General features: G+C 38.2%; 5 protein-coding genes and 1 pseudogene across 6 annotated transcripts; 4 read left to right on the top strand and 2 right to left on the bottom strand.

The window, feature by feature from the left end:
- Window positions 1–26,209: 26,209 nt before the first annotated feature.
- Window positions 26,210–29,366, top strand: LOC121743787 (zinc finger CCCH domain-containing protein 18-like). Its single transcript, XM_042137159.1, has 4 exons — window positions 26,210–26,386; window positions 27,044–27,358; window positions 27,816–27,876; window positions 28,207–29,366. The coding sequence occupies exons 1-4, from the start codon at window positions 26,258–26,260 to the stop codon at window positions 29,193–29,195; spliced, it is 1,494 nt and encodes a 497-aa protein (XP_041993093.1). The 5' UTR covers window positions 26,210–26,257; the 3' UTR covers window positions 29,196–29,366.
- A 2,524-nt stretch (window positions 29,367–31,890) lies between these two features.
- Window positions 31,891–34,591, top strand: LOC121804009 (annotated as a pseudogene).
- A 116-nt stretch (window positions 34,592–34,707) lies between these two features.
- LOC121803460 (protein ENHANCED DISEASE RESISTANCE 2-like) lies at window positions 34,708–35,957 on the bottom strand. The gene has a single exon (XM_042203126.1). It carries the CDS (start codon window positions 35,746–35,748, stop codon window positions 34,891–34,893), a length of 858 nt encoding a protein of 285 aa, XP_042059060.1. The 5' UTR covers window positions 35,749–35,957; the 3' UTR covers window positions 34,708–34,890.
- Window positions 35,958–36,218: 261 nt separating this feature from the next.
- LOC121743778 lies at window positions 36,219–37,844 on the top strand. Its single transcript, XM_042137148.1, has 2 exons — window positions 36,219–36,298; window positions 36,660–37,844. Exon 2 carries the CDS (start codon window positions 36,681–36,683, stop codon window positions 37,842–37,844), a length of 1,164 nt encoding a protein of 387 aa, XP_041993082.1. The 5' UTR covers window positions 36,219–36,298; window positions 36,660–36,680.
- Window positions 37,845–38,487: 643 nt separating this feature from the next.
- On the bottom strand, window positions 38,488–43,990 carry LOC121743760 (pentatricopeptide repeat-containing protein At5g10690-like). 2 transcript variants are annotated; one of them, XM_042137138.1, is made up of 12 exons: window positions 43,662–43,990; window positions 43,158–43,265; window positions 42,390–42,522; window positions 42,062–42,159; window positions 41,792–41,953; window positions 41,622–41,690; window positions 41,217–41,352; window positions 40,753–40,985; window positions 40,094–40,171; window positions 39,384–39,452; window positions 39,117–39,293; window positions 38,488–38,764 (listed from the first exon to the last, which is right to left on the bottom strand). In XM_042137138.1, the coding sequence occupies exons 1-12, from the start codon at window positions 43,863–43,865 to the stop codon at window positions 38,492–38,494; spliced, it is 1,740 nt and encodes a 579-aa protein (XP_041993072.1). In that variant the 5' UTR covers window positions 43,866–43,990; the 3' UTR covers window positions 38,488–38,491. The 2 variants fall into 2 exon arrangements, with proteins under 2 accessions (XP_041993072.1, XP_041993064.1); XM_042137130.1 differs by having other exon boundaries at window positions 43,158–43,340; window positions 43,662–43,987.
- A 15,907-nt stretch (window positions 43,991–59,897) lies between these two features.
- Window positions 59,898–61,460, top strand: LOC121796532 (endochitinase EP3-like). Its single transcript, XM_042195363.1, has 2 exons — window positions 59,898–60,362; window positions 60,947–61,460. Exons 1-2 carry the CDS (start codon window positions 59,939–59,941, stop codon window positions 61,357–61,359), a joined length of 837 nt encoding a protein of 278 aa, XP_042051297.1. The 5' UTR covers window positions 59,898–59,938; the 3' UTR covers window positions 61,360–61,460.
- The last annotated feature ends 10,629 nt before the right edge of the window (window positions 61,461–72,089 follow it).

The raw sequence follows: 72,089 nt of genomic DNA, 5'->3' as shown, positions 1-72,089 counted from the left end.
GCTGTACTAGTCCCGACCTCTGATAATCGCTCCCGAAATTTCTGGGCAATTCCTACTGGCAGTATATCATTGACCGCCTCGTCAATGTCCAATCTTAGCTACTTTGATGTTGTACAACATACAAAATAATAACATACAATTAGTTACATAATGTACAGACTGAATAAAATAATGTGGACAGCTATACTGCATTCACTTATACACCCTTGTACAGAAGCATCAAAATAATACCTAAAAACTGATACATAATGCATTTTAATCAAATAATGTTCAGAATAAATCAACAAATGCACCATGAATATTGCAATCACCCATTGTCCCATGTCCAACAACAGTCATATAAAGCATAAACCATGATAAATAATGACTAAAATAACTAAATAATGTACAGATCCGGTCAAGTAATGAACATACAAATATTCCATTCATTCTTTAACACATGTACAACAACAGTCACATGATGCATAAAACATGATAAATAATGCATTCAAATAGCCAAATAATGAACAGAATCACTCAAGTAATGAACATATAAAAATATTCCATTCACTCTTAGACTCATGTACAACATCAGTCAAATGATGCATAAAACATGATAAATAATGCATAGAAATAGCTACATAATGTACAGATTCAGGCTAGTTATGAACATAAAAATATTCCATTCACTCTTTAATCCATGTACAACACCAGACACTTAATGCATGAAACAAGTATATAATGCATGGAAATAGTTAAATAATGTACAGATTCATTGAAACAATTCACATATAAGTATTGCATTCGCACTTTGAAGGCTTTACAAAAGCAGTCACATTATGTATAAAGCATGGTAAATAATGCATTCAAACAGGCAAATAATGCACTGAGTAAATCAAGTAATAAACATACAAATATTTCATTCACTCTTTGACCATATACAACAACAATCACATGATGCATGATACATGATATATAATGCATAAAAATAGTTACATAATGTACAGATCCATTCAAGTAATGACTACACAAACATTGCATTCACTCATAGACCAATGTCCAACATCAGACACATAATGGCTACATTAGGGTAATTAATGCATACAATTAGGTAAATAATGTACAGACTCATTTAAATAATGCGGGCATGAAATTTGATATAAACCCAATAAATCATCCACAGAATCAGTCCACTAGTACAGGTATTCGACATACAAATATAATAGAATGCTCACCCTCCGTTTGAGCTTGTTGTGCAGTTGAAGGACGTTCTCTTTTCGACATTTTTAATCTGGGAAACGCACCAAAAAAACATAAGCCTATAAGATTTCATCTACCAAATCGGTCACAACACCTTTGTCACCCACAAATTAATTACAACATCAATGAAAGAGCAAAGCGTAACTAAAATGAATACAAAACAATTTTTAAACATAATCTAGAAGAATACCCTTTTGAAAATATCTTCATTTATGGGCAAAAATGGGTGAATCGTCGTGTGTGTGGTGTGGTAGGGGCGAAAATCGGGGATAAACGTTTGATGAAACCCAGAAAGTAAACCCAGAAATTAATCTTCGACAAACCCTACCCCCTCATCGACCGCAGAAAATGCTTGCACAAAACGGGAAGGGTTGTTGAACAGGGAATCAGATGACGTTCGAAGGTCCGTTGAGATGGCCGGTACCTTGAATAGGCGGCTAGGGTTTTGAAATGGGATGGAAATTGGGGAGACGAAGCGGGTAGAGAGATTGAGAGTAGATACGTTTGGAGTGAGAAATGTGTAGAGTAGATGGAAGGTTGTGGGTATATCCTGCTAAAATCTCACACATGCCGTTTTCGGGAGGTTTTGATATTTACTAATTTACCCCGTTGATGCACGAAATGCACCAAATAATGCACAGGCGGGATCCTAACTATGCTTCTAATCCGGATCGTCCATTCATCTAATCTAACGCTACAAATGAAGAAGGAACTTAAATCTAAGGGGAGAAAAGGAGAATAACACTCCCCTATATATATATATGCATACGAAGAGTTGTGATCATATGATAACCCATAATTTTCGTGATAACCTAATAACCCTCATTTTATGGACGAAAAGTATCATTTTATAGAACAGGATATCATTTTATGGATTAAAAGTATCATTTTATGCATGCTGAAAAAATATCATTTTATAGTGTATAAATATCATTTGCAGTAAAAATGATATTTTGTACTAAAAATGATATTTTTACCCCATAAAATGATAGGTTATTAGGTTATCACCATAAATATGGTTATCATTCTAACGCATCATGCATACCAATAAGTATAATTCTATTAGTAATCTATCAATATCTAAAGTGAGAGTTTTTTGGGAACTTTTTTTAATGCCCATTTTGCCCTTTTTGGCGGGAATTTGGGCATTATAACTGCTGTATTTTTAAGTTTTTGTATTCAATTTTATCCTATTTAATATAGAGTGATTGTAGTATTTTGTGGAAAGTTGTGTAGAGGCAGACCTATAGTTGCCATCTTGAAGGCCTACTTTTTAGTCACTATTCTATTACATATAAATATAAAATATAACAAAATAAATCCTAATAAAGAATAAAAGGATTTAATAGAATCCCTACTAAAACTGTAAATATATCATTAGTTAAAATGTATACCTAAAAAATTATTAAATACACTCTAAAATTAATCTCACGGTTGCAATCCATACCTGAAAAATTAAATACATCATTAGTTAAAATCTAAGCAAACTTTCAGATATAGTATCAAAACAAAATGTAAATGAATTAATATAATAAAAGATGGGTAGGGGTGGATAGTTTATGAAATGCTTGCTTATGTTTAATGTGTGAAGTCATTAGATATGCATTATGATCCTAAGCAAACTTTTTGCTATCCATATCTGAAAAATTAAATACATCATTAGTTAAAATCTAAGCAAACTTTTAGGAGTTATGGAATAGTGTTGCTAATACAGCATTTAAAATAAAAATAATATTAATAATTACAGTTGAGTTTGATGGAATTCAAACTCAACTTCAAAGCATTCTATACAGCATTTTAAATGTGCATTATGCTTATTAAAATCTACAATTGAATATTACTAACCTGATTTAAAACAAGTAGAACCAAATAGAGTTGCCGAGCAAGACGAAGATCTATAGAAATTTATTTCTTACTTATTGAAATATATTCTTCTTCTTCTTCCTTCAATTATGTTGGTGTGTAGATTTGGACAGGTTCTCTTTCTTTAGCATTTACATCATCTGTATACAAATATGTAAATTTCTATTTCATTAGTATTTACATTATCTGTAATCAAGTATGTAAAATAAACTTATGTTGAAAGAATACCTTATGAATTCATAGTTAAATCCATATCAATGTATTTGTAGAGATAATAAATTCAATATATGGCATACCTTTTGTCTGGCTTTTTTCTCTTTTCTTCATATTTTGAGGTTCTGTTGTAGACTCTAATAGCTCTCATGCTTGAAGCAGTCCGCGGCAGGTGTATAAAATAATTGTGTTGTAACCTCCTTTATACAATAGTATTTCTCTCTCTCCTTTTTCTGCTATAGTAGAGGCGGCTCCTCTTTTTAGGGTTTTATATAAACCTATTGGTATTCCTGCAATAAATGCTATTGTTAAATAATGCATAATTAAAAAATAAGCTATTTAATTTGGAGCTGATTGGGCCCATGTATTGAATATTCAATTGCATTTATGTTTTAAGGTTTCCTTATTATTCAATTAATAAGGAGCCATTTTTTGGGAATTTGCAGCGTTTTCTAGGTAGTCCATGCCTTAATTTGATCTCTTTAAAATATCTCTAAATAGGTCATTTTTAAATATTTTATGAATACAATATCAAAATGGATATTTGTTATTTCTTATTTTTTCATGTGAAGGGGTTTTCTCATCATTATGTCTTTTTTGGAAGTAGGCTTCTTTTTACACGCCAGTGCTGCCTAATATATCTCTATAAATACCCATTCCTGTTGAAAACCCTTCAAGCCATTCCATTCACTTCATCAGTTCTGTTTATTCGGTTTTTAGGTAGCTCTCAAAGATTTCAAGCTGCAATTTCTCAAGTTCAGTCCATTCATAGTTTAATAGCTTACATAAACTCTTTTTATACATTTATTGTTTCTGGTTTTAAATGGAAACTGTCACTCATTTATATAATCTCTTAACTGGTACAACAGTTATTAGTATATGTTGTATTATATCTGCTGAAAGAGTTCTAACCTCTGTTTATTGCTATTTTACCCTCCTTTTTGTCACTTCAATGGACCTTCTTTCACACCTTATTAGCTGTAAAAAAAGGTGAATTTATTTTCAGACATAAAATTTTTATGGACATAAAAAGTGTGATATGTCTTCATCATTTGTTGCTATCATTTTTTGTAATTGATACTATACAATCTATTTGTATAGTAATTAGTCTTTTTGAGAGGTTCTAACTTGGCAAACATTTTGAGATCATTACTCTACATAAATGGTTTTTGGCAGGTAATATTACTAAATGGTTTATAATGAATAGATGGTCTCATTACCTTTCGTTGTATCTTTCATTTTAGGACCTCAATCCTACATTGTTGATAGATTAATAGATACATGCAGATCAGTGAGTTAGAGAGTTAAATAATAGAATTGTATGAGTTGTTTAAGTCATTATATATGTCTGTAATTGAAGCAACTTTTTGTCTTTTTACAGGAGCACTTCTGAAATAATGGCTCCATTCATTACCTGTGTTAACAATCTCAGCAAGGCAATCACCAACTCCACAATCAAAGTGAGGTGTGTTCGGGCTTATCAAGGTTTACCTGAAGATAAGAATGACAAAAGCTTAGAATGTGTGTTTCATGACTCCAAGGTAGATATGCTCTGGAGAATATGCAAGCTAACACCATCTATTATTTGAACTACAATTAAGAACCAATGTTATTCTTTATAACATATATTTTGTTATTGATTTTCAGGGTACTAGAATTCAAGTTACATTTCCAAACAGTTTAGTCCAGAACTTTGGAAATAAACTTAGGGAATGAGGGATTTTTTGTATTAAAAATTTCTTTGTCAGACCTAATACTCTCAGAAACAAAGCATCAAATCACCAGTTTAGATTGCTAATGAATGTCAAGACAGAGATGGTTGAGGTTAATGATCATAGGTTTTTGAGAGAAATATTTGACTTCAAGCCCTTTGCTGAAATATCACATTATGAAAATGTTGATGATTCATCCTTCTTTGGTATGATTTTTTTGTTGTTGACATTTACTTTAGTGTACTTCTTCAATCTACTTGCAACTAATTATTGATTTGAGTTTCAATCTACTTAGTTTTAATCAAATTGCAACTGTATATTGATCTTAGTTTCAGAAAAGGTGATACCTTATTGTTTTATGCTTTCTGAAAGTTAACACTCTTGATCCTCTATAGTGGATTGACTGTAATTCTGAAAAATTCTCTTGATCCTCTGTAGTGGATTGATCCTCAAACCTGCAAGTTACAAGAAAAGTTAATTCAGTTTACATATTTGTCATTTGTGTTTGTTTTCTCCATATTTCAGCTTAGTGACTCTTTCCTTTTTCTGTCAATCTTAATGAATTACTTTTAGATGTCATTGGTGTGATAACCGGACCTGGTAGAGTTATCTCTCAATCTAAGTATTGATTGATTGAGATTGAAATTTCTGATGAGAAGTAAGTGCATTATTATTTTGGCAATCACATTTTATACTCTACTTTTGTTAAACTAATTGTATATCTTCCTTAACAGCCATAACAAACTATTTTGTACAATATGGGAATCAAATGTTGACTTATACCTGGATCAACTGAAAAAGAGTGAAGGAACAATTCCAATTGTGATTATTCAGTTTTGCAAGCGCAATCTATTTAGAGGTTATTTATCTTTGATGTTTTCGTACTGTTTTTTATTTGTCATTATCTGTGGTAATCTTTAAGTGTTTTTGTTTTAGGTGAAATTCGCATTTCTACACATTTTCAAGCTTCTAAGGTTGTGATCAATGCTGGGGTTAAAGAAGTTAAAGATTTTAGGATGAGGTAGTCATTATTATGTACTTGATTTTCAAGTCAAATGTTTGTTATATTATTTATTACTTATTACTCATTTCTATTTACATATTACTCAATTTATCAAAATTTTATTTTATTTTATTAAGAATAAGAGATGATAGCAGTTTTGTTCAGCAAGTTTCTATCATTCAAGGAGGACAAAGGCTTGGTGGTGAATATGATGATCTACAATTGAAGTCCCTTGAGGATTTATCTTGCCTAGAGGTATTGAATAAGTTTCACATCTGTGTCTTTTAGGGTTCTTATTTTTCTTGAATTTTATGTGTAATATTTCAATAGTTTATTTCGTTTTGTGATTCACAGGAAGGTTCATGTTGGGTATTGGTAAAATTGAGTCAGTTGAGTGCCACTACGGTGAATGGTATTTTTTGGCTTGTAAGACTTGTGTTAAGAAGGTCAGAGAAGTGGATAATAAGTTTAATTGTTCTGGATGTACAAAAACTCATTCTTATGCTGTTAAAAGGTTTGATACTTTGTCTCTGATACTTTGGCTTTGAACTCTAATATAATTAAGTAATTTATATCAATAATTTTGTCGTATCCAGGTTCAAGTTTGTGGTGAATGTTGTTGATCATACTAGCAATGCATCTTTGTTATTGTGGGATTGGGAAGGCAGCCAATTGTTAGGGAGAAAAGTGACTGATTTTTTAGGAAATGGTGGTCAGGTTTGTATGTTTAAACACTGAAATTTAGTATTTTTTTTCTATCATGGAGAGTTCTAATTTCATTTATATTTCAGCAGGTTGCTCCTAAGAATTCCATTCCTGCACTTATTGAAGAGATTTTTGTGGGTCAGAATGTGCTGTTTAAACTGCAGCTGAAAAATCATATTGAGTATTACAGAAGTTACCATTTTACCGTCAACAAAGTTTGTAATCTCCCTGAAGTAGTTGACAAGTATACTCCTAAAGACTTGGGTGAACAGATCTTTAAATTTGATACGAGGTTATCTGATCTACTTTTTGGAGCTGATCTTGCTGAGGTATTTAAATTTTGTTATTATTCATTAGCTATACACTAAAGGCACGAAAAAAGTTGCTTGGATTGTTTTTCTGATTTCATTTTACTTATAGATTTCTCAGAAGTCCTATGTTACAACTGATCTATCCATTCTTGCTAATGAGAATAGCAGTGAATTGTTTGTTGAAGGATCTGAATTAAATTTTGGAGTTGAAGTTGCTGAGGTATTTCTGTATATATTATAGCTATTTGGATTATTTTGTAATTATTTATCCTGTTTTATAATTAAGTTTCCTATTAATATAGGTTCTCAGAAAATGTTTGTTACACCTGATCTGTCCACTGTTTCTAATGAGAAAAATCATGGATGGGGTGTTGAAGGCTCTGTAAAGCGATGCTTGGATTTAGAATTTGATGGATGTGATGATGTTGATGAAGTTCAGATGAAGAAGAAAGTGAAAATTGCTGGTTCTAATTAGATGGGCATGCATACTTGGTGTCTATGTTTTACTGTATTTTTTTTTTTGCATCTTAAAAGAATTCTCATCCTATGTTTTTTTGTGTTGGTTATGGATTTTGTCACTGAACTAGACAATTTTTTGATGATGTTAGGGCAGGTGCATGTTTTTCATGTATTCAAGTTATTAATATGAGATCTTCATCAAGAATTTTGAATGTTGAGCTATCCCTTCATTTTATAATCAAGCTTTTAAGTTATTGTTCTGTTTTTTCCCCTTATTATGTATTTTAATGTTTGACAATGTTTAAATTTGAAATATATCATAAAGGTCAGTAAAAGAGTATTAATATAAAGGCAATTATTCTGATTCATTAGTATCTATAAATCCTGCTGTAAGCTGATAAATTAAACATAAAGGCAATTATTCTGATTCAGTAGATAAATATTTAACCTGATTCGTTTATCTTAGAGGCAATTATTCTGATTCATTTATCTTAGAATTTTGTACAAGTTAATTTTTGATGAACAAATATTTAAACTGATGGAGTAGAATGAAATATATAACTCATTCATAATCTAACCTGTATAACACTTGGAAGTTTTGTGGGATAATCTGGAAGGTCTTCTTGGTTATTTGACACAACATAGGTAGCAAAAAGGAGATAGACTGAAAAGGACTTGCATTTGAAAACACAATAGTATGTTAGATAATATAATGTGGAGAGGCTGAAGAAAATTAATTTATGTAATACAAGGTAGGACAAACCTAGATTCTTCGCCCCCTTCAACTGACAACATATAACCAAGAAGGTCCTTAACCTTCTCATTTCATGCAGAAGGTGCTTCGGCCAGATAGCTGGAACAACATTGCAATTATACAGTGAATATAATTGTTTAACCAAAGGTGAACATAAAAATATAACAGTTTAATTAAAGTTGTCCAGAAAAATAAATAAGTGTAAGTAAAGATACCTTCCACAGCGGAAGACTATACAAAACAAATAAATCAGACGTGGGATCTATTTGACCGATTACGGGATTAATCTATTCACGTGTTAACACAAAATTGCATGCTAGAACGCAAATAATTCATACTCAGAGAATATAAATTCTAAACATGAATTCTACGGTTTAGAGTTACCGATTTCATTCTCCAAAGAATCGTCGATTGCTCACGCCTTCTCAACGATGATCTTCAATACTACACCACGGATCTTCTGACTGGTGTCGTATCTCGACATCAGGATGGGCTGATCTTATCGAAACACTAGGACTCGAATAAAAAAGACGGAACTTTCTCACAGAGGAAGAGAGAGAATTTTCGAGCTCATTCAAAATAGAGGGGGACGAAAATTTCATTGTAAAATCAATTAATTTTTTGTCTCCTTTATTCTCCTATTTATAATAGTTCATATTGGGCCCAGTTAGGGAACTATGGAAGGTTTTGGATATGGGCTCCCCCAATTAGCTTTTTACTAATTAAATTGAACCCACAATTTAATACAAGCTTATATTGGAATATTACTAGCAGCCACTACAGACGTAATATTGACCTCCCCATCCAAATCCGAAATTACAAGTAATCCGGGTTTCCATTTTTGTTTATTATTTATTTCCCGCGCTTAAGATATAAATGTCCATTAATTAATTAAAGTCTGCTATGGACTTAATTAATTAACATCTTATTAATTCCAAGAGTGGACTTAGCAAGAAACGCTTATTTATTGTTCATAGAGTAATAAAACATCCATATCGCTTAGATATTTTATATGGTTTTAGCATAATTATCACATAAGCAGATAAGACAGATGATCCACTTAAAATAGATAAACACTAAATAAACAGATAATTCCATTTAATGCATGGCATTTAAACACGCTGGATAATTAACGGAAATTATTTAAGATTTATCTTGGATAATAATCATCCAAGTTCATTTAGGATTTACCAAGATAGTGTTAACTATCTAAATCCATTTAGGATCATTCTAGATTTTATTTCGATTAAATCAAATCCTTTAGTTCAAGATAACGTTAATCTAGGATTATCATTATTTAAATCGTTCTAGGATATTACTAGACTGAAACGATTCCATCATAATCCATACGATAAATAAAATCCAATCAACCAAGATTTATACAAATCTTAATTCGATTTAGAATAGATATGTAGAATATATCAAACATTACTTGGGATTTCTTCGATAAATTAATTTATCTAAATCCAATTAAATAAGGATTTTCTTATATATTATCTTTATCCTAATCAATCTAGGATATAAATCCAAAAGATAAGGATAACTTGGATTAATGCTTATTTTAATCCATCTAAGATTTGTCTTAATAGAATTAATCTATTCAAATCTATGGGATAAAATAAATTAATATAAATATTAATCTTAATCCATCTAGGATTTATTCTTGGAGTAAATCCATATAAATCCATAGAATTAGATAATATTATATTATAATTATTCAAATCTATCTAAGATTTATCTAGGAACAAATCCATATAAATCTATAAGATAAGAATAAAATATTATATTTATCACTATCCAAATCCATCTAGAATTTATCTATGAATAAATTCATATAAATTCATAGGATAAGAATAAAATAATATTATCATTAACTAAATCCAACTAGGATGTATCTAGAAATAAATCCATATAAATCCATAGGATATAGATAAAAAATTAGATTAGTATTTTCCAAATATAACTATGATTCATCTAGGAATAAAATCCATATAAATCCATTAAATAAGGAAAGAGTCTAATTAATCCATGATTTGATACCAAATCAAATCTTATATAATATATAAAAACCTCAAGATATATTCAAAACTTATTGCCATGTTTATCTTAAATTATTTCCAAAATTGAATCCAAGGATTTGGAAACCCTAATCAAATTTGGAAAGCGAAGTCATGGGCAAGACGATGCGGCGTCAAACTCGAGTCTGGGAAGCTGCCCGCGAAGGACTTCCACTCGAATCACAGCCGCTGCTCTCCGTCGCCGTCGGGCGCTGCACTGCGGGATACCGACGCTGCTGTCTCACCGCAGTTGCTGCCTGATTACCGCTGCTGCGTCGTCGTCGCTACTGCGACGTCGTCGTCTCTGCAGCCACCGGCGCTGCTGTACTGAACAGCCATGATCTCGCCTCTGCTGCCGCGTCGTCTCCGCGGCTGCTGCTGGACGCCTCCGGCAGCCGCTGATGCAGCTTCACCTCAGCTTGCTTCCCGATGCCGCTACTGCCCTGCAGTCGCCTCACGAGTCCGGGAAGCCACCTACGACAGGCTCCCACTCTAACGGCAACCGCCGCTGCCGCTGCAGCTTCATCGTTGCTGCTGTTGCTGTGTCGCTGAGAGGCTCCCACACGCCCGCTGCAGCACCGACCATGGTTGTGCTTCCATGATCAAAAGCTGCTGCCATGATTCTCCTCGTAGCGAACGCCACACAGCAATTTACATTGGGAATATTAATCATATGAAGATCAATTATGTTCACAATTATTTTCCATTCGTGAAAACATGTTGCAAACAAACCCAGTTTGCCAATTTGCCGTTCGCGAACAATTCACCAAAACAAACAATTCAAAAACCCAATGAGGCTGGTACCATAAAACACGTGTGGCATGAAGATTCGTGACGTTAATTTGTTTTTCTTCGTGTTCTTAATTCGTGTTCAACGTCAACAAAGAAAACGATACAAATCACCCGTTCAAACAATTCACAAAACATGAAATTAATCCACATAATCAGAGCCAAAAATTGGCTCTGATACCAATTGTTGGGGTTTGAAGCCCTTGTACAGCGGAAGACTTGTACAAAACAAATAAATCAGACGTGGGATCTATTTGACCGATTACGGGATTAATCTATTCACGTGTTAACACAGAATTGCATGCTAGAATGCAAATAATTCATGCTCATGGAATATAAATCCTAAACATGAATTCTACGGTTTAGAGTTACCGATTTGATTCTCCAAAGAATCGTCGATTACTCGCGCCTTCTCCACGATGATCTTCAATACTACACCACGGATCTTCTGACTGGTGTCCCGAACTGTATCTCGACATCAGGGTGGGCTGATCTTATCGAAACACTAGGACTCGAATAAAGAAGACGGAACCTTCTCACGGAGGAAGAGAGAGAATTTTTGAGCTCCTCTCAAAATAGAGGGGGACGAAAATTTTATTGTAAAATCAATTAATTTTCTGTCTCCTTTATTCTCCTATTTATAATAGTTCATATTGGGCCCAGTCAGGGATCTTTGGAAGGTTTTGGATATGAGCTCCCCCAATTAGCTTTTTACTAATTAAATTGAACCCACAATTTAATACAAGCTTATATTGGAATATTACGAGCAGCTACTACAGACGTAATATTGACCTCCCCATCCAAATCCGAAATTACAAGTAATTCGGGTTTCCATTTTTGTTTATTATTTATTTCTCGCGCTTAAGATATAAATGTCCATTAATTAATTAAAGTCTGCTATGGACTTAATTAATTAACATCTTATTAATTCCAAGAGTGGACTTAGTAAGAAACACTTATTTATTATTGATAGAGTAATAAAACTCCAACTGGTCAGTTTCCGAAAAATAAAACCTTGTTCAAGCTCCTCTTGAGGACATTATCAAACGAGACTCACCTCGCGCACGATTCAACATAATAGCAATCCTAGCACCGCTAGATAATGATCACCACTACCCAATATACCTGGATCGTTGGGTGACGAAAAACCCGCACCTTTGGTAAGTCAAAGTAGTAGATACTTAATGTCGTATGCTCAATGCTAACGTATGTAGATTAAGAAATTAATTATCAAGACCTCGTCTTTCAGTAGATAGCATAAAGACTCGTCTTGTTGTTAGATCCATTCAGTGCTATACCACACCAACGTCTTCTTATTTCAATAAGGCTTAGAAATAATCGGACTGACATTGCAACATTTCACGATAGGTAGCCAAAGCCTATCTAGGTTGTGAAATTCTTCTTTTCTTTTGCAAAGCATTGCTTAGAACCGACTGTAGTACCTTAAAGTGAGCGCAGCCCACGACCAGTCTACTAAGCAAAAGACTTAGGCTTTGTTTACTTCTTATGCATTTAAATGTTTATAAAACATCTTATAAACGCACAAGCAAACACAATGTAATAATATATTGATTCCATTCGTGCAAATTGCTCGAATGATACTGAATCGGGTCAAAAGTGGATTGTAGAGTTTTTCCGTACACAAGCAAGATTCTAGCAGCGCGAACTCGCTCGAAGCATGCTTTTCAGTACCCTAAGCATGCTTTCTCAAAACATGCTTTCGAGTATACCCACTGCCAAAAACTCTCCCACTTATACACAAAGCAGGTCTTGGAGCTTGATATATCGAACTACCATTCATTTCACATCATGTTTGAAACATGTTGCCACAAAGGCATTTTCTGTGAAAAATCTGTTTGGTTGTTCTCTGATAATATCTTTTCCACTACTATGTCTTTGCTGCGTACTAGATCTTTAATTAATTTCATCTCTCTATGTGAATTCTTAGCTTATGATCTTGTTTGTCCCTTGAGTTAGCCTTTGCTAGGGTAAAATTACTCATAGGCATACTCAAACTTACGATCAAAGCTACTAGGAGTATACTCCTAATGTAAACACATATAATGATGATGACTTACTCGATCACTGATTAGTCATGAGACTTAGTCAGTGTAACCCCAAGGACATTACATGAATGACTGGTAAACTAGAATATAGCGATTAGTCTTTCTCAAGTACTATGGTATATCCATTACCTCAATCAAAGTCCTTTGCCATGGTTAAAATGATATATACTTGCTATGCAAAAGCACAACTAATATCAAACTTAGTACACATCATAGCATACATGAGACATCTATCTGCAGAACTAGTCTCATAATTCTTGTTCTCACTAAGTGTCAAACGACACTTGACTAGAGACAAGACAATTCCATCTTGAATGGTGACAACCTTTTCATGGAATTTCCAATGCTAAAATGTTCCAAGCAATGTATGGATATAGGATTCCTAAAAGAATCTCAACATTCTTTCTAGCTATCTTGAAACACTTAGATGCTCAGAATGTAGTTAGTTTCTCTTTAATCCTTTATCGTAAACTGGGTAGACAACCAGTTTCCTACGCCAGATCCCAATCTTAGTTGTTTGCAACTTTTGTAATTTCATCATCGTAGAGTACCAATAATACCATATTTAATGCATTTTCAACTTCCTTGTGCTTGCAAACACACTTAAAGGGCACATGTCAAATTCGAAACATTTGACAATCTCAGCAAAACACTTATCTCTGATTTAGATGCTTGCCTAAGACCACAAAGGTCTTCATAAGCTTCCAATCATGTGTTTCTTGCCCTTTATTACATACCCATTAGGATGTCTCATATAGATGATTTCCTTAAGACTTCTATTAATAGAAAGCTGTCTTGACAATCATCATACATACATTCTAATTTATGTAAGTTCCGATAGACAGTAGGATCGAACAAATCTTGGCACAAAAACAGCGAGAAGAATGTTCTCGTTGGGTAGAACCCATTGTCATTGTCTAGCCATTTGAGATCCATATTTACACTTGCAAATATACTAGCTCCCACTGACTGACACAGCCTGTAGTATTGCAAGTCTTGTAAAACATGTTGTCTATCTTAGAATGTAGTTTGGAATCTATCACCTTTCCAAGGATGAATATCCAAATGAACCAATTCTACATTGTAGTTAAAGGGATTATGTTCAAGTTAATCTAAGACCGAGTCTTGCGACACTCTTAGACCCATGAACTTGTTATGTTCCTAGGAACGCTCCCACTACGACATGGTTCATACAATCTTAGGTGTTGAAGTTGATTTTATTAGTGCAAAAGTTTCTAATGGTATGACTCTTTGGTAATGTGGAAAATTCGATATCTCTCTTTGTCCTGAGAGTTATCACGCTGTTAGGCTTTTAGTTCCTCTCTTGATCTTCAAACAAGAGTTCTATCTTTGAAGATTACAGAACTTATAATCTTACATCATTTGGGACAACCTTAAAACATGCCTGATCAGTACTCAACTCCAATTACTTGGATACCTTTCCAACATGCATTGGAACAACATTACACCTTGAGATGTGCTAGACTAGGGTCGCTCTAGTCCACAACTCCTGTTTTGTAGAAGGTACTGATGATGGTAGTTTCTAAGGTGTATCTCGTTATATCTAACGCTTATCCCATCAATGATAAGATTTTCATGAGTACAACTCATCACTTAATCAAACTTGTCTTAGAAAGACTTCGATTCCTTCTTACATAACTATCCCATTCTTCAGAAGAACGCTTGGATTCGTCAATGGAGGTTAGGCTCCCACTACTGATCATAACCCATTGCTTGTCTTCTTATGATGGTGTAAACCATTGAGACTTGCTAGTCTTTCTATGTTGCACTTCCGTAAGTGATCTGAATATAATGATTCTCACTTATAGTGCATCAAACAGACATTCTCGACTTTCAAGCTATTTAACAAACAAATCGTTAAAATCTTGATGGTCTAGATCAGTTTGAACAATAGCTAAGTATTTTCTTGGCCTTAAGACTAAGAACCATAAATACTTTATCATTCATGGTTTAAGAAGTTGATGTGTTGTTTAATACTCAATCTTGTTGCATCTATATTATTTCAATACTATGATGCCTTAAACATCAACCATAATCATGCACCACTCCAATTGTCTGATTGACCCAACCAAGCATCTTCATCAAATTGCCGTCATTAATTGTAGAAGCTGAGTTTATTTAGGTAAAAACCTTTCACTAGCAGATATATCTCAAAAGAACATGATCTTTTAACTTGGATTTTTTGTGGAATAATCATACACAATGAATACCATATATATTCCAAGCGATGCTTGGATTTTAGCTATTTTAGACATTACAGTTGATAAACTCGGATTTTAACTGTTTTATTGGACATTACACATGATCTTTTGTGTGCTTTCATTGCATTATCTTAGAGTTTATGTCCATATTTCTCTATAAATATGCTTTGATGAGTTTATCTAGTGTTTGAAGTTAAAATAGGTAAAAAAGGGTCAAAATGAGCCGAGACGAGGCTGGGGTCTGCTTCAAACATTAATCTGCCTATCAAGATGGGGTCCAAATCCTATTTTGAGACAACCATTGTCTTCATCATCGAAAGATCTTCACGTGGGTACCTCACACACCCCAATCGGAGTTCGGATGAGAGAGATATGGCCGATCTACGAAAGCCGCGCTGTCCAAAAAAATCTCACGCGGCCGGGTGAATTATTATCCTATAATTCCACCCGGTCGGGTGTCGCAAATTCGTCAGAAACTGGTCGAAAATCATCACCCGGCCGGGTGATTTTTACCCTTTATAATTCCACCCGGCCGGGTAAGTTGTTTTGGCGTATTTTTATGCCAAAAATGCGATTTTTTGAGGGGGATTAAAAGGAGAAAAAAGCCTAGGACGCGATTCATTCTACACCTGCCACCTCCAACACTCACACACACCCCGAAGAACACTTTGAGAGAGAGAATTGAAGATTGAAGACTTCCAATCGGAAGATTGAAGTTGCCATTCCGTAGATTCATTCTTACAGTAGTATCTTAATCTTTTCTTCATGTATTTCGTAGAATCTTTTGTTTCAAACATGGTTTTTATGAAGAACATGAGTAGCTAAACATCTCTTATAGAACCCTTGGTGATGATGCACTGATTTCATAGTTTTTATCCGATTGATTTTGTTCTTGCCTTGCTCTTGTAGTTATTTGATTATTCTTGGGTTTATTCCTTTCAATTGCTTGATCACCAATTGCTTGTGTAGGATTAATTAGATTAATCGGGAGATGAAATAATTAATCTGGAAATAAGAATAATGCACACCTTAATACAATAGAACTCGGGAGAGTTGAGGTATTGAGTGAGGTCATTGACCTAATCTAGCTTTTGGGAGTTAGGAGTTTAGAATTATAAGGGGACTTCGATCCTAGCCCATAATCTACAGGTTTCTCACCTCGGGAGGGGGTTTAATCTATAATTGTGGTCGGCTTAGTAACTCTAGAGACACCAAAAGGTAAGGCAAATCGATTGGATAAGAGCTTGGAATTGTGCATCGGATCCTTGAGTTCTGCAATTTTCTCTATATTATCTTTCCACATCCTTTTCACACCGTGTTTCCTTGTTCTTAATTGCTACTTGCTTACTATATGCTTTTATTAGTTGTTACAACAAACCAAATTTTTCTTGATTGTCTAGATAGTAGTTGATTTTTGTTCGTGGTAGTTAAGTTGATACAAAATTGTCTCTGTGGGATACGATACTCTTGCTTACTAATTGCTACACTAGCCTCGTACACTTGCGGGTATCACTTGTGTTAAAATAAGTTGAGTCAAGTTTTTGGCGCCGTTGCAGGGAATAATTGTGTGTCATTATAGCTTAATATCGTGATAATAATTGAGATTACTAATCTAGATTTTACTCGCTTTATTTGTACTTTTTATTTTGAGTTCTCTAATAGATGTGTTCCATTGTTCAGGTTGTATGCACACGCGTTCTAAAGGTCCACCTTTAGAGCCTATCGATCCCGAGATCGAAGCATCCAACAGAAGGAGGAACGCGCAGAGAAGGTTAAACCAAATGAATCGGGTTTCTTCACCCGCTCATAGGCGTCTACCTTCTAATATCCAGAGAACTCCATCACCCAGTCCATCCCCACTTCCGTCACCTATACAGTACGAGCCTCATTCTCCAATTCTAATGGAGAACGGAGGGTAGAACAACAATGAGAATAATCATGAGAACAACAACGAGGATCTTGTCATTCGTCAACTCCGTCTGCAGCTGGTTGCCATGCAGAGGCAATTGGATAAGCAGAACGTGAGGCCAGTGCCCGTACAAAATCAGTTTGCCTACAGACAGGTTACTAATCCACCAGTCAACAATGCGGGGATAGCGGCCAACAGCTTTGAATTGAGACCGGGGTTGATAGACAGAGCAGAAGCACACGCATTTGGTGGAACAGGCTCAGAAGATGCCAACAAGCACCTCACCAAGTTCATACAAATCAGCAACACAGTGAAGGCGAACGGGGTCACAGATGAGCAAGTCCGCCTCAGATTATTCCCATTCTCCTTGAAAGACGATGCAAGGGACTGGTATGACAGCATGGGTCCTAACTCTGTGCCCACATGGGATGCAATGGTGGAGCTGTTCTTAGAGAAATACTATCCACCTAGCGAGGCGCTCAAACGCCAAGCAGGGGTCATTCAATATAAGATGCAACCTCAAGAGAACATTCTGGAGGCCTGGAAAAGGTTCAAGCAGTTGATGAGAAGATGCCCCAACCACGGGTTAAGCCCGGGGCAACAAATCCTAACCTTCTACAGGGGAGGCACACTGGAGGCAATGCGCAAATTGAACATGAGCGCCGGAGGATCTCTCTTGAAGTTGGGAGAAGCTGAAGCACTTGAGGTGATTGAGAGAGTGGCTTCAAATGATGAGGGATGGAGAAACGATAGAAGCAAATCCTATAGGGTGGCATCCACCTCCGATTTTGATAGGATGGATACAATGTCCAAGCAGTTGGACTTCCTAACTGACATGCTTGGGTATATGGGAACAAGGCAGGTTGGGACTGAGATGCAACAAGGAGTCGAAGATGTAACCTACGTTCACCAAGGTAGCAATAACAGAAATTTCAACAATTACCACCTCATCCAAGGAGGAGGCAATTACAACCACTATTGGAACAAGGTGCATCCCAACTTGTCCCACGGGAACCCAAATAATGCCTTGCAACCACCACCCGGATTCCAGGTATCAGATGGCCAAATCATAGAACCGAAGAAGGATGAGCTGAAAGATGTGTTAATGGCTTTTATGAAACAGACATGAGAGTGCATGAAAGACTCCAACAAAAGGCTAGTGTAGGTTGAAGCTAATGTGAATGACTTGAATATTCACATGAAGAGCATCGATAACCAGATGAGCCAGATTTCACAGGTTGTGGGTATTCAGCATCAACCAGGCCAATTCCCTTCACAAACGGTTGTAAATCCTAAAGACTGTAAGGATTGCAAAGCCATCATTCTGAGAAGTGGAAAGAGCTATGAAGGCCCAACCATGCCTGCAGAGAAGGAGAAAATCTCTCAAGAGGAGATAGTTGTAGAAGGGGTGGTGGAAGAAGAAGAACCAGTAGAAGAGGTGCCGCCTCCCAAGGTAAGCACCGTGATACCTGCACCCCCTGCTGAGGTTAAGATCCCATTTCCACAGCGCGTGCAGAAGAAGAAACTAGATGATCACTTCTCTAGGTTTCTTGACATATTCAGAAAAGTGCACATTAACATCCCACTGATTGAGGCACTACAGCAGATGCCGAAGTATGGGAAGTTTCTGAAGGAGGTGATAGCCCAGAAGACCAGTTGGGGGCAGGTAGACACTATTAATCTAATTGAAAATTGCAGTGCTCTGCTGCAAAAGAAACTGCCTGCCAAGCTGAAGGATCCTGGAAGTTTCACTATCGACTGCCTCATTGGGGGCTATAAGGTGGAGAATGCTCTCTGCGATCTAGGTGCGAGTATTAATCTAATGCCACTATCAGTGTTCAAGCAACTGAACATCGGTACTTTGAAGCCCACCTCAGCCACACTACAGATGGCAGACAGATCTGTCGCGTATCCAGAGGGCATCGTGGAAGACCTACTGATTAAGGTCGGGGAATTTATTTTTCCCATCGATTTTATGGTCTTGGACATGGAAGAAGACAAGGGAGGCCCCCTACTGCTAGGACGTCCCTTCCTTGCCACTGCTGAGGTAAATATAAACGTGAAAAAGGGAGAGTTGACAATCTTCATGGGAGAAGAAAGTCAGACATTTTCCCACAAACCGAGAAGCATGGATGGAAAACTGAGGAGTGCAAAGTGGTGCGTCTGAAGCACCAAGTGATTACTGAAGAAGGAGGATCGAGTGCAGTCAGAAAAGTGAAGCAGAAGGACTTTTATGAGCTTCACATGGAGATGATGGCTTCCACTAACTCGGAGCCAATAGTATGGATCGATGCAGACCATAGTCGCCCTTCACCGGTGCACTCAGTGATCATTACTGAACCCCCTAGGATGGGGGGTAAAATACCAACTGCTGCCAAGGGAAGAAAGACAACTGCTCCAACATTGAAGGAGCCTATCCCGAGAGAGCCTGAAAAGTGGTGGCTCACCAAGACTTGGAACGATCTATTTCCTCATGGAGGAGGAGCCAAGCGATCATCTGGAGGCAACTCTGGGATGAAAGGGGATCTCGGTTGATATTTAGAGACGTCGGGCATACGACGGTAAAAAGTTGCGCTACCATGGGAGGCAACCCATGGAAGGTATCTTTTATTGTTTTATGTATTTCTTTTGGTGTGGTTGCTAAGTAAGCATCACCTCTCCACCAACATTTCAAACTTATTTCTTTTACTGTTTTTATTTTTTTTTTAGTAGATTTTTAATTTTTTTAGGATTTTTAGTTGAGGATGAATAACCTCCCTTGGATGAACTTGAATGGGGGGTGGAGAACAATAGAGTTAAATTCTGGCATATGTGTTGGATGAGTTGCTTATGATGCTTAAAATTCTTCGAAAACTTGTTGATACTTCTAAGCATGCTTGTATGTTCTATTGTGAGCTGATCAAAATGAATTGCTCGTTGCCTTGTCCATTGTCTATACCTAGTGAGATTTGAGCCTATTTTTTTAAAATGTGTGATTTATCCTCAATATGTTATATGTTTCTAGAACTTGCTCACGATCTTCCTTGAGTCTACATAGTGAATATAGAGATAGGAAGTGACGTTAGGCTATCCATTCTAGCCTATTAAGACCTTCACCCTAAAATACAAATTATATGAGAATTCCTTGCTAGCCAAGTTTGAGCCTAAAAACCTTTTTCTTTGATAGCTAATCAATGGGAGAAGAGTTGTGATTTGGTAAAAGAGTTGAGTTGAAAATCTTGGGAATATGGATGTATACCTGATTATTGAAAAAGAAGTTGTAAAAAGGAAAAAAAAAGAATAATTTGGTGGTATAAGCTAGGCAAAGCCTAGAGGAGTTATAAGCTAGACAAAGTCTAGAAGTACGGAAAAAGCCTAGTTTGGAGGAAAATTGGTATATGGGAAGAGTCTATTAGACTACTGAGGAGTTGATATGATTAAGAGTTGAAGTATTGTAGTTCTTCGGGATTATGAGTCATTTTAGCCAAATATTCCTCACCTAACCAAAAAGCCTACATTACAACCAAAATGCAAGACCTTTCAAATCCTTGAACTATAGTCACAACATAGTAGAGGAGATGTTAGATTTCGAGCAAGCTTATGGTAAACTATGCATATTTGATTGATCTGAGAGCTATTTCTTGCCTATACACTTTTGAGAGTGAGTGATTACACATACATATACATATCTTGTGAGGGGCAATTTGAGAAGGTTGCATACGTGAAAGTAACTCGAAGCAGTGATCAGTTTGATGTGCTTGTGTGTGAAGTCGTTGATACATGATACATTTTTCTATACTGAGGCAATTATGATATCCGACTTATATGCACGAGTTTATATTTAGTTGTCTTCTGTCTCTTGTTTGAGGACAAACAAGTGATTAAGTTTGGGGGAGTTGATAAACTCGGATTTTAACTGTTTTATTGGACATTAAACATGATCTTTTGTGTACTTTCATTGCATTATCTTAGAGTTTATGTCCATATTTCTCTATAAATATGCTTTGATGAGTTTATCTAGTGTTTGAAGTTAAAATAGGTAAAAAAAGGTCAAAATGAGCCAAGATGAGGCTGGGGTCTGCTTCAAACGTTAATCTGCCTAACAAGATGGGGTCCAAATCCTATTTTGAGATGACCATTGTCTTCATCATCGAAAGAGCTTCGTGTGAGTACCTCACACGCCCCAATCGGAGTTCGTATGAGAGAGATATGGCCGATCTACGAAAGCCGCGCTGTCCAAAAAATCTCACGCGGCCGGGTGAATTATTACCCTATAATTCCACCCGGCCGGGTGTCGCAAATTCGTCAGAAACTGGTCGAAAATCATCACCCGGCCGGGTACGTTGTTTTGGCGTATTTTTATGCCAAAAATGCAATTTTTTGAGGGGGATTAAAAGGAAAAAAAGCCTAGGACGCGATTCATTCTACACCTACCGCCTCCAACACTCACACACACCCCGAAGAACACTTTGAGAGAGAGAATTGAAGATTGAAGACTTCCAATCGAAAGATTGAAGTTGCCATTCCGTAGATTCATTCTTACAGGAGTATCTTAATCATTTCTTCATGTATTTCGTAGAATCTTTTGTTTCAAACATGGTTTTTATGAAGAACATGAGTAGCTAAACATCTCTTGTAGAATCCTTGGTGATGATGCACTGATTTCATAGTTTTTATCCGATTGATTTTGTTCTTGCCTTGCTCTTGTAGTTATTTGATTATTCTTGGGTTTATTCCTTTCAATTGCTTGATCACCAATTACTTGTGTAGGATTAATTAGATTAATCGGGAGATGAAATAATTAATCTGAAAATAAGAATAATGCACACCTTAATACAATAGAAATCGGGAGAGTTGAGGTATTGAGTGAGGTCATTGACCTAATCTAGCTTTTGGGAGTTAGGAGTTTAGGATTAGAAGGGGACTTCGATCCTAGCCCCTAATCTACAGGTTTCTCACCTTGGGAGGGGGTTTAATCTATAATTGTGGTCGGCTTAGTAACTCTAGAGACACCAAAAGGTAAGACAAATCGATTGGATAAGAGCTTGGAATTGTGCATCGGATCCTTGAGTTCTGCAATTTTCTCTATATTATCTTTCCACATCCTTTTCACACCGTGTTTCCTTGTTCTTAATTGCTACTTGCTTACTATATGCTTTTATTAGTTGTTAGAACAAACCAAACTTTTCTTGATTGTCTAGATAGTAGTTGATTTTTGTTCGTGGTAGTTAAGTTGATACAAAATTGTCTCTGTGGGATACGATACTCTTGCTTACTAATTGCTACACTAGCCCCGTACACTTGCGATTATCACTTGTGTTAAAATAAGTTGAGTCAACATTAATGCTATAAAACTGATAGATTAATCTTAATATATGTAAAATCAGAGTATTAATTCTAAGCAAATTCTACATTTGGAACAATTTTGTCCTAATCATTGGCACCTTATAGAGCATTTGTCATTAAAAGTTGTCTGATAAAGTGTTTAACTTGACCTAATCTTCTACTCCATATATTTTCTTAAAGTCCTAATATGTAGCAGGTTCAGGAAATTAACAAGAATATTTTTGCCATTATTCGAAGTTCAATATTAAGCTTAATTTGAGAATCATGTTAGTGAAAACTCTTCTGGGCTTCATCCTTTTAATTTCTGAAATAACAATTTAAATAATCTGTTTTGTGGGATAATCTGAAAGGTCTTCTTGGTATTTGTGAAATTTTAAAGCTTTAAACATGCAGTTCTGCAGAGATTAGTATATCCTCACTATACTCGGAATTTTTTTTCCTTTTAAGGCAAAGATAAGTTGTTATTACCTTCTTTGTCATTCAAGTTGAAATTCTTATTCAATGAAGATGTTAAAAAGATCTGCCATACTTAAGAGTTCTGCTCATCAACAGTTAACACCTCCAACATCAGGTAAACTATGTAACTTTTACTCTTCTGAAATTTTCCCTGAAGCACTATGATGTTTTTTGTTAAAAATCATTTAGTACTTGTACCTTTTGTATTACATCTAAGATTTTTCCAGCTGTATCAAAATACGGCAAGCCTTTGCTATGCAATGATCTGGGAAATATTAGGCAAAAACAGATTCTTGCCTTTTATTTTTAGGAGTTGGATCCAGTAGCCAAATCAAGCCACTGTGTTTATTTGTAATAGCTAAAAATAATATTTGAAATGTAATGGCTATGCTGATGCACCAGGTGTAATTATTACTATTTCAATGTTTAAGTATTTCTTAATATAGTTTCGATTTTATTGTGTGATTTGCCCATTGTGTCAAACGATTACAGATGTGATTTGCCAATTGTGTGAAAAGATCAGTGACAGCTTCTAAGCATGCATTTCCATTCAGATATGGGGTTGTTTGATAGCTTCTGAGCATGCATTTCCATTCAGATATAGGGTTCTTTGATAGCTTCTAAACATGCATTTCCAGTGAGCTTCTAACTTATTCAAGCAACATACATTGAATGGAAATGTATGATTACATAGGCTGTGAAATTTGTGTTACCTTTGAGAATTTGATTGCTCGGTTTTGGTGAAGAAACTGTGATTCCCTTAAAATCCATCCTTCAAATGATGCTATCTTCGATTTGGTAGACACTCTCGAACATAATTAAGTTTGGAGTTTGAGTTCGTCCATTTTTTCGCGCTCTGTGGGTTTGGGTTTTGAGGTATTTGATTCTGGACATCGATTGAGGGAGAGATGCTTAGCAAGGTGAGGCCGAGTGAGAAATAGACTAAGATTGGACGGTAAGCAGAGTATGGATCATTCGATTTAGCCGAATATGGCGTCGATTCGCCGGAGATGGAGTCGATTCTCCGTACGGAGGCAGGGATGCAGGTGGAGTAAGAGGGAGATGGATTGGTCCGTCAGTTTCATCGGGAAGTAGGGAAGCTCTTGAATCTCAAACCCTAGGATCTTAGGCATTATTATTGTGCCTCAATATGTTGGGCTAATTGATTTGGGCTTTTGTTTTTCTTGCTGTAAAATGTTTGGGCCCTCAAATTGAAAGTGGTAGTGATGGATTGGATTAAATTAACATTTGCATAGATGGATTAATATTTCATTAACATTGCTAGAAATATAGAAACTCGGGCTAAATCGAAAATAATTATGACAAATGAATGAAGTTATGTAACACTCAAATAATTATTACAAAATTTAGAAAGGATTTTATAATAATTCGCTTCGATTTTGTCAAGGAATCGAGTTCTAAAATAGAATTTGTTATTGTAATAATTATTAATCCTTGACAAAATGTTTTTAATTGGTTATTATAAAATAATTATTACAAAATCTTATACCTTATAATTAGTACAAAATGTAATAATTATTAATCCTTACAAAATCTTATACTTTATACGCAGCTACATAAGTTTTTTCTTATGTAGCTGCGTTATTATTTCATAACAGAATCGAGTTTTGAGGCAAAAAAGGTATACGATTACGTCAGATATATAACAGTTATGCAAGTATTGCGTCATTCTTTTCTATATTTTATTATATTTTGTCTTCATTATTATACTGCCTTTTGTAGACTTTTTATTTTTAATTAAAAAATATATGTATAATTATTGGAAATTGTTATATAGACAAAAATAAATCTTTAACTTGATGAATTCGATAATAAAGTTGTAGGTTTTCTATCTAAAAATAAAGTTGTAGGTTTTTTATCTAAAGAAGTCAGGGTAGTTGTAGCTTATTAGTGTAATTTTAAGTTTAGGAACTTTCATAAAAATAATCGTATACATTTTCTGAAGTGGAAGCATATTTCCAATTTATCCTTTGTCTTAGTATATTCACAACTCTTATATCATATATTTTCAGTTGTTTAGGCTCTTATTTATTTGTTGGTGCAAAGATGCTAATTTGTAATATTGTTTAAATGATGAAAGTAAACTTTTGGTAAACTTAATTTTAAAATTTTATTTGCAATCTATTGTATTTCTTTTAATTTGGAAAGTAATACTCAAATTATATATTGTGTACTAATTTTATACTAATTTTGCTTTAGATTTTGTAGCTGATGTGTGTGGATCATTTGAAAGTCCTATTGTTATAAGTGATGATGTGCTTGATGAACGCAATCAGTCTATTGTTAATGAGAGATCTTTCGATTCATCTAATTTTAATGAAGATGGAGGTATTTTTTTTTATCGTAGCTTGGTTACTTTCTTTATTTTTTAAATTCGTATTTTCTTGATTATATATTTCAAATTATATAAGTTTTTTATTTATGCTTTACTAACTTTTTTTTATAGAATTTTGGGATATTGGTGATCCTTCGTATATGTGTTCACATTGTGGGGCATTATTTTGGTATGAGGAACGTCTTGGCAAACCAAATAAGGCCACTAATCCAAGATATTCGGGTTGAAGGCAATGGTGATTCTACCGTTAACATTGTTTATAAAGAAGTTCTTCAAAACTTATGAACTATTGAATTTTTGATGTTTGCGTAAGTTCATATTTATGAATATTGCGTTTTTTTTAATGAACTTATTTTACTATTGTCTTACGTATAATGTATGTGTATAAGTATCATTATCTCATCTTTATTCTGTATTATATTTTATTTATTCCCCTCATATCTGCGTTTCAAATTCATAACAATTATTTGTTCATTATAAATAGACACTTATGTATTTGTCTTGATATTTACGATGTGTTTTTTTACAAACAACGAATTCTCTGTCTACAAGCATAATTATACAATATTTATCATCTACTTTTTTTTAAGTTCATTTATCTTAGAATTTATTATAAGTTTTATGGCCCGTGCATAGCACCGGTGGTAAACTAGTTAAGATAAATACTAGTAATTAGTATTGCCTAATCCTACTAAACCTTGTTTCAGAAAACGTTTGGTATTATAATTAAAACGTATAGGTATTAAATTAAAAGTCGCAACTACCTCAAATGCGTTGATTTCGTCACTCATTCTCTCTCTCTCTGGTTGAGCGTTCCAATGGCGGATGAAGAGGAAGCGAGGGTTGTGGAAGACCAGCTCCAATTCCAACTCAAGGAACAGAAAGACTCTCTCTCCGCCATCGCCGACGCCCTCTCCGTCGACCCCTCCAACTCAGAACTTCTTTCGGTACGCTCCTTACACTACCACACAGTTATGCGTAGACCTCCTCGTATCGTGTATATATCCTTGCATTTCGCAGGGATTTATTTTCTGGATTATATTCTTCGTTGAATTCATCTCATGATTTTCTTATCAAATGTCAATTTAGTTTTTATATTCGATTGAAACCCCAAAATATTGCTTCCCTTTTTAATGTAAAAAAAAACCTAATTAGTTTTCTTCCCTAACTTATGTAGTTGGTTTTTCATTGAGTTGGCTGTGGATTAGAGACTTTTCTTACTTCTGTTATTCACATTTCAGCACTTTAGTATGGATTTCCACTGTTGCGTATGAATTTGATACTACTGTAATACCTAAAACCAGGATGTCTTATGAGTTTTGAGCTACTGGGATGAGAATATTGTTATTTTACTAAATAGGACGAGCATGTTTCTGTATTTATTGAGGCAGCTGTAGTATAAGAAATACGAAAATCCTGTTGGATAGGGTGAAGATTCTTATCCATTATTACTCCTTCCCCTCTGTGATTATTACTACTCAAAAAGAGTACTGCTTATGTAAAGATGAACATAAGCCATATGCAGCTTTACTTGAAAATAAAAATGATTTGCATATCTTTTACTTTTGTATTCTTCAATGTCATACGTGTTTTGTATTGTGAAGATCCATGATGAGCTTGTTCGGGGCATTGAAGATGCTGAGGAGGGCCTTTTTCAGCTCAAAAGAGCGAGGTTGCTAAGAGAGGCTGATTCTGCTTTGAATGGTTTAGTAAGCGCTGACAATGTCAAAGTGGAGCATCTGGAACCAACAGATGTGGAACTGGAACCGGAACCGCTGGTGGATCAGACCTATTCTATAGGATCAAAATGTAGATTCCGTCACATTGATGGGCGATGGTACAATGGGCTTATTGTTGGCATGGAAGGTTCAGAATCTGCAAAGATATCGTTCCTGACTCCAACTACTGAAAGCATGTTGGTGAGTTGGCTACTATTTTAGTCTTAATGCACTTATTGAATATGCATTTTACATTTTTTTATGCCAGTATCTCCTTAATTATGTCAATTGTTTATCTGCTGCTTCCTTTTACTACCTCCTTCCACTTCATGCTTGGTGGCTTTAACTTTGAAGCTGCATCAGTCTCAATGAGATATTTTGTGGTCAATTTATTGGAAGAATATCCCTCCATAAATAGGTTATTTTGTGGTCCATTATAGCTGCGAGGTATTTCTGAAACAATCTACCTCCATAAATAGGTTATTTTTAGATATGCTTGTAAATTTCTATGCAGTTAAGGACCATTCTTCAGTTCTTAGTTTTTTTACTTCTAGTGGAGTTGCATTATGTTTGTAATCTTCATTCTGTCTGACATTTATGCATAAGCAAGTTGGTTTTAGACAGATTATTTCACTAATGCTAAACCACGCAAGTGCAGATGTGCAAGTTCTTTCTACAACAACGATGTCGATTTGGTAGTAATTGCCGCTTATCACATGGTATGTTTCAAGCATAACAAATTTGGACAATAGACCTGGGAGATGGTTTACAATTTATCCCTGTGCACAAATCTGTCTCTTGTATTCGTGAACCTCGTGTCCATAAAAAGTTTCTTAGAGAACACATCATATGGTTTTTTTAGTTTGGATCGAATGTTATTCTGTCATATTATTTCGCTGTTGAAGAGAGACTAAGTAGCCAGACATCTAGTTGTTCACATATATTTCATACACAAAATAAAAATGTTTTATGTTCCTCGGACATTTGCAAGGATAACTGCTAGTATATAACCAGTTAAAATCTTACTGGGGTGATCATTATATATGCAGGCATTGATGTCCCCGTATCTTCTTTGAAGAAATATATTCCTACTATTTGGGAGCAGACACTGGTGGGTTCCAGCATCTGGGCCCTTTCAGATAGCAAAGCTGGCGTTTGGAGAGAAGCTGAACTAAAGTCATGGGATGAGAATCTCAGAATGGGGGAGGTAATTTTTCGAGACGATGGAAGGTCAGAAAAGCTGGGAGCAGAAGCAATCACTTACTCTGAGTATGCACAGAGGAGTGACGAAGAAGAGTCTGATCTAAGTTCTGAGCAATCTGATTCTTGTGACAATGAAGATGACAGCCCAGAAGGGTTGGGGTTTTTGGAAAGTTCTATGTTGCAGAGGGGGGTCCAAACCGACACTGCTATTTTTGCGACGTGGGAGAATCATACACGTGGCATTGCTTCCAAGATGATGGCTAATATGGGATACCGTGAAGGAATGGGTCTGGGTGCATCCGGACAGGGCAGGCTCAATCCTATCCCTGTTAAGGTTCTTGCACCTAAGCAATCTCTTGATCACGCTGTAAAAGCTCTTGACAAAGACGAGAACAAGGAGGCAAAGAAGCGCACCAGGGGCGGTAAGAGATTGCGTGACAAGAAATTAGCCGCTGCAACCAAAGCTGCTGAAGAGGAGGAGGATTCGAAAGACGTGTTTTCTCTTATCAACACCCAGCTCGCAATGCACGGGCAGATTGTGAACGGTGGCGGCTCTGCAATGAGGCAGCAGCAGAACAAAGCAAACGGCGAGACAAGGAAAGAGGATAGGCGGGCGCTCCTTGCTTATGAGGATGAGATGCAAAGCTTGAGATCGCAAGTCGACAAGCTTGAAGAAATGGTGAAGCGGAACAAGAAGGAGAAGGCCGTCCATGATGCTGCTATGCGGAAGCTCAAAGAAACGCGGAAAGCACTAGCCGATGCAGAGGAGGCTCATGCGTCCACATCAAATGCAGTCTCTAGGAAAGAGAAGGAGAAGAAATGGCTCAAATTTTGAAAGCTAAAATGGGTTGGTGAGAAGACTACTATATATCTCTATGCTGTATAGAGTTCTTTAACTTTGTTCTTATTAGATCATCTCCTTTTGTGGTTTCTAATTATTTCCCAGAATTGTTATCAATCTTTGTATTTTCAAAATTGGGGCTTCAGTGGAGATTGTATTGTCAAATGACTACGTCCAATTTTTTTTCGAACACAACTTCTCATAAAGTTTACATTGTGTAGATTTTTCAATATCTAAATGTAATTCTGCAAAAGTAATGATTAATTTTTTCCAAGTGGAAACCCCACCAATCAACCTCTTCTTTTAGCATTTATTTTTAGGTTTGGTGAATGATGTTGGAATAATAGATACAGAATTGCTAGCATAATACAATCTCAAAAGCGCAGAACTGAAATAAAATGGAAACTTAAATTAGAAATTGTAAATAGCCGAGTAGAGGAATGTCTTTTTCCACGAGACAGAACTATTCTCCAATAGTGTTCTCAATTAAATTCAGGTGAGTCGTCACCAAAGATGAAACGACTCATTTCAAAGGTAGCATCAGTATAAACCAAACAAGCTCCGGATGAATTAGACAAGGTGAGGACAAAACTCTAGCAATGTATGAATGCCAAGTTTGTATGCTTGAAAACATTTGCTTGTTTCTGTTGGAGATAAGAAGTAAAATAGGAGATGAGAGGAAGTAAAATAGGAGATGAGATAAGTTAAGAGTGATTAGGTGTTTTGTTTTTTTAAAAAAAGAAAAGAAATATATCACTTGATTAGGATATTCGGAAAAAAATATTTTTTTAACCTTAATTGAGATGAAGTGAATACTATTTACCCTCAATAAATTTACGCAATCAATAATATAAAGTGGACAAACTCATCTTGGCATTTGAAATTAGAAATTTGTTTAAAAAGTCTTGGAAATTCAAATTCGAGAATAAAATAAAATTAATAATAATTATATAATAGTAAAGGTTTGCATAAAATATAAAAAGCATTAAAGTTAAAGTAGGTTAATAATGTAAAAGTAAATATTATTATAGTCTATCATGAATTCTCAAATCAAGTCAGACATTTTCCCTAAAACCACAAAACATGAAATTAATGTAGACGTTTCAATTATCTGGAGTTTATTAATTTCATACATTAGTTGGGAAGACATTTTATATAAGCCAAACAAGAAAAAGATACAATCATGTATACATAAAACATTAAAATATTACTTTACAGTAGTAGAACTTCTCTATACCAACATTTAAAAAAAATTAGAATCATTAAAGAAATGGGCATAGAATATATTTCCCATAGTGGGGTGACTTATACATTCTTGAAAGAGAAAAGATAAGTGACATGAATCAAATTTTACATTTTTATTCCCCTAACTTTACATGATTTATATAGTTTGATGCTTTCAAAAGTATGTTTTGTAGTGTAGGAAGAGGAATAAATGGTGAAACAAAGAATGAAGCTCGGATTGTGAAAAAGCTGTCCAGAAAGCTCTCAAAATTGGCCACCCGGCCGGGTGTATTTTATGCCTAATAATTCACCCGGCCGAGTGATTTTCGCGAGGCATGGAAAGTCCAGGAGGGGTCGATTTCAAGTCACCCGGCCGGGTGATTTTTCAGTTAAAAAATACCACCCGGCCGGGTGATTTTTCAGTTAAAAAATACCACCCGGCCGGGTGGATAAATGATACTGCAAAGGCAGTTTCTTTCGGCAGTTGCAGAGAAGAGAGAGAATGACGGGACGTTTCTGAGGTGAGGGGGCAGGAATTATTCAACAAAAACAAAAGGTGGCAGGGGGAGTTGACGTTTTTTTTGGCAGAGGAAAAAAGAGAGAAAAGGGAGAAAGAGAGGAGGAAGAAGGTCCGGCCTACTCTCCGACGATCCGACTCCAAATCCCAACTCCACTCATCAAGAGCTTGAATCCTACGGTTTTAATTGCAAATTCACCATGTGTTTAGGCTAAGCTTCCTTTATTGCTCCAAGTTGTAATCTAGGCTTGTATGGATGTTTTCACACCATTGATATCATATGTTTGTGTCCAACAATGTGCTCAATATTTATTCACTATGTTTTTGGCTAATAACGTAGTGATGTTAATTCCTCTGCTATTGTCTCTTTAACATAGTTTAGGAATGATTGATTGTTGGATTACTATCGAATTAGAATTGTTCAGAGGATAATTTGATAGTGGATTAAGTAGGTGACTATAGTAGATGATCTTTTATTTCCGCGCTTCCGCAGGAATTTAATATCATTGAAAATTAATTCATGGAACAAGTGTTCAGCTGACTGTGAATTATACGTCGCAAACATGTTCAGTTCACGCGATTAGGTTGATGTTTTAATCCCTTCGTATGTTTCATTGTTAAAGGTGTAGAATAATACAAGCCTCGTGAGCAACTTGGAGTGACATCTTTCTCCATTTTCGTACCTTAGTTTGTAAATTTAGTTTATTAATTTTGTCAATTCTTGTTAAATAACCTATGCCTCCCTGTGGTTCGACACTCGAAGTACTACAGTCGACTCTGTACTCTTGCAGATAGATTGTAATATTAGAGCTATTTTATTAAACTTGTGTGTTAATAATCCATTAATATAAAAGCTCGAAAATTACACATCAATAAGAAGAAAAACATTCTATTTATATGTGTGATGATAGGTTGCAGTAAGCCCACAAACACATCACTTATTTTTTTTCATGTAAAACAATAAAACTTTGTGAAATAGTATAGCCATAAAAAAGTTGAATCTTGAGTTATGGCCACTCTGAATGATCCCTTTTCTGTGAAGATGATAATATTTATCCATTTTTTCACAATGATTTCATGTTTTGTGGAGAGAAGCAGTGGTTTTGAAGGCAGAAATGATGAGACCCATTTTCGTAGTGTTGAAATCAGCTCTTTTCTTCCAGCAGATGTCTGCACTCACTCTACCATCAAAGGTTTGTTGTTTTTTTGCTTTTTTTTTACATTAGTAAAATATGTTTATCTCATTTTAGGAGTTAGTGTGTGGCAATTCATATCTGGTGAAAACTACACTCTTCTTTGTAGTGGATTTTCAAATGTTTATGTGTCTAGTCTGGTTGAAGGAAATTATGATAATTATATCTACTTAACTTTAAATTGGAGTAATATATCTGCTCATAGGAGTATTTTTTAGGGGCTACTATAGTTCTTGTTTATGGATAAATTTGAGTAATTTCTTCCGTCAGGTTACTTTCGGATATTATATTTTCACAGTTACCTAAGTAATCAGAAAACTAACTTTTTTATCTATAATTATTTGTGGGTTGGTTTAGTAATTAAAAAAGCAGATGATAAAATATTAATTTCAGTTCACATGGTCCGAAATTATTATTGAAATTAAGATCTAGTCTGAGATTTGTAATCTTCAACAACTAATACTTGATTAGTAAATCATTCATATTTCATCTTTTTCTCTTGTCCTCAGTCAACTACGGCATCTCATGATATGTTCGAATTAAATGAACGTCCATAAATTTACTTATATATAAAAAGTTTGTCTATAAATTTCATATATTTGTTCAAATAATTCAAGAATAAATACTACACTGTACACTCAGTGCACGTACACATACATGTCCAACATATTATATAACACAAATGTCATTTTCAAGCAAACAAACATTCTGAGGCTTATATACCTCAAAACATAAGAAATTTATTACATTTATCTCTGTAATTCTTGCTTTGTATCTGCCAATAATGTCACCTATTTCTGGATTATTGGAGTTTCATATTTTCAGTGCAGCACAGCACAGCTGTATTCATCATCACAAAAGTTATGAAATTTTCATTTCTTTCATCTCAATAAAATAATTTCATCTGGTGGCATTTTATGTGGGGTGTGTGTGTTTCTTCAGTGCCATTGTCACAAATTTTATAGAGCTCCAGAAAAAATAATTGATCATAGATATCGACTTAGTATTTTAATTTTATGTTGAACCTTTCCTACTTGTTAATTACTCATTTCATAATTAAATGTAGTATGTTAAGCAGACTTGTGCAATTTAATTACGTAAAATTTCTCTATTAGATCATAAGATTTTAGAATTGCCATTAAATTTGATGGAAATAATATTACTAAATGAAACAGGTTTTAACAAGAGAAAATCAACCATGGAAATTCTCCACAGGCATGGTCCATGCTCTCAAAATAAGGCTTCCACTGCCCCATCCCTAAGTGAGATTCTCTCGCAAGGGTCGAGTCGATTCAAGCTCGAATCGACCCTAACTCAAACACGAACAAAAACAAACTTGAGAACCTCAACTCAAAGCTAAACAATTTCGACGACAAGAAAGCCAACCTCCCGGTCCAATCCGGTCGATCCCTAGGCTCAGGGAACTACATCGTTACCGTCGGCCTAGGGACCCCCAGGAGAAGTCTCTCACTCATGTTCGACACGGGTAGCGACCTAACATGGACACAATGCCAGCCATGCGTCCGATCCTGCTACAAACAACAGGAACCGATCTTCAACCCTTTGACCTCAAGCTCATACAAGAACGTGTCATGCAACTCGGCAGAATCTCTCCTCGGCCACCGGAAACAGCCCCGGCTGCAGCACTATCCAGTACGGTGATCAGTCCTTCTCGGTAGGGTTCTTCAGCCGGGACAAGCTCACCATATCTGCGGCCGATGTTTTCCCGAGCTTTCTCTTCGGGTGCGGCCAGAACAACCAAGGCCTATTTGGCAACACAGCAGGGTTACTAGGTGTAGGCAGAAATGCTCTATCCATTGTGTCCCAAACTGCACCAAAATACGGCAAATACTTCTCCTATTGCCTTCCATCAACTTCTAGCAAAACAGGGCACTTGACTCTCGGCAAAAGCAGAGCCCTCACTCGAGTAAACTTCACACCCCTCGACCGCTCCCAAGGCACGTCGTTCTACTTCATCGACATCGTCTCCATAAGCGTGGGAGGCCGACAACTGCCAATCAGGCACTCTGTCTTCCAGACTGCCGGGGGGATTATAGACTCGGGAACCGTCATCACACGCCTCCACCCTGCAGCCTATAGCGCGATGAGCGCTGCCTTCCGGAAGCTGATGTCGAAGTACCCCATCGCTCGGGCCTACTCCATTCTCGACACGTGTTACGACTTGAGTGGGCACACGAGTGTCTCCATTCCAACCATATCTTTCACCTTTGCTGGCAATGTCAAGCTCCACCTGGACCCCACCGGGATCCTCGTGGCTGTTGCTAAATTGCGACTCTGCCTGGCGTTCGCTGGGAACAGCGACGCCAGCAGCGTCGCGATCTTCGGCAACACGCAGCAGAAGACGTTTGAGGTGGTGTACGATGTTGGTGCAGGGAAAGTTGGATTTGCAGCTGCTGGGTGTAAATAATTATGTCGAGAATTGGTGTTTTATGTAGGTGGCAATAATCAGATAGACTGAAATGGTAAAAAGCCAGAAACTTGCAAGTGTAACCTTTATTACTGAAATTTGCAAGTAACATTGTTGGTAACACAAAATCTGCTGTGTGTATCAAAACTACAATTCACATAACAAGAGTGATTTTAACGCTAACACATATTTAGTTTAGAGAAAAAAATTAATAATATTAACATTCAGCAATTGTCATTGCAGATTGGAGAAAAATTCATTAGAAGCTTAATTAGCACCTCAAGTTGAAGGAAAAATTATATAAAACCAACAAAAATTCTAATGTATCTAATGTTTATCACTATTGACGGGGAAGACCTTATTACTGATTACCGGCGACGGGGCCGCGACATCTACAAATTTCGCCGAGCTCATCTCCATCTGGCAGATCCTCACCGCGCCAAATAGCTTCTCCGGCAGTTCCTCCTCCGTCTGCCCCTCCACTAAGAACCCCAAATCCACCGTAACCGCCTTCATGCACCCTAACGCTAGCCGTAAAATCGCGGAGGCGACGGTGGAGCTGCCGATGTCGACATCGATTTCCAGATAATCCGCTCCCCGGTGGTAGCAGCAGTTCACAGCCTTGCCGAGCAGACACGCCGAGTATCTCCCCACCGCTGTCTTCAGAATCCTCGGTCCTTTCACGATTTTATTCACGATTTTGAATCGGCTGTTGCGATATTCATCCGATCCGTTGATGAAATTGTGGAGCAGAGGATTCGATCCGATCGGCTCCCCTTCCTTGCTCGAGAAGTAGAACACCACGGAGTGATGCTCGCGGCCGGGGATCTGGAGATTCACCGCGATTATGAACGTCTCCGGCGTCGATTTCTTCGATTCGCGCAGCGCGTTCATCACGCGGTTGTCGCGGCGCGCGAGGAGGTTTTCGAGCTTGCCGTTGGATCGGATCCAATCGACTCCGGCGGGATCGAGGAGCCATTCGCCGGCTGGAGTTTTGCCCTTTTGGGTAGAGTAATTAGGTCCTCGGACGGAGAAGAAATCACCGGGAGGAGCCGCCCAGCCGTTAGATCCGGTGTTGAGATCGACGTGTTTTAAGGATCCGCGGCTGATTGCGTCCTCTCTCCAATCTTCAATGGCCGTGGAAGAGCGGTGGTGGTGCATCTTCATTTGTTTCGACGAGCACATAATTAGATATTTTGTGGCGACGACGGAGTAGAAAGCTCCGCCCGCGATTAGCCGATAAAATAACGGTCGAAAAAATGAAATAGAAAGGAGAATTTGTTTTGGGCGGTTAGTTAAATAAAGAGGGAACTTAACTACCTTTCATTTCTTTATTTCTTCCAATTCTTGGGGGATGATTCTAATTCATCTCTTTCGTTTATTTTTTTTTCTCCATTTTTTTGGAAATTAAAAAATGTATACTTGATTTCAAATTTTATTGAATCCATATATTACATTTTTAATGAGTATATTGTTAATAGTTTGTTAATAATACTATTGCCACTTATATACCAACATAAAATAACAGAATTGTTAAGTGGGGGCCCTCCATGATTTAAGGTTTGATTTCAAAGTAACCAATCCTTCTCACAAATACTGCTTATCTCTCTCTTTCAAATAGTGTTAACTTTCTTTCATAACAACAAGAATTCGCTGCCATCTTATTCTTTTTCTCTTTCTTCTCAATCAATTAGTTGGGAAGAAAAAGATTTCAACAATTTTTGCATTATCTAAGGTACTATTCTACTCCAAAAATTAATAATCTTCATTTAATTTTTTGCATCTTGCACGTTGCAGATTAAAACATTTTGTTAAGGGAAAATTATGTTAATCGGTAATAAAACAAAAACAAAATGTCAGTGAAAATGGCCAAAAACAGGAAGAGAAAGCCTCTCGTTTGAAATGTTCCTTTTACCCCATCGTCGCATTATTTATATCCAATTTTTCAAACTGTATTAGTATAATAATCAATTCAATTTTCTTGGTTTTAATTTTAAAATTGATTTCCCATTGCACTTTATAGCATTTGGATAGTATGACTACACATAAAATGCACAGCCTAGTTGGATTTTTCTGCTGTATATTTGGGAATGCAGGCATAAAGGACTAATTATTGTATGGCAACAAGAAGAGATGCTTTTCCTGACAAGGAGAAGGCAACACCTTCTCCACAAACAGGAACAGCAAAGCTTAGAGGAGCTGTAAATCAAATTTCCCCCAAACCAAAAGTTTCAACTGCACCACTAAAACAGACTAGGCCAACAGCTTTGAGAACCCCGACTACCGGTGTTTCTAAGCCTCAGACGAGGAAACCAGCCTCCCCAGCCACTGCAACCAAGCCTGCACAAACCAGAACAAGACCCCTGGACAATAAGACAGCGATTCCCACACTGAAAGCGCGCGTCTCAGCTGCTGTCGCTGCTGCTACTCCTGTTACTGCTACTGGTGTTGCCCGCCGTGCCTCCAGACTCCCAGTCAAGGCTGTTACTCCCCCTAAACCGCCTCCTGCTAAGAAATGGAAACCGGTGGAGAAGGAAGAAGGAAACCGTCGCCTCTCCACCTCGTCTGTGGGCAGTGGGAGGAGGAGCAGCATCGGTTTGAGGAAGGAGAGTGTACGTAGTGCTCCAGAAAAGAAGGAACGGCAGATCACCAGCTGTAATCTTGACAAAAATGAAGATCTAAGCATATGCAACGTTCCTGAACCTGAAATGAAGCTTCAAGACATAGAATATTCTTATCTCAATGAAGTCGAGGAGAAGACGGTGCAGAGTTTGAGCAACTTTGGAAAGGGCATCGATGATATAGTACGAGGTGATCAAGAGCCGTTGAACTTTGCCAAGATTGAAAATGCTATCAATAATACAGATCCAACAGTTGTGATTGCCGGATCCTCTACAAACTCAGGACAGCACGAAACACCTGCCGATATCAAGACAAAAGAGAATGTAACAAATAGCTCTGATAAAGTTGAAAACATTGCAGAAAATTCTCATGAGGAGGTTAGAGAAAAAGAGGTCAAAGTGGTCGAAGTAGCAGCAGAGGAACAAGCAGCAATTGTAAGTAAAGTTGTCGAGTCTAAGGAAATCGAACCAGCAGCAGAAAAGAAGCAACAAAATTCAGTGCCTCAGATACAACAAGAAAAATCACATGGGAAGTATGACTCACCAGTTTCCAATGATGTAATCGAGGAGACTGCAAACAAGCTTCGCGAGATGAGGAGAAACAAAGTGAGGGCTCTTGCTGGAGCTTTTGAAACCGTCATCTCGTTGCAAGAGAAATGACAAACCACTCAAGGATAATTTAGGGGGGGGGGGGGGTGAACTGGTATATACTCATGCAAGTGGAACATAATGTGTTTTATGCTGACTTTTGCTTTTCATTTGATCTTTTAAAGTTAGTTGAATCAAACACCACTAAAACTGTACAAGGTGATCCTTCACTTGTTGCTTGATAAAATTTATCTTATAGTTCATATACATGGTAGATTAATAGTTCATCATCAAGACAATTAGCATCGGTCAATTCCTGATTATCTCATCAATGGAATGACAGTATAGCTATAAGCTACAGCTAATACGTTAGCATCTGTTTTTAATTTCACAAATAGAATAATATGATAGTTTATCCCATCAACTATTTCAGTATCAACATTAAACATGTGATCTTAACCAAATAAACTGAAGGACTCCAATAATTCATCTTCCTGAGGTTGAACGAAATTATGTAGTAAAAAAAGGAGCAAGTTAGAATCTCAGATAATATAGTAGTATAAAAAAAGGTTAGCCTTACTGGTTAATCTGCAAATCTAGCAATAGTATTTCCAGGAAAGATAGCAATAACTACCATGTAAACTATGTAAATGTATATGCTGAAGGCTTAAAGCAGAGAGTAAAAAATTGCTTTATGAAGAAAGAAAGCCAAGGATAACTCATCTCAAATATTTATTGCTATATGACAGGGAAAACTGCTCATCAGTAATCTCCAATGAGTTCTGTGTAAGCTTACATAGTTGTTCATACGTAAACACTCCTACAGCCTTGAAACTTGAGCCAGAAGATATTCTACGGGCATCACCATATTTAACAACTATTACCATTTTGTACCTCTTCTCTAACATAAGATCAATTACAGAGCCAAATGATGTTGAGTTTGTAACACAAGGTGGTGGACGTCTCATGAGCGTTGCAAGTGGAGCATCTAGCTGCAGCAAAGAAAATTGGAGAAATGATTATGATACATTATAATAGGATGAAAACTGGCAGGATGATGAAGGAGACTATCGAAAAATGATACTACAAGATTAAAAGGGTATAATCATGAAGGCATTTTGTAGCAATCTATTGTTTGGAGGATTGATTACTGAAAATCATGCACTTAACTTTTGGTTTAAGCTAACATTACGCACAATTCTGTAAAATTAACTTATACAGAAACTCAGTACAGAATTAGAAAACTTCGGTACGGAAAGCATGTAGCCTTGCCAACATAAATATGATCATTATGGTCAGGAATAGAATGTAGAATGCTAAGAAGTTGGAGTCGAAATAAATTACTGTATCACAGTCTTCACGGTGCAATATCCCCACACAGCCCCCCCAGTCATCTATGATGGGCACAGAAGAATCGTTAAAGAAACGCATAACCACTTGATCCAATTTCAAAGTAGCTCGAAGAGGTGAAGCTTCTCCAAACGGTATCATGATGCGCTCAATTGCATCTTTAGGTGATACCTAATTCAGATTTAGGTAAAATTTGAACTGAATTAGACCTAAAACTATGCAAATAACATCTTTGCATATCATACAACTTCTTTTACATACCTGGGGAAGTACACGGGGACTCAGCACAGACCTGTTTACACCCATCAGTGCCTCAATTCGTAGAGCAACCTGCAATGTAATGTGAACTATTATATGCCGGGTACCTAGACAATAATAGATAGCCTAAATATTTACATGCAAATCAATAGTTCTGCAGTATAAGATAGATTTAGAGGAGCAGAAAGCACATCAAGATGTGAAAAAATGTAGACATTGCCAAGCATTCTTTATCATTCAAGATTTCATTATTGGAGACACTTTAATAAATCAGTTCAGTATGGCTCTTGCGCTTATGTTTCTAGTTCCCTATACATTGCATTTAATATTGTTAAATCCTGACAACAAAGTTTTAATTTTATGACTTTTAGAAATTATACTTTTAATATCTTAAAGTTGAAAATATCAATCCAACAAGTCTAAAGAGATTTAGTTGGGGTTAGTTTAGGTTTTTACATATCTAGCAACCATCCTTTTGGATATGCCTTTCCCCCATTCAAACCACATATTCATTTTCAGCCACTCTGATAGCTGCTTAAGTTTTCAGGTAATAGTTTCAGTCATGGATTGTTATTAAAGAAGAAGAAGAAGAAGAAGAAGAAGAAGAAGAAGAAGAAGAAGAAGAAGAATAAACAAATTTTAAGTGCACTTGATTGAAATTTGTACTAAGCTTGTATTTTCTATATCCTAAAAATAGGACAGCCAAAATATACCATGCCACCTCGAGTACTCCAAGATATATCCCTCCATTTCCATACAACTTTCTTCAGCTTTTCTAAAGCCAGATCAACCTGCCAAAAAAATTCCATATAGTAGAAATGAGTCAATCATCTAACTGTTGAACAAAATTAAAGTAGAGGTTGATACAATATGAAGAGCTAGGCTTGTTATAAGAGGTGACATAACAAATTTTATTTGTGAGTTCAAATCTTCTATAATTAAGAGCAAGAGAGATACACCAAGAGATACAAAAATAAAAATAAAAGTATGTATTAATGCTTACAGAAGTCAAATAAAGAAACAAGCATATTAATTCATCTTCTGTGGTATCTTTAAGATTTCCAAAAATTGGAAATGAAAAATGAACAAATGAAAGATCCAATTCCCCTTCAATAAAGTAACACATAGGTGCTCCCCTGAATTCATTAAATCATTGACAATGATATCATCTCTCATAGTCTCATGGACTCGGATAACCACTTATTATAGTTCCTTCAAGAATTTCCTAAAATTTTTAAGTTGTGAATATTATAGGTGATGTCACATAATCTTGCGAAATGATTAAAAATTGAGGAAACAAAACTCAACCTAGAAAGGAAAATGCTGACGCCAACCCATCCTTTACTGACATTAACATATTAAATCAATTTACCTGGCCTTGACATAAAGCTGCCTCCATTAAAAGCTGATCTGATTCTGATTGTATTGAAAAGGAAATTGTTCCTGATGAGTCAAACCACATGCGTTCATATAGTCTCCTGACCATGCTGTAGTCTCCTCTAGCAGCAAACGCACGCATCATCGACAGAAAGAGGTGAGGCTTGGGCCTTAACAAAGGGTACCAGCCAGCTTGTTTTACAATCTCCCCAAATACACAGAGGGCACCTAGTAATTATTCCGGAGAAAACTGCATAAAATAACTACTTTGCAATGAAAAACTGGAATTCAAAGCAAAGATATTGTACAAACAAGTACCAATGCAAAGCACTATAATCCAAATAATACATATATCATAGAATACAAAAGAAAGTCAAATAATGCGAAGTGCTGGAAAAAACTAATAGACTTAGGAGAAAAGTAATACGATGTAGAAGATGCATTGTCGATATAGAACACCTCTAATTGATCCACAGTTTAGCAGTGCATCAACAGCTGTAGTATATGCAACACGGTCGATAAACATTTTGCCACGTGATTTCATTTCTGTGAAGATCTTCTCAACTGAGTTAATATCCTTGACACGACCAAAACCCTACAATTGGTGTTTCGAATAATTAATCAGACAGTGGCACATCTTCACAGTTTTTTTCAAATAATAGTATATCATTCACTTCCCAGCTTGTCCAAACAAGAAAAACATAATTAATTGCACGATCAGTAATAAACATAAAAAAACTCAGAAATGCTGTTTAGTAAGCTAAAATTTCAATCCTGTGAAGATTGCAGAATCTTGGTTCATAAACACCAAAGATGTTTGTTGCTACTCCAAGACAACCATATTGATATCGAAAAAGGACTGACTTGTAGTAATGTAGTGTAAGTAACAAGATCAGGGTAAACATCAAAGTGTTGGTGGTTCTGTGCTTTATCCTGCAACAAACAAAATAAATTCTTCAAAAACCAACTTTTTATTACACAATAGCACTCCATTCAGGAAGCTCTAAACTAGCCTTTCAAACACTGCATGCGACCTTCATTTTCTCATAAAGTAGCATTGCTCTCTCTAAGTTTTCATTCTTGATACACGCAAAAATTAAAGTATTGTAGCTCTGCCTATCAGGATTCAGTCCATGTCTCAGTATTTCATCATGTACACCTAAAGCTGCCTGGGGAGAACCAGCTGTTATGTATCCCTGAAAGAGGAAATACATGTCAATGTACTTATCAGCTAATGAAACTGTAGGTAGGGGAAAGCAAAAGAACTTGCATTATTCCAGCCGAATATCACATAAGTGAATTACCTTCATCAACAAATTAAAAGTCAAAATTGATGGAGCTCCACCTTCCTGAAGTACATGACCATACCTTGCAAGAAGTCCATTAGCACGGCGGAGATCCCCTGCACTAGATCAAAAATACAGAGAAGAAAGGTAAGCAGATATAATTGAAACTGGAGGCAACTAGACAAAGGGACCCCTTATGTGATACTCAAAAATGAACTAGAACTATCAATATCTTCATACCATTAGAAACAAAGTTACATACTCCTCCAGATTTTATATAATAAAATAGTGAAAGAAAACTTGCAGATCTACAAATAAAATCAATGTTTTGAGCTGAAACCCTAACCTGATTCAGTTAAAGCGTTCAACAGACCACAAATCATCTCTGCCGACAACTGTGGACTACCAACAGCTGTACCTTTCTCCACAGACTCAAGAACTTGAAATGCTTCGTCAATCATTTGAGAACCACCCAAACCCTTAATAAAAGACAAATAACAGTTACTAGGAAAAGATTTATACACTCTGCTACAATATGGGAAACTGTTCATCACCAGAATATGAAGAAAGATAGTATAAGATATCGAAGATGGTGATGTCTAGCTCTTTACAAAAGAAGGTTGCTTTCAGACAATGCTACAGCCTTCTGAAATTAACATGATTCTCTACGCACGATACTCATTTATCCTGATAATTCATCGCTGCTCTAATCTATTGAAAATCAAAATCAATTGAACCCAATAGTACCAAGGTGAAAGACACTCCTTTACACTCCAAATTAAACTCCAATATCCAAACACTTTAGTTTGTTCTCGATGAATCACAGTCCTCAACTACAGACAGCAGTGAAAAGTGCATAATATCTAAATCAATACATCACTATTTAGTGATCAATGGCCAATGAGACCTTTGCTCGTCTTCAAAGGAAATGAACTGATCGCCGTTAATGAAACAAGTAATTTACAGACTAATCTAGCAAGTCACCTAATGAAGACAATAATATTTCCATCAATAATTTCTTCTTCCGCGAACAACAAGTGATAGTCCTTAAATTATGATACATTCAACCACCATCAAAGCACATTTTACAGCAAGTAACTGAGCAGTAAAGTACCTTCAAAAGTGTACCATAAGTAACCTCATCAACCCCACAGCCGTCTGGCTTTGACATTTCATCAAAGAATCTAAGAGCTGATTTAATATCACGGCAATGAACACAGGCCTGCATCACAGCATTCATCACGATTATGTTCAGCTTCCCATGCTGCTTCTTAGCAATCTCTATTTCCTCAAATATCTGGAGTGTAAAAACAAGAAACAATAAATAAATGACACTCATGTATATTACACAGTTACAATCTCCAAAAGATATTTTACTAATTGGAGTGAGTGGAAGTGCATTGAGCCATTTTACACTATAAAAAAATGGAAATGATAAAATAACATGTCCTTCAACAGATTCTAGAATGCAAAAACTGACATAACATTATCGAATCTGGAGAGTACTAAAATCACATAACAATTCCACCGATCAACAGGAACCCAAACACAGCAGCAACAAATTGAATCTCGGTTACGAAACGAATGGAATAGGTAATCGGTAAAATCAGAAATTTACGGTAGCGAGTTGGCGGCGGCGAGTGAGGCGGACGATGCGAGCAGTGAGCGACTTGAGATTAGGGAGGTCGGAAGCGGGTGACCGGCGGGGCGGCCACTTGCGTAAATGTCTAGGAGGACGCGTGGTACGAGAGCGAAGCGAGGAGACCGCCGGCGACGCGAGGAGAGATGGTGGAGATCGAGGAATCGGCGGCAGAAGCTGCATTTCTATGGGTGATCGAGGTTCAGGAAGCGGGCATAGCTGATGGAAGATGAGAGAAGAGTTATGGATAACGTGTGGGACGCAGAATCACCATCTCTACTGATTTCCAAACAGATTACATTACTCATTTTGTACTATTAAATGGTGTATTACACACATCAAGCTAAAACTATTTCTTTTTCAACATGGAGTAACATTTTATGCAATACTATTGTTTATTGTATTAACTGAAATATAATCAAATAAATAATGATTTTTTTATTATCAGAAATTTGTCACTATAAATATTCATACCTAGGGTCTACTGTCTAGGCAGAATGATCGTTTAATTAAAAACAATACAGTAAAAGTTAAATCTATAGTCTATACTATCCATTTTCATCAACTCTCAATTACTGCGGATGCATAGAAAGAAACAATTAAATTGCTTCACGATCAAATCTATACATTGCTTTATTAGATAATGTCTATGGGAAATTTACAAATAAGAGTGAACTTCAAATTTGGTTTGTAGAAAATGCATTTTACATTTTTTAGGCCTCTAAACTCAAAATAACACTGTATGTCTTTGAAAAATTCAAAATATCATTTTAGATCCTTTTTTATATCTTTTTTACCCCTGAGCTTTAGAGGCACAAATATCAAATTCAATTACCTTTATTATTTTAATGTAAATGGCATATTTTTTCTTACATAATTTAAATACAAAATACTATTTATTTTTATTATGTGTAGTTTTATTATAAATAAAATATTTTATACACATATTAAATGAAATACTGGAAAAATATTTTGTTTAGAATATGATTGTTGAAATTTGAAAACATATTATTTGATGAAAAAATAATATTGGTTTTTAGTATTACCTTTTTAATCTTCTATTTATCATGGTTCTTGTTTTTTCTTGTGTACTTATATATGCAATTTTATAATATCAGAAATATTCATATACTTCTTCCTATAAAACTATGTGCAATTTCTATTTTCATCCGTCGAGCTCTTTCTTCTTTTATGCCAAGAAGTTAATGGAATTCCAAAATAATGAAGGAGAATAGATTCATTCTAATTGAGGGAGTGACGCATAATGTTTGTGCGTCGTTCAATATCGACGCACAATAATTATGCGTCGTTAATTAATGACGCACAAGGATTATGCGTCGTCTAACGACGCATAAGAGTTGTACGTCATTAATTAACGACGCATAATTATTGTGCGTCGATATTGAACGACACACAAACATTATGCGTCGTTAAGTCGGTTTTTAACCCCCTCCGGGCAGACGCAGATCACAGAACGAACATTCACACACTTTCATTTCCTCTCTCGGCGATTTCCGGCGTTTTCAGGCGATTTCCGGCGATTTCTCCATAAGATCCGGTAATTTGTTAATCAATTTAGCTATATTCGACATTATTCATGTTTATTGTGCTTTCATTTGTTAGTTTGACCCAATTTATACAAATTAGGGCTTGTAGGAAAAATGTCCTTAATTGTCGTTGTTTTAAATGTCTTTGATGCAGAAATCATGCAAGTATTTGTGAGTTTGTATTGGGGTGGTAGAGTAGTTCAACTACCACATATGGGTATTGGTTATGAACCACCTCGTCCGAGGAGCTCCATCATATTAAATTCAGGTGTTTCCTATTCTGAATTGGTAGCAATGATCTGTGATGCGATGGGAATAGATATGAACCAACACACAATTGAATTATTATGGAGACAATGTATAGTCGTTGCTTCCGGTATGAGTTATACATGTTCTCTGATTTGCAATGATGACAGTGTGATGTTTATGTTCAACAATGCTCAAAATTCAAGTGGGTGTATTGAATTATTTGTTGAGTATTCACCGGTGAGGAGTGCAGAAATCCCACCAGTTGTTGATTATGGTATTGGAGCATCTGCGAGGTTTGAACAAATGAGTTTTGACTGTGGTATTGGTTCATCTGCGAGGGTGGACCAAATGTGCTTTGATCGTAGTATGAATGAGCAGCGAGATGTTGTAGATGTTGTAGATGTTGCTGATGTTGGGGTTGGATTGAATGATGAGGTCGATGCTGCAGATGATCTTGCTGAGCCAAGGCCACTATCTGAGACAGAGGCAGACCCCGATCTCAGTGATGGTGATGGTGCTGATGATGTCGGTGCTAGTTCTGATGATGAGATAGTACCATGTAAACCTGTTATGCAAGGTGAACAACCACTTCCGGAATACAATCCTAGTGGGTTTAGATTCTTTCGTGAATTACCAACTACTATGTTTATGTATCAACTACTATGTTTATGTATTTGTGTTTGAGGCTGATGTGCTACCTATCGTGTATGTGTCAACATATGTGAGATGTTAGTCGACAGTTGTTATGTTTTTTATTTTGACAGTTAGTATGAGTTTTATTACGACAAGTATTTTTAATACCACCACATGCCCGAAACATGTTTCACCCACTCAAAAATGTTCAAACATCACAATACGACCACATCGGGCGAAGTGTAACGAAATATGTTTAAACAATTTTTCAAAAATGTTCAAAAATCACAAGTTTCTGGACTCAAGAGTGTCAAAATCGTCTTCAAAATCGCCCGCCCGGGCGTTTTATAAACTCAAAATCGCCCGCTCGGGCGAAGTTTCTGGAATCAACAGTTCGTTTCTCAATTCACTCGGTGACGCATAAATGTTATGCGTCGTTCCTTAGTGACGCATAATTGTTATGCGTCACTAAGGAACGACGCATAACAGTTATGCGTCACTACGTAACGACGTATAACAGTTATGCGTCACCGAGTGAATTGAGAAGCCAACTGTTGATTACAGAAACTTCGCCCGAGCGGGCGATTTTGAGATTATAAAACGCCCGGGCGGGCAATTTATAATACGATTTTGATATAGGATTGTGATTTTTGAACATTTTATGGTTCATCAAAATCAAAAATCATAATACTTGTTCATTCCACCGTAGAAAACATTACGAAGTATTTATATGGTTCACCATATAAATAATGTTCAAAACTCAACTTACGATCAACACCCGGTTTCAATAGACACAAAGACCAACATATTACCGAAATTGTTCAAAAATTGCAGCATAGAAAATATTCTTAAACCAACCTGTTTCATCACAACAAAGATTGTTCAAAAAACAACTTACGAACATTCCGAAATAACGAATCACATTCGAAAGCTATCTAGATGAAGGCGTGAACTTTGTCGGAGCTTTCCCTTTGTTCTTCCTTGTTGACAATCCCCTTAATACATTGTGCATAGCCCTCCCAATCGTACTTGATGAACTCTTCATAGCTGGTCGTGAGGATCCCTCGGACGTTCGTCGGAATATTACTTCGTCTTCTTCTTCCCCGCCGACTTCTTCTTCTTCCCCGCCCTCTTCTTCTTCTTCTTCCCCGCCCTCTTCTTCCCCCACAGGATCAACAAATTGATAATTTTGAAAGTATGAATCACGCCCTGGTTGAGTTGCACCCCAATCAGACCCACCGCCAAAGAACGAATCACATGATGCCCGTGCTCCCCATTGCGAGAGCTCATGGCTTGCACCACTCAACTGAGACCATCCTGGGGGATCGTGCTCCGGACTCAAGGGCTCTGGTACCGTATAATCAGGTTGCGGCGGTTGCTGCTGCAACAACCTATGCTGTCGTGTAATCCCGTGTCCTCCCGTCCGGACACCCGGCAGTCCATGACGAAGAGAAGTTGGTGGGCGTGGCGGCATGACCACATTTCGCCGTTGCGATGTTGGATACTCCATCACATCAGTATGGTCCGTCGTACGAAGCGCCTCAGCAGCCATTGCACGAATCTGCCGTAAACGAGGGTCTGTGTCGTGTTCAGAGGTCAAATGTCATATCCCCTGAATGGTCTCGACCTAGATAGCACAAATACAAAATCATTACAATCAATCTATACAAACTTCAAACTAAATACATTATTATATAAAAAAACATAACATACCAATTTCATCATAGAAGATGCTGACTCGTTCATCCCAACCGTTGACTGTGTCGTAGGTTGAACTAGGTACGACACTGTGATCCTATTGAACCACGCCATATAGCCCGGATTAATGCGACCATCCATGCTCATCGTGGCATGATCAAAATTTGCTTGGAACCTGTGGTGTCTGAAATCCCATTCTTCAATGTAGAATTTATGTACCTTAGCCCAATCGGCGCCCTTCCTCCCACGGCGGTGACTCTTAGACAGATGTCCGGCATTATGTAGCTTCCTATCACAATACTGAGGAATACGCTGGTAGCGGTTGAATTGTCGGCAAACGCGTCCAGCCTCGTGTGCCTCGACAAATGACCAGCATACCAAATATGTGTCGCACAAGTAGGATGCGGTCGAATCAATGCAGTAATCGGGCAGGATACAATCTGTATATGGTGTCCACAGAAACTACAAAAACATAATATCATTCACACAATTAATTTCATACTAGATTAATTCATTAGCTAAGCTAACAAAAATAAATTTCACCTGGCCCGGACGAATCAATGATAACTGATCACGATAATGAGCTACTGAATGTTGGGGCGCATTTCCAATTTCAGTAACTCCGTGCCACCTACACGGAATATTAATATCAATAGTTACACAAAAAAATACATAATTAAGTAAGTTACTAAAAAAAATATTACTTGAGTCCACACGGGGTATACGGCGTGTGCGTAGGCGATATCAAGAAGGCTGGCCTCAATGTAGGCATTCTTTCCCACGCCCACAGCTGCAAGAGAACCATAGGGCCACCCACATCTCTTCTCTGTCTGCCTACAGAAGCTTCGCACAAATAATGATACAGGTATGCTAAAGCAGCACTACCCCAACTGATATTAGCCACGTCTTCCGGATCGTCAAAGGCATTTATCCACATAAAGGGGACCTTGCACCCGGTAGTGTCCGGTAAAATAAGCCCCCCTAACAAGATTAGAGCATGTATACGTGCTCTTTGGACGTATGCATACTCATGCAGCCCATCACCCAACGGCATAGTCGCTTGGTTGATCAGAGACGTCATCAACAACCCACCGTTCTTCGTTTCTGTTTCTGCGTCAGGTATCCATCCCAACACATCTCTACACTTGCTGGGCCAATCTTCATATCCAATAGGGTAGTCACAGCCAGTGAAAACACGACCGTCTGCTCTCAAACCCCACAGGTTTTGCACATCCTGTAAGGTTACCGTTACCTCACCAACTGGAAGGTGGAAACAGTGGGTCTCAGGCCTCCATCGCTCGATCAATGCAGTTATTAGGTCATTGTCCATCCTTCTTGGCCTTCCACATTCAATCACACCTCTGAACCCCCAAACATCAAGCCAATGCATCACATCTTCATGTATTGGCAATGCCCAAACCTTACTCTCCGTCCTACGAACTCTCAACACATTTGTTGTGCCATTCGCCAACAATGAGGCTGAAATATGTTCGTTTTGATGAAACAGTACGGATGGATCCTCAGGTCCATAACATAACTGTTGTTCAGAACTTGCAGATGCCATCTACTTCAAAACATTCACCCAACATATAATAGCATAAGATAACTATAATTTCCACATTTTTGCACAAGAATATATCTATTTTCTGCACTTTGTGTATATAATTTCAATTGAACCACTTACTTCTACAATTGACCCTAAATTCATGTGAAACACACAAATACGCAACAAAACAACACAAATAAGCAACACACTAACAGAAATCGTCCGTAAATTGAGCAATTTCATATAAACCCTAACTTTACTAAATTAGGGAAAATCTCCATAACTTCAGCAATTATTGATTTATGTAGCCAAATGGATGAATAATTACCGAAATATGTTTGGTATTTGGTTGAAATCTGTCGGAAAACGCCTCAAATCGCCGGAAATCGTCGCTGAAATCGCCCCTCCTTCGCTACTCGCTGCGTCGTCTGTCAATTACGAGCATTCTGCCCTCTTAATCCCGATTTTATGACGCACAAATAATATACGTCTTTAACGAATGACGCATATATGTTATGCGTCATTAAATAACGACGCATAAATTTTATGCGTCGTTTATCGACGCATATTATTTGTGCGTCTTTCAGTAAAGACGCATAACATTTGTGCGTTTCATTAATAACGACGCACAAATGTCATGCGTCACTCACTATGGGGGAATTCATCTATTGCTCTTCATTAAATTGGAAGTAATTTAACATGCCTTCACAAAAGAAGAATTCTTCCTAATGTAGGTCTTACTATCTATTATCACTACTTTAACTACATTTCTCCTCTTCTCTCTTACAGAATCAACCGTGTATTAATTCATGCGTCATTTTAAATGCACATATTTTTATACTCCCTCCGTCCACGAAAATTGGTCCCAAGTTGACCGGGCACGGGTTTTAAGGAGTTGTGTTGACTTTGTATTAAATGAAGGAGTGTAGTGGAGTGTGGGTCCCATGGATGCTTTTTTATATTGTTGTTGAAATGAGGTGTGATTAAATAAATAAAGTGATTAAATAATTTAGGTGTTTAAAATTAATTCAACATGAATTTGGTAAAATAATTAATCTGATTAATTAACAATCACATTACACATGTAAAGTGATTAAAAAATTCTGTAAGTAAAAGGTGTATTTCGAAAATAATGTGGTGACTGAAGTAATGTGATTAATTACAGTTGTGATTACTTACATTTGTGAGTAATTAATGTAGCGATTAAATAGAGTAATTAACGTGGTTAACTAATTAGTGTGAGTAATTACTGTTGTGATTAATTAATGAATGTACTTAATGTGGTTAACAAATCTATGATTGATTAACAACGCATGAAAAATTATTGGGGATATCACTTTGCAAATGTGTCCATTGCAGTGACAATTCATCAAAAACACACAAATATGGATCACATACATACAACCATGTCTCTGCATTACAAAATGATAGGGCTAGCACCCTATTCCATACATGTTGAGAGGCCATACCTCAACTACCTACTCCAAGGAGGGAAAACATTCAAACTAATGGAGGGAACACAATTAACAACACACAAAAATGGAGGGAAATTCAAGCTAAACATAGCTATAAGAAGACTACTACAACTACAACTTCAGATTTTTAGAACTAGTGCCCTCAGAAAAATTTCATCACTGGGCTATGGAGGAGGTGCCTGCTAGAATAGCCTCACGCATAATACCAACCAGCAAAAAAAATCTGCTAGCACAGACACTTCTGCAATGGAGTAAGGCAGGAGAAGTACCATATGGAGCTATTCAAAAGGCAGCAACACAGTTTGGTGTTAGCAGGAAGACAACCCAGAGAATTTGGGCAGAAGCAAAACTCCAAATTCAGTGTGGAGCACCTGTCAACATAAGAGGCAGAATTAAGGGATATGAGCACAAAGACAAATTCCAGCTTGATGTTGCAAAGGTAAGAGAATTGTCAGTACTTGAGAGATCTAATATCCGTAAGATTGCTTATAAACTTGAAGTAAGCAAGAGCACAGTTGCTAGGTTTGTGAAAGAACACCAACTAAGGCCTCCCACAAATGCCATAAAGCCTATACTTACTGCTTCAAACAAAGTTGCCAGAATGAGATGGAGTCTAAGCCATATTCAACCACTCATAGCCAATGGAATGCTAAAATATCACCCAATGCACAATGTGGTGCACATAGATGAAAAATGGTTTTACATGACTAAGACTTCAGAAAGGTACTACCTGCTGCCAGGTGAAACAGAGCCATACAGAGCATGTAAGTCAAAGAGGTTCATCACAAAGGTTATGTTCATGTGTGCTGTGTGTAGGCCACAGTTTGCAGAAAATGGAGAAGTCATTTTTGATGGAAAAATAGGAATATTTCCATTCACAACTATGGAGCCAGCAAAGAGGAAGTCCAAGAACAGACCAGCAGGCACCATGGAGACAAAACCAATTCACTCAGTTAACAAGGAAGTGATGAGAGCATGCCTACTTCATAAGGTACACTTTCTGAACTTGCTTAAATATACAATCACATATTAACAGATCATCACATGTGTAGATCATACCAGCAATCAAGGCAAAATGGCCAGACAATATGAGCAAGGAGATTTTCATTCAACAAGACAATGCCAAGCCTCATATAAACCACAATGATGCTGAGTTTCAGGTTGTTGCCTCCACAGATGGGTTCAACTTTCACATCAGGTGCCAACCACCACAATCCCCAGATTGCAATGTGTTGGATTTGGGATATTTTAGAGCAATCCAGTCTCTACAGGATGATAAGGTGGCTAAGGGAGTTGATGAGTTGTTGAGGAATGTGCATAGTTCCTTTGATGAACTTAGCCCATACACACTCAATAATGTTTTCCTCACTCTTCAAGCATGTCTAACTGAGATTCTTAAGGTGCAAGGATGCAATGGATACAAGACTCCGCACATGAATAAAGAGAGGTTAACAAGGATGGGGTCACTGCCACAAGCATTAGAAGTTGAAGAAGGAGTTGTTAAGGCTGCTTTGGCATATCTACAACAGCCGGAGCATGATGTGAGTACAAATTATGACATCTCAGGTGTGACAGAAATTGTGGGCTTCTAGTTAATCATGTAGGTATCACACTTTTTGTCAGTTGGTTGAGTAAGCCTCAGATTTAGGTGTGGCTTATGCTATTCAACTGTTTTTGGCATTTTGTAAAGCCTCCAAACCAATTTAGGGGTGGCTTCTAAAATCCTAATCCCTCAGAAATCATTCATCATAGGGCAGCCTCCTAACCTGTATAGGGGTGGCTTCAAAGGGTCCCTATAACACTCATCAGCCTCCTAACCATGTACAGGGGTGGCTTGTAATGTGCAGGTGTGGTTATCATGAATTTGTATGATTTTTTAAGCTTAATCCCTCAGATAACATGCGTAAATCATGGACAAATAAGCCTCCTAACCATAGTACTGGGGTGGCTTATTAATAAGAACAACTCAGATAAGTAACACAAAAAAATCATCACATGGACATTTTAAGCATCAGCAAATCATACATCATCATAACACATCAGACACAAAAAACAGCCACACAAGCAGCAAAACCATGCACAAAGTTTCAGTATGCCCAATACAAGCAGCAAAACCATTCATCACAATCACTACAGCAGCATCCAACCCCACAGCCTCTAGTGCAAACATTAACCATAGCATCCAACCCCACAGCCTCTAATATAAAGACAATGCCCAGCCTCCATACCCACATCCTCCAAACCCATCAACACCCCCAACATCCAGCCTCCAACCATCTGAACCAGCCTCCGAACCCATCAACACCCCCAACATCCAGCCTCCAAACCCATGTGTAACCCAGTATCCAAACCCCTCTAAACACCCAGCCTCCAAACCCTAAATCCATCCCAACCCTAGTCTCCAACCCATCGGCCATACCCACATCATCCAAACACAAATCATGGGCCGAAATATAGGAATTTGAGGGACAACATACTTAGATTAGATCCAAAAACCTAGGAAGCAAGATCGCAAACATTTCTCTCTCAACGGCCGAATACACGATGGGGGAAACTTGAGGTAATTTGTCAGAGTTGGATGGGGGTGGTGGACCGTAGTAGGGGGTGGCTAGGGGGGTGGACCGTAATAGGGGGTGGCTGGGGGGGGTGGACCGTAGTATGGGGTGGCTGGGGGAGGTGGACCGGGGTAGGGGGAGGCTTGGGGGGGTCGACCGTAGGAGCGATAGGGGGCGACAATGGGGGGGTATGAAGGCCACAGATGCTCTGGCGTGTCTGGGACGACGAGGTCGTCCAGCTCGTCGGCCGACAAACCAGCCCAGGAGTCGGGATCTCCAGCCCCATCACCATAATTAGGGTTTTCGTGAGACATTTGGACGGAGGGGAAGTTGAATCAAAAATTAGGGTTTTCGATTAGGGGATGTCGAAGATTTAAATGATGGAGGCGATGGAGGGTGGTTGTGAAGCAATGAAGAAGGAGGCGGTGGGGTGGTTGTGAATTGATGAAGGAGGCGGTGGGGGTGGTTGTACATTGATGAAGGAGGCAGTGGGGGTGATTGTGTACAGTGAAGGGAGGGGTAGAGTAATGAGGGAGAGGAAAGGGTGGAATGCAAAATGCATTCACCCGATTGTGAGGGAGGGAGGGCCAAAATGCAAATAACAATAATGTGAAGGAGTAAATAGATATGTCCATTTTTAGTAAGTTTGAAGTGGGACAAATTTTCAGGGACGGACTGAAATGGTAATTTGGGACAAATTTTTAGGGACGGAGGGAGTAGTACGGATTGAAGTATTATTTAATTTAATTATAGTAATATTAAACTTTCAAATTGCTGCAAAAGTAACATACTTTTACACAGCCAAAGTCAACGAATAGTGGCATGAAAAAGTAACATACTTTACACAGACAAAGTCAACGAATAGTGGCGTGAAAATTGAATGAGAGAGAGGTGATAGAACAAAATTTTAAAATGAGAGGAGATAAAAGAATGTTTAATTTGATATTCATGAAGCTTAGGGGTAAAAACTAAAAAGGGGGAAAATGACCTCAAATAATATTTTGCATTTTCCAGAAACTTTAGCGATGTTATTTTGAAATTTAGGAACCTAAAAAGTAAAAAATCTATTTTCCAAACACCAAATTTGAAGTTCCCTCAAATTATAAAAATCAAGTAGAACATGATGCTTCTTTGTTGGAGATTGTAGGGATCAGACTTATCCGGATTCACTAATTACCGAGACCTCTTTTTTCTTGTACAAGATAGCTCAGTCAAACTATCACCCACGCGACTGATTTTATACAAATAAACTAGCTATTACAACAGATTATAGCTAACTAACTCGGACCGCACACTCCTTGACCGGATGCGCTTCTGAGCCTCCGAGAACCTGCACACTTCAAGACCCTAGTTAGTAAAATAGGTAGGATCCTCTCGGATCAAGTGCAGTAGGATCAAAGAAATAGAGAAGAAGCAACTGGAAACACAATAGATCACAAATATGGCTCAGCCACCCGCCAATAGGGCAGATCTATTTTTCCAGAACCAAGATCCAAGTGAGCACCGAAGGTTCCTCAAGTGAATCACCTCACACACCGGAAACCAACCCCAAAACACTCCTCAACACTGGATCTAACCTCTCACCGAACAAACCTTACAGAAAACCCTCAAGATAAGAAACCTTAGTTTCTCCAAAATTCAGGCAAACGAAACAGTTGCCTTCACCATCACTCACACAAGATCAATCATTCTAAAACCATGAAAGATCACCGTGGAAACCAACTGGAGATCATCACAAAGATGAGAGAGAAGAGGGAATCACAATCGGCACACACAGAGAGCAGAGAGACAGTGGGAGAATGAGAATGAATCGACGGTGAGAGTGAGGAGAGGGGTGTATATCACCTGGGAAGTGGGCTAGGGCAAGTCACAAGCCCAATCATCTGAGCCTTTTAATTTCCCAGGCCCAAATAATTGTCCACCATTTAACAGCCCAATACAACCAACAAAGATAATTGCTTGATTTCTTGGGATGCTTATGTTATGATTCCATCTTTCTTCCTCATTCTCTCTTTTTTGCTTTATCTTTTTCCCTGGTTATTTTTCCTCGAGGAGTGCTCCATAATCTTCCTTCAGTTCCCCTTTGTGTCTCAAAATCGTCGGTAGAAGGGTCGCTTGTAAAGCGAGCCTTGGCGCGAGTCGCGCGGACACTACGGATGGCACAATAGCATGGGTCGTGTGTGAAGCCAGCCTCCAGCATGAGTCATGCAGAAGCTACAAAACTTGGGCTATGGCAAAACTGCACAATAGCACGGGTCGTGCCTCGCTTGGCCGACGATGCCACAGGTTGTGCTTTAGTGCGGGGTCTTCATGAGATTGCGCGACGACGACATCGTTGGTTGTGCGCTAGATGCAGGGTTGAAAATCGTGCTGCTTTGGGTCGTTATCAGGTCAACCCGATATCGACCCAAGACTAACCCAACCCGATGGGTTCTTATTGGGTTCCAATCCATTAACTTTGTGCGTGTTGTGTCGGGTTTTCGTATTATGCCAAAAATTGTTAGTTGAAATAGCACGAGTAGTGTCTATAGATAGAATGGCACACATGCCATGCTTGACTAGCGCAACAACACGCTCAGGGGCGGATACAAGTAGGAGAAGGGTGGATCTTAAGCCCTTACCCCATAAATTTTTATTTTGGTTTTTACTTGTAAATTTTTGTAAATTTCGAAAATCATGTTCTTTAGCCCTTACAACCTAATGCCTCTCAACACTAAATTCTTGGGTATTGAATAATAGAAAGGGGCTGAATCTTAAATTCTTCAACTGCAATAGAAAGCATCAATGAGTGCCGACTGTTTTGAAGTTGAAGAAGAACAAGAAAAGTGAATAACTTCTGGAGTATTGGGCTTTTAAAGTGAACTTATTACTTTTGGGCTCTTTAGTTTTATTTTAAATAAAACATGTCAGGTACGGTACACGAGTGGAGACTGGAGTATGTATTCAACTCTAAAGTAAAGTTTATAAAAAAAATAAATGTAAGAAATGTATCTCTTTTAAACCTTGTAGTATCATTTAAAAAGGGACCATTGCTATACTATAAGTTAAGTGATTTTATTTAAGTGAATTCGTCTTATATATGTAAAAAAGTACTACTAGCTAAATTTCAAACATAGGTTCTTGAGACAACTTTCTTCCCATTTAAAAGCGTTAACTTTTCTTTGGGTAATTTTAAGTTTTCTTTTGCCTTTTTAAAAATATAATTACATAAAAGCTTGTCTTTTCTATAGTTTTTCATAGAAAAAGTTTCTTTGATGTTTTATAGTATGAGAGATGCATAAAATAAGTAAGAGATCATCTTTGTTAAACGAACAGAAAAGTAAAATGGCTATCTTCGATGGAACGAGGAAATACAACATATATATTTAGCCCCTACTAAGAAAAATTTCTGCGTCCGCCCCTGAACACGCTCGCTAGATGACTCGACTTATTTTAACACAAGTAATACCCGCAAGTGTACGGGGCTAATGTAGCAATCAGTAAGCAAGGGTATCGTATCCCACAGAGACAATTATGTATCAACTTAACTACCACGAACAAAGATCAACGACTATCTAGACAATCAAGTGCAGTTTGGTTTGTTCTAACAACTACTAAAAGCACATAATAGGCAAGTAACAATTAAGAACAAGAAAACACGGTGTGATAATGATATGAAAGATAATATGGAGAAATTGTAGAACTCAAGGATCCGATGCACAATTCCAAGCTCTTATCCAATTGATTTGCCTTACCTTTTGGTGTCTCTAGAATTACTAAGTCAACCATGATTATAGATTAAACCCCCTCCCGAGGTGAGAAACCTGTAGATTAGACGCTAGAATTGAAGTCCCTTCTAATCCTAAAACCTCTAACTCCCAAAAGTTTGATTAGGTTAACGACCTCACTCAAAACCTCAACTCTCCCGAGTTCTATTGTATTAAGGTGTGAGTTATTCTTCTTTCCGGATTAACTATTTCATCTCCCGATTAATCTAATTAATCCTACACAATCAAGTGGTGATCAAGCAATTGAAAGGAATAAACCCAAGAATAATCAAATAACTACAAGAGCAAGGCAAGAACAAAATCAATCGGATAAAAACTATGAAATTAGTGCATCATCACCAAGAATTCTACAAGAGATGTTTAGCTACTCATGTCCATGGCAAAAACCATGTTCAACACATAGGAATTCAACAAAAACATGAAATAGAGATACTAAGTACTCCTGTGAGATCGATTTATGGAATGAAGCTTCAATCTTCCGATGTGGACTCTTCAATCTTCAAATCTCTCTCTCCAAAGTGTTCTTGGGGTGTGTGTGAATGTAGAAGGCGGTAGGTGCAGAATATTTCGAACCCTAGGCTTTCTCTCTCTTTTATTCCCTTCAAAAAATCGCGTTTTCAGCTTTCAGACGCGTCAGACTATAGTACCCGGCCGGGTGGAATTATTACACAATAAATTCACCCGGCCGGGTCTCCCTTTTAGACTCATTGCTGGACTCTGGCTCTACCCGGCCGGGTCTGATTATTACACAGAAAATCAACCCGGTCGGGTCCCCCTTTTCGCTTCTCTGCTGCCTCTAAGCACTATATGCCTCATTTTCTCCTCTTTTCATCTGTTTTTCCTAGAACACTCAACAAACACATAAAACTCCGAAAGGTAGAATAATCGACTAGATAAAGACAATTTATAGTGATAAAGTCGACATTTAGCACTTCACCATACCAATTACACCTATGAACATATGAGTTTGTCACTAGACAACGATGCTAGCACGGGTCATATCTTAACCAGAGGTTCAAACCTAATTAATTAGAGTTAAAATTGCAATTAGTCAACTCCGAGAATCAAATACGAAATATCTTAGTTATCGATACTACACCAGAACCACCCATATTGATTACTCCCTCCGTCCTACAAGAATATACACTCTTTCCTTTTTAGTCCGTTCCATAAGAATATGCATTTTCTAATTTTGAAAGTCTTTTCTCGCTTTAATGAAGTGAGACACATTCGTCACTAACAATACTTTATTTTACTAATTTTATATTAAAATTCATGTTAAAATACATATTTTTGGGGAACAAAGGAAGTATTAATTATTAATTATGAAATAATCAAACTCAAGAAATATGGTTATCGATTAACCAATAACGCATAGCTATTTAAGCATCCCTATCTAGAAAGGCAAACCTTGTCAGAAGCCCAGAACGCATTACGAACGTATTAACTTAGCTACTCAAATAATAGAATATTAAACTATTTTGAATTCTTTTTTGGTGTTTGTTAATGCCAAAAGTCTTGGATTGGTTGTATAGTCAACAAATTGACCTTGCCAATAATTCTAGAGGTTTGACTTGTATCATTTGTCTAACTTTATTCAAAAGACTTTTGAGGATAAGTAATTATAAACTTAATTTGTTCTAGATTATATTTATTCCATCATATAAAAATATGAACATTTGGGATGACACGACAATTAATGTACAATTAATAAAGTAATAGAGAGAAAAAAGAAAAAAAAATTATAATAGTATTATTAATGAAGAATGATGCTCATTTTATTAGAGAAGGAAGTTATCAAAAATAGAAAGAAATATTTTTATTGAACATCTCAAACTAAAAAATAATGGTGGCTATATATCATAACAAATTACTACTATTTGTTTTAAGTAAGCTTTTGTCTCTAGCAACTTCCCAGCTATATCTATTTTTATTATATGTTCCGTTCCACGCAAAAAAGAAAGAGCCATTTTAAATGAATAATGATAAAGAAACCACGGAAATATACTATACATTTTAAAATTATAAAATGAAGGATAGGGTCTGAATCAAGGCAAGCCTTGCTATGACAATCGGGAAAAGTCAAAGGTCTACTTTTCAATATTTGAGCAAGTCAATATTTTGTTCGTTGTGAATCTTGTGATTAATAATTATCATAGAAATTCTTTTAATGGTATATCTAATAGTGAGATTATGCATCTAATTTATACTTACAATTTAAAATTGTGTTAAACTTCATTTTCTTGAATTTTCTCACTAAAAAAAGGAGAAAAATGCTCACATTTACGAATACGGAGTATAATTAGTTATGGTTTTGATATGACATTTACTCAAATATCAATGGGATATATATGTGGATCATTGTGCTTTACCCAATCGCGTTAGTAGGCTAACTGATATCAGTTTCGGACTTAGTTCCGATTTCCATTTTTGTAATTTTTTTACTTGATTAACTAACAAATCAATTCGATTATTAAATGATTCGACCGATTAATTAGTTTTAGCAGTAAAATTTATAAATAAAGAAAATATAATTGTGTTTTTCAAAACTTTAAACTCTAACATTTGAAATTAATCAACTAAAATCCGGGTCGGGTTTGGTAGAGCTAGACCGGGCCGGGGCGAGGAAGGCTCTCTTGACGAAGTCAAAAGTCGTCCACTCACATATTCTATTATTGCAAATGCGATTTCCATTGAGCCGCCTTTTTCCTTTCAAACTTTCCCATTGCTATAAATATCCAACCCCTCTATAGTTGTATACTACAGGATTAAAAAAAAACTGAAAAATGGGTCTTCTCCTAATCCAAAGAAGATATCTCCTCTCTCTAACACTCTCAGCAATACTCTTGGGCCTGGCTGCGGTGAAGCAAGCCTCGGCCCAAAACTGCGGGTGCGCGGCTGACTTGTGCTGCAGCCAGTGGGGGTACTGCGGCACCGGAGACGACTACTGCGGCCGCGGCTGTCAGTCGGGGCCGTGCAACGCCCCGCCCAGCAGCAATGGCGTCTCCGTGGAGGACATCGTGACCGACGCCTTCTTCAGCGGCATTGCCGATCAGGCAGCCAGCACCTGCGCCGGCAAGGGCTTCTACACCCGCAGCGCCTTCCTCGACGCGCTCGGCTCATACCCGGGGTTCGGCACCGTGGGGTCCACCGACGACTCCAGGAGGGAGATCGCGGCCTTCTTCGCCCATGTCACGCATGAGACCGGACGTAAGTTATTTAACTATCTACTTTGGAATATTATAATCAAAATACACCAATCACTAAAACAAAGTCACACTAATTAATTCATTTACCTACTATTTTGTATGGTCCTAAATTCCTTAATTAGTGGCTTTCAATTAGGTGATGTGTTTGCTCTAGGACCATCGATTATATTTGTGCAATTGTGCTTTTTTTCATTTTTCTTTTTCTTATTTAGTAGTACCATTAATTCATGTCGTGCACATCAAATTAATTAATAAAGGACCATAAATATAACCTTCCATATGTGGAAGAAGCACAAATAGTGAATAATGGACTAAAATTCGATAATATTATAAGCCCCATGCATTAGGTTAGGTCCATTTAGACATATCATATCACAGTAGTTAATTTGGGTTGTTATAATTTTCAATTAAATGTACACGTGACTCTTGTGTTAATTAAATGAAACATAAGACATAAATCAGTTCGAATCCTAGACATTACTATTTACAAATTAAAGTTCACATCCCTTTGGAAAAGATATTCTTCGTTATACGTTTTTTTAAAATAAAAACATTGCATCTTATATTTCACTATCATCCCTACAGACATGTGTTACATTGAAGAGATCGATGGTCCCTCTAAAGACTACTGCGACGAGACGAACACACAATACCCATGTAATCCTAGCAAGGGCTACTACGGGCGAGGTCCGATTCAATTGTCCTGGAATTTCAACTACGGCCCGGCCGGCAATAGCATTGGGTTTGACGGTATCAACAATCCCGAGGCAGTGGCGACGGACCGGATCATCTCCTTTCGGACTGCTCTATGGTACTGGATGAACAACTGTCATGACCTGATTGTTTCAGGCCAAGGTTTTGGAGCCACAATTAGAGCCATTAACGGCCAACTTGAATGCGACGGAGGGAATGCCGCCACCGTCACTGCCCGTGTAGGGTATTATACTGATTATTGCAACCAACTTCAGGTCGATCCAGGCACCAATCTCAGATGTTAATTTTGTGGATTGATTTTTAAGATAATTATTTTCTCTGAATAAGGTGTATCATGTGCGTAACTCTTGTCTATTTAATTTTATGTGCTAAAATATTTTAGATATGCTATGTTAGATTGGGAGATGATCCACTTTTATTTATCTAAAATTCAAAATACATATTTTGCAACTTTGTGACGAATGACGATAGATTAATTTACAGGGATTTTCTTTGCTCTCTTATACTCCATCCGTCCCATAGAAATAAGTCATATTTCTTTTTTCGTCCGTCCCATAAAAATAGTCCATATTCATTTATGGAAACCTTTTTCTCTTTCTTTTTCCTTTATCATTTATGGGCCCCACAATCGGCTACATAATTTCAACTACTTTTTCTCCTTCTCACTTACTTTACCAATTATACATTAAAACTAGTGCCGACCCCAAATGGCCTATTTCTATGGGACGAAGTGAGTATACACCTTTCAATTCCACTAAACTGTTGGCTTCTGGGATTACAAGAGATACAACCGGGCGTAATACAACCCAAAAGAAGGAATACAAAAGGGGAAACTGAAATGAAATTACAATTGAGAAATTCGAAACAGTAACCGTGAACAGTGGTTTAGCCGAGTCGAGAAGGCCTCTTTCCGCAAGACGAGATACGCCCCAGTAGTGCTCTCGGTTTGGCGTGTCGTCCCCAAAGATAAAACGGCTACGTCTATAGTGAAGCAGCACCGCAATCAACAGAGCTCCGGCGAACTGGATGGAGGAGAGGGCAAAGCTTTCGACAGAAAAACAATGCAGAGAGAGGGAGAGAGCTTATGCTGTTATGCTTGTGAATGTTGTGTAAAATGCAGTGGAATGGCTAGCCTATTTATAGGCCAAGCCACCATGCAGGGTCAACCAAGCCATGAAGGCTCATCATGGCTCATTCGTAACCGTCGGCGGTTACATGCTTGTGGCAGGAGTGTGCCTTCCGCGTGTGGAGCGTGTGGATTTCTCACGTGACAGCCGTGTAGGCTTTGACTGTGCCACGCTTGACGATATGTCAAGCCACTTGGATTGCTGACTCAGCGGTGGTCTAAAAAGATTACTACGGGTCCAGACCCGAGCCCAAAGATCACCCAAAGACCAATTGTCAAGATCCAAGTCCAAGTCCAAGAGCAAGACCGAGACCGAGACCGAGACCGACCAAGACCGATCCCGGGCCCGAGGCCCGCGACCGCGGGCTTGGGCTCGGGCGGGCGGCGGCGGCAGCGCGCGCGTGTGTGCTCTTTCACCCATCTTGGTCCACTATAATTATTAAGTAACATAAAGTCACTTAATTTAAGCACATTAAAAGATGTGTCACTTCTCCTATGTGGGATAATTAACACTAGTTAATTATTCCCTAAGCTCAAACTCCAAGCTTTAATTAAAAGCTAATCATGCCCAACTTTAATCCACTATTTCTCACTCACCGGAAATCGGATTTGAGAACGTGAATATACTACATTTATCTGCGTAAAATGTAGATCGCCGCTATATCATTTAATTTCACAAAAGTAGATGTCTCGTCACATTTATTATTTGGTCAAAATCCATTGACCGGGCATATTTTATTCCATGATTTCTACAATCCCCCACATGAGTGGAAATAGCCAAATGCATATGCATGCAGACACAAGCTCAACCCTCGAAGGGTATATAAGCAAAAGGATAGGTAGTTGTTGGCTTTGAACCCTCCATAGTCGACACTATCGGATACACATGCGGCTTAGTAGCGTGATGCTTTGAACTAATCCCCCACGGCGTGCACCGAGACAATGGTGTTAACGCTTAAACACCTTAACCTCATCCGTTCTCACGTTTTGTGTCCTTTGCGACCTTGGATACCTCTTTGGGTTCCTAAGTGTGTTATTTGAAGCGGCCTCACTTCACACTTATATAGGTGATTCCTAATCGAGTATCTTGCCCTACTCGGTCTCCTTGAGAACTCAATCTCCTCGAGATCCTTTAGGAGTCATTAAAAGTCATAGACTTAGCCTCACCACTAGGCAAGTTTTCCAACACTCTATTGCTCTCTAGGGAATAGATATAGTTGAGTGTTTCTCATGAACTCTCATAGCTTAGTTGTCCCTTTGAACCAAGTTCTTGGGATCTCCAGTCATCATGGTTGGGTTACCACTATGATAATTCTTTAGTTAGTGGATTTCAAACTCATTCCCTCTAGCAACTTATTCATTTGGTTAGCGGATCCGCTAGATTATCTATTGACTTCACATAGTCAATTGTAATCACCCCTGTTGTGATCAAATGTCTCACGGTGATATGTCGTCGACGTATATGTCGAGACTTACCATTATAGAAGCCATTCTTTGCCCTTCCAATAGCCGCTTGGCTATCACAGTGGATCAGCACTGGTGGCACTGGCTTAGACCAACATGGAATATCTTCAAGGAAGTTCTTAAGCCACTCGGCTTGCTCACCAGCCTTATCTAAGGCAATGAACTCCGATTCCATTGTTGATTGGGCTATACATGTCTGTTTTGTGGATTTCCACGATACAGCACCACCTCCAATAGTAAAGACGTATCCACTTGTTGAAAGTGAGTCTCTATTGTTGGATATCCAATTTGCATCACAGTACCCTTCAAGTACATGGGGGTATCTCGAGAAGTGTAGACCATGATTTTGAGTATGTTTTAAATATCTCAAAACCCTCACAAGAGCTCTCAAATGCTCCTTGCTTGGATTGCTCGTGTAACAACTCTACTTGTTCACGGCACAAGCAATGTCAGGTCGAGTGCAATTAGTCAAGTACATAATGCATCCGATGACCCGTGCGTACTCTTCTTGTGTAACGGGCTCGCCTTTGTTCTTGCTCAAGTGAACGTCGAGTTCAATTAGAGTCTTAACCGGCGCGCCATCACAGGCTTTGAATTTATTCAATATCTTCTTAACATAATGTGATTGTGTTAAGATGATTCCATCAGACGTTCTTAGAATCTTCATTCTAAGAATTACATCGGCTAGACCCATGTCTTTCGTGTCAAAGTTTCTCTTTAACATGGTCTTTGTATCGTTAATTACTTGAGTGTTGCTACCCAAGATTAACATATCATCAACGTATAGACACACTATAACATGACTGTTATTAGTGCTCTTGATGTAGACACATTTGTCGCACTCGTTGATTTTAAATCCATTTGATAACATCACATTATCAAACTTCAAGTGCCATTGCAATGACGCTTGTTTCAATCCATATAGAGACTTTACGAGCTTGCATACATTTTTCTCTTGTCCAGGTACTACAAACCCTTCGGGTTGCTCCATATAAATTTCATCTTCTAGTTCACCATTTAGAAACGCGGTCTTTACATCCATTTGATGAATCTCAAGATTGTGCAATGTAGCAATAGCGAGAAGCACTCGGATAGATGTAATCCTTGTTACAGGTGAATAGGTATCGAAGAAGTCATGTCCTTCCTTTTGTTTAAAACCTTTTACTACTAGTCGGGCTTTATACTTATCCACTGTTCCATCGGCCTTAAATTTCCTTTTAAGTACCCATTTGCAACCTAGAGGTTTCGCACATTCAGGTAGATCTACCAACATCCAAGTGTGGTTTAGCAAAATTGAATCAATTTCTCTTTGAATAGCTTCTCTCCAATGTAGCCCGTCTGGGCCATCAAAGGCTACTTTTATAGATGTCGGTTCTTCATCTAATATAAAAGCAATGTAGTCAGGACCAAATGTTTTTGGTGTTCTGACCCTACTACCACGTCTTAGTCCTGTATCCTTTGGAACAGGCCTTGCACGCTTACGCGATTTAGGTTCCTCGTCCGCTGATTTAGAACTAGTGGCTTCTACTTCAATTCTTGTATCAGAATTGGTTAAGACTTTTTCCATGTCTTTGCAAGGAAATGTATTTTCGAGAAATACAGCATTCTTTGACTCAATTATTGTTCCTACTGTAATAGTCGATATTTCAGACTTGTGAACAACAAATCGATATGTACCACTATTAAGTGCATATCCAATGAAGATGCAATCAACCGTTTTAGGTCCGATTGTAACTTCTTTGGGCGGAGGAACCATCACATTTGCCAAACACCCCCACACTTTGAGGTATTTGTACGATGGCTTCCTTCCCTTCCATAACTCATAAGGAGTAACATCTTTTCCTTTGAGAGAGATTTTATTCAAGATATAGTTGGCTGTCAAAACAGATTCCCCCCACATGTTATGTGGTAATCCTGAAGTCAGAAGCAGTGCATTGATCATCTCTTTTAGAGTTCTGATAAGTCGTATTCTAGGCCTTGGTTACGGGTCAGTATGATGTGCTTAATTGATTATATTTGCAAAACAGTTGTTTAAAGTGTGCAGGTTAAGCATTCTAGCCAGTAGGGAAGTTTCGGAATGTTCAGGTGAAGGAGGCGCCAGCATGATCTCATACTGATCAGTATTCGTGCTAAAACGGCTTGAGATGGAGAAGACGGATAGCTGGGACGGATTACCCACAATTAAGGGCAAAGAAGTCAAATTGCAACGAGGATTTACCCTAAAATCAAGGGTAGCCTCCCTATAAAAGGAAGCCAAATTGGAGAGGGAGAAAAGACACATTCACTCATTCACCACCATCTTTAGGTAGAAAGTTCTCTCGGTAGTTTCAGTCTTTCAGCCGTGTCCCGCTTCTTGCCTCGCCGTAGCCATGATCACTTGACGTTCAGATGTTCCCAGAATTTCAATCATCGTCCATTCCAGCCAGCAAGATCGTAGTTTAGAGTCTCATCGCCCGGAGTGGCAAAACACTTTTACATTGCTTTCGTAGTTTTAAATTTCTCGCTTTCCTTACGTTGGATCTTGTTTGCCTTTGGATATTTTCTGCTTTTGAAGTACTTTGTTGAAGATCCGAACGTGTTTATGTTATGAAGTTGATTTCCGTTTCGTTTATTGTGGTGTTTCTTTATTCCCTTGCCTAGTTAGCTTAGATCTAAAGTTTCTCGGTGTTTAAGGTGCTGAATCTCTCAATTCCGTTTACGTAACAAATTTCTTTAGGATAGATAAACAAGTAGTGGTAGCTAACCAAATCTTCCAAGTGTCACCGCGGTAGTTTAAGAACACACCATCTCTGTGGCATTCGACCCTTACCACCACTATACTGATCAGTAGAAGTGGGTTGAGGAATCTTTGAAACCAAGGTCTAGGTTAGTTAGGATCTCTATCCTGATCAGTAGGATATATCCTTGCTTGAACGACACCTACGCACCGAGGTCCTTTCAAATGGCGCCGTTGCCGGGGATGGATAGCGTTATTTGCAATTACTGTGAGTGATACTTCGGTGTATATATTGTGCATAACCTTTCTTTTTTTTTCTTTTCTTTTCAGTTTATGAGAAGCAGTTCGGCTCCTGACCAGTGGAGGCCGAAGATACTTCAGCGAGGATCGATACTCGTAACCACTCGATCCGGGTTGTCGACGGCTTTATCTGACTTAGGTTCGAGTAGCGACGAAGAGCAATACAACATAGAAGGACCAATACCAGAGGAGATACCACTGTTGGAAGGCATTCCAGTTCAGATGGCCGCCAACGGAGATGAGGATCCAGAGATCGGTACCCTTAACGCGCATACCGAGGGAGAACCATCGCAAGCCATAGTCGTCACTCCAGGGCAAACCGCCTGCGATGTGAAGCCTCATGTGATCGCGATTCTGCCTACGTACTGTGGGAAGAGCTATGAAGGGCCGTATGAGTTTCTGCATGAGTTTTGTAAAATTTGTAGGGCGCAGAGGAGACCAGCAAGAGCGAATGAGGATGATTATAGGTTGAAGGCCTTGCCATTTGTGCTCAAGGGGGAAGCCAACACCTGGTTCATGCGCCTGCCCCCCAACTCCATTGAGACTTGGGCCGATTTCAAGTCAGCATTCCTAGGCGAGTTTTTCCCGTCATCAAAGACAAGCGCGCTGAAAAGGGAAATAACTAATGTGAAGCAAGGGTATGATGAACCTTTGAGCGATTATTGGGCAAGATACATGGGTCTTTTGGAATCATGTCCCAACCATCGCATGGCGGACATTGAAGTGCATCATACTTTCTACGAAGGTATGAACGCGGTAACCAAGGATCTAGCAAATTCATCGTCAGGAGGAAGCTTCACACAATTACGGGTCAGCGAAGCGAAGAGAGTCCTAAGGAAGCTACTGAATGCAAAGAAAGAGTATGACCATTCAAGGGAAGGATACAACCGAGAGCGGGCTGCTGTTGTCTCGTCTGCTGATCAGGAAAATAAACTGGAGCAGAGAATGGACTTGAAGATGGATGAGCTGAAGAAGTCACTTCTGAGTGCGATCGAGAAAAGCACCCCACCACCTCCCCCAGCTGGGAATTACAAAGGTGCAGAACAGGGAAATCAAGGACCGAACTATGAACAGCCTAGTGACTACGTGAATATGGAACAGGTCAATGCTGCGGGGTACTTCAATTCCAGTGGGCATTGGATTCAGGGTAGACAACGGGATGCACCATGGAGGGATCATCCAAACTTTCGATGGGGAGACGGAGGCCAAAATCAGAACCAAGGACAGAACCAGTATAACCCCAATCCAAACCAAAACCCTAACCGTGGACTAGCAAACCCAGACTACCAGCCCAACTGGTCAGGAAGAAACCAACAAACCCAAAATCAAAGCCCACAAAGCCAAAACCCGAATCCTGTTTATGTACCACCCCACCAGAGAAACTTCCACAGTTTCCAAAATCAGCCAAATCATGCACCCCAACACCATCAGAACCAAAATCAGTTTCAAGCCCAGCACCAGAATCAATATCCTCAAGATCAGTACGTCCCTCCTGCCCAGTATAACCAATACCCGCCTAATCAAGGCCAGCAAAACTTCCAGAACTATCAACACCAAGGGCCGAATCATTTCCAAAATCCGAACAGGCCAAGGAGGTCCGTTGAGGACATGATGGGTGAAATGCTAGCGTCACAACAGAGCATCAAAGGAGACTTGCAATCCCATAACGAGGTCGTGCAGGGGATGCAAAATGCCCAGAAAGAACATAAGGCGAACATGGATATGATGAATAGGCAGTTAGCCCAACTGGCCAGTTCGGTGGGTGATTTGAAGGGAAATGCGGGGAAACTACCATCTACAGTCCAAATACCCGAAAAGGCAAATGTGAGTAAGGTTACGTTGAGGTCAGGAACTACTTATGACGCGCCTCAACCCAAACGACCTAGTGGAGGATCTAACGGAACGAAGATATGAGGCGATACCGTTTCAGCGGAAGAACTAGGGAGGCCTATGCCTCAGATGCAGGATCCATTCTTCTTGGATGCTACACCAATTGTAGGAGATGAACCCGAAACCCTACTGACCAGGAAGGAACCTCATCGAGAGGAAGAGCCCAGAATGGAAGCCCAGACTCAGGAACTACCCCGGAAAGACTCCAAGAAGGTTGCTAAGGGACAAGTAGATGAGAAAAAAGGGGAGAAACCATTCCCATTCCGATTTGTTACAAAGAGGAAGAAAGAGAACCCGGTTGACTATTTGTCGATTTTTGGGAAGTTGGATGTCACCATACCATTTCTCCAAGCCGTGAAACTACCCCCTCTTGGGAAATTCATAAAAGACTTCATAGCCGGGAGAGCCCAGAAAGATGGCAAGATTATGGTGGAAGGGATAGCGTCAGCAATAGTGCAAGAGACGTTGCCACCCAAGAGAGCCGACCCAGGTATGTTTACCTTACCAATAACTGTTGGAGATGTGAAGGTCGAACATGCAATGTGTGATTTGGGGGCGTCTATAAATGTCATGCCATTGTCTATCTATAACCGGTTGAAGGGAGTGAGGCTGTCAAGTACTAGAGTATTGATCCAACTGGCTGATAGGTCATGCATAAGTCCGGAGGGAGTTTTAGAGGATGTATTAGTTAGAGTGCATGATTTTACATACCCTGCTGATTTTTATGTGATCAAAATGAGTGAGCATGAAGCGAGTGAGTCTAGTGGAGTCTTGTTAGGAAGACCATTTTTGAGAACGGCCAAGACGATCGTGGATATGGCTGAGGGGACTATTTGCATTGATTTTCATGGGGAGAAGTTTACCTTTGATATAAATGATGCCATGAAGAAACCTATTGATTCTGAAAATCTATGCTATGTTGATGTGATTGACCCTTTAGTCCAAGATTTTCTTGAGACCGAACTATTGCAGGAGAAACTCCAGGCTTTAGATGTTTATGAACAGGCTGACGTAGAAGCTGCTGCATGGTGTGATCTGATCAGTAGCCAGGGGTTGACCGATGAAGAAATTGAAGGAGCAATCAAGGATTTTTGTCAAAAGTCGGAGTTCATAGGAGCCGCAGGGGCTCAGCTACCAGTCAGTATAGAAGAACCATCAGAAGGAGATTTAGAAAAAGGGGAAGAGTCCGAGAAAAACCCCCTAACCGAAGACACACTTCCACCCCAAGTTGAGCTGAAGAAGTTACCCTCGAATTTGAAGTATGCCTTCCTCGGAGGTGAGGACTCCTATCCAGTGATCATCAGCAGCAGCCTTACGAAGGAACAAGAAGCTAGGCTACTGACCGTGCTGAGCAAGAACAAGAAGGCGATTGGATGGAGTCTTACAGATTTAGTTGGAATTAGCCCCGACGTCTGCATGCACCATATTAGGCTGGAAGAGGGAGCAAAGGCACATCGAGATGCCCAAAGGAAAGTAAACCCTAACATGCGAGAGGAAATATTGAAGGAAATCTTGAAGTTGTTGTCGCTAGGGATTATCTATTCAGTGCCAGACAGTGAGTGGGTCAGCCCGATCCACATGGTTCCAAAGAAGTCGGGAATCCAAGTCGTCCAAAATGAGAGGAATGAGCTGATTCCAACGAGGCTAGTCACGGGTTGGCGAATGTGCATCGATTACCGCAAGCTGAACAATGCAACAAGGAAGGATCACTTCCCTCTGCCTTTTATCGACCAGATGTTGGAGCGACTCGCTGGGAAGAAGTACTTTTGCTTCTTGGATGGGTACAGCGGATATTTCCAAATCTACGTGGATCCTGAAGACCAGGATAAGACCACCTTCACTTGCCCATTCGGAACTTATGCATACCGGCGCATGCCTTTCGGCCTATGCAACGCTCCAGGTACGTTTCAACGTTGCATGATGAGCATATTTTCTGATTTGATTGAGGATTGCATAGAGATATTCATGGATGACTTTACGGTCTACGGAGACTCGTTCGACTCTTGCCTTCATCATTTGGATATAGTTCTTGAGAGATGTCAAGCGAAGAATTTGGTTTTGAACTTTGAGAAGTGCCATTTTATGGTCACCGAAGGGATTATTCTGGGACACGTGGTCTCGGAAAGGGGAATCCAGGTGGATCGAGCAAAGGTGGATGTTATATCTAAATTACCGTTCCCTACTGATCAGAAGGGGATTAGGGGTTTTCTGGGGCATGCCGGATTTTATCGACGATTTATTAAGGATTTCTCCAAAATCGCCCAACCCCTTACCAGGCTACTTCAAAATGACGTGGAGTTCGTTTTTGATGAGCAATGCAAGGGTGCTTTCAATCTTCTCAAGGAAAAGCTGATATCCGCACCTATCATACGGGCTCCTGACTGGGACCATCCTTTCGAAGTAATGTGCGATGCCAGCGACTTTGCGGTAGGGGCCGTGCTGGGTCAGAAGATCGATGGGAAGAGGTCGTAATTTTTTATGCGTCCAAGACTTTGAATCAAGCCCAGCGGAATTACGATACCACTGAAAAGGAGATGCTGGCAGTGGTGTATTCTTTCGAGAAGTTCCGGCAATATTTGTTGGGATCCAAGGTCATAGTATATACTGACCATGCAGCCATTAAGTATCTGGTTGCCAAGAAGGAATCCAAACCACGCTTGATCCGATGGGTACTCTTGTTACAAGAATTTGATTGGGAGGTGGAAGATAAGAGAGGAGTCGAGAACAAGGTGGCAGACCATTTGAGCAGAATAATGCAAGATGGAAACAGTGACGAAGTGCATGATAAGTTTCCAGAGGAACATTTATGTGAGGTGATTTTTGCGCCCAGGAAAATTGATTGGGAAGAAGTGTACAAACTTACTGGTCAGAATGATACAGCAAAATGAAAGGAGAAGGTAGGGCAGGAGCCATGGTATGCGGACCTGGCCAACTACCTAGTAACTGGAGAACTTCCAGAAGCACCAAGTGTTACCAAGGCACAAAGAATGAAGATCAAGAGTGAAGCAAAATACTACTTTTGGGACGACCCCTACCTATGGAGGGTAGGATCCGATCAAGTGATAAGAAGGTGCATTCCTGACTGGGAGCAGCGGGATGTTCTAACCCACTGCCATTCGTTAGCATGCGGAGGACATTTCGGATCCAAGAAGACGGCAAGGAAGATTATGGATAACGGCTTTTATTGGCCAACACTCAACAAAGATGCGTACGAGTTCTGCAGAAGTTGCGAGGGTTGCCAACTGACCGGTGGAATATCCGCCCGGGACGAAATGCCGCAGGTACCCATAATAGTTTGCGAGCTATTCGACATATGGGGAATGGATTTCATGGGGCCTTTTCATTCGTCCTATGGCAATCTGTATATCCTAGTCGCGGTAGATTACGTCTCCAAATGGGTAGAAGCCAAGGCCACAAGTACGTGTGAAGCAAAGGAGGTGGCCAAGTTCTTAAAGAGTCATATTTTCAGCCGGTTCGGAGTTCCAAGGGCTATCATATCAGATCAATGTACACACTTC

This window comes from Salvia splendens, chromosome 1 (assembly GCF_004379255.2).
Source record: "Salvia splendens isolate huo1 chromosome 1, SspV2, whole genome shotgun sequence".
NCBI lineage: Eukaryota > Viridiplantae > Streptophyta > Magnoliopsida > Lamiales > Lamiaceae > Salvia > Salvia splendens.
This window is presented reverse-complemented; position numbering and strand designations above follow the sequence as displayed.

What these genes read in the sequence shown, in the direction of transcription:
- LOC121743787 (XM_042137159.1), top strand. Translation starts at nt 26,258, where the DNA reads ATGGCGGATGAAGAGGAAGCGAGGGTTGTGGAAGACCAGCTCCAATTC. An exon ending in CCAACTCAGAACTTCTTTCG is followed by an intron (nt 26,387 to 27,043) that starts GTACGCTCCTTA and finishes TGTATTGTGAAG; the next exon opens with ATCCATGATGAGCTTGTTCG. An exon ending in CAACTACTGAAAGCATGTTG is followed by an intron (nt 27,359 to 27,815) that starts GTGAGTTGGCTA and finishes ACGCAAGTGCAG; the next exon opens with ATGTGCAAGTTCTTTCTACA.
- LOC121803460 (XM_042203126.1), bottom strand. Translation starts at nt 35,748, where the DNA reads ATGTGCTCGTCGAAACAAATGAAGATGCACCACCACCGCTCTTCCACG.
- LOC121743778 (XM_042137148.1), top strand. Translation starts at nt 36,681, where the DNA reads ATGGCAACAAGAAGAGATGCTTTTCCTGACAAGGAGAAGGCAACACCT.
- LOC121743760 (XM_042137130.1), bottom strand. Translation starts at nt 43,865, where the DNA reads ATGCAGCTTCTGCCGCCGATTCCTCGATCTCCACCATCTCTCCTCGCG. An exon ending in GAACGCTTTAACTGAATCAG is followed by an intron (nt 42,160 to 42,389) that starts GTTAGGGTTTCA and finishes GATCTAGTGCAG; the next exon opens with GGGATCTCCGCCGTGCTAAT. An exon ending in AAACTGTGGATCAATTAGAG is followed by an intron (nt 40,986 to 41,216) that starts GTGTTCTATATC and finishes AATAATTACTAG; the next exon opens with GTGCCCTCTGTGTATTTGGG.
- LOC121796532 (XM_042195363.1), top strand. Translation starts at nt 59,939, where the DNA reads ATGGGTCTTCTCCTAATCCAAAGAAGATATCTCCTCTCTCTAACACTC. An exon ending in TGTCACGCATGAGACCGGAC is followed by an intron (nt 60,363 to 60,946) that starts GTAAGTTATTTA and finishes TCATCCCTACAG; the next exon opens with ACATGTGTTACATTGAAGAG.